The following is a 72,089-nucleotide window of genomic DNA, read 5'->3' on the forward strand; positions in this document are numbered from 1 at the left end:
GACTCCTTTGGGGACACAGGGCAGAGCCAGGTTTGGTCTGGGCACAACTTCTCCCACAGTGGGGCAACTGTCTGAACCAGCAGACAAAAATTATACCCTAGGAATGAGTCTGTGGGGAAGTCTAGCTGAGCAGCTCCAATGTAGGCATCTATTTGGTAGGGAGTAAAAATTAAGTGAGGGAAAATTGCCTACCATTCCATCTTCAGTCTAGTGCATACCTGAAGCCATAACATATGGAAGAAGTTATCAGACAGATCAAAAATGAGTATTTTTATACCTGTTTTTGAACACTGAACATCACCAGACAGATTCCTTCATTCTGCTAATTCCTAATATCAAGGTAGAAGGCTTCCCTTTGTCTCAAGAATTGTCTGTTCTATTGTAGCTTTGGCCATTAACAAATTCCTGATAATTTGTTTCTCTAGGAATAAGTACAGTTCTTTGAAGGCTTTTGCTGTATTTTAGGTACATCATGCTTCACAGACAGTCACAAAACAGAGTCTCTCACTAATGGGTTCATTGGATGGGTCACCAAGCAAAAAAAAACAAGGATTTATTGTGTTCTCTGAGTGAAGAGTAAAGAAAATTGCTCCCTGTTTCTTGTCTGGGCAAAACTATCCTCATTTAAGACAGGTAAAAAGAACTAGATGAGTTTGACCATTGAATTTGAAGTACTGGCCTTATGTATTTTATGCTATGGAGAACCAATTTTATCTCCAGGATTATTTCTAGAAGCACAATATAAAAATAATGAAAAAACTACAAGTATATGTTTAAAGTTATGGTATGATCCCTGGAAAGATTGAGGAAAGATAAGCCTAACTTCACATAAAGGTTTCAGCACAATAAGCTATATTTATTTAAATATTTATTCACTTTTCATTTCTTGTCGGAATTAAAGTGAACTATTATCTTATAACTTATTATAAGTGAACAAGTTAGATAAAATATTATATAGATCATTATCACATGGCAAATTTAGTGTTATTTTAATGACTTTGCTGCTAGACTGTAGGTTACTAAGATTCACAGAGAGATTTGAAAGCTGAAGTTGATTTTCCACCATAAAAGACCCTTATTCCATCCTCCTCTTAAGCCATTGCTTAGATACCTCCTATTTTGTCTTTTTACATAGCCTCAGCAACCCCAGCCAAAGAAAACTAATTGCTTTGCTGTTTTTGAAATTGCTGTGAGCATTGCACTGTAGAGAAGCTGCTTTTCTAAAGCAAACATATATGAGTTTCTGAGATAGAAAGGCTTCAATTGACATCAGAGGGCTTTAGAATTGCTTCTTACTGTTCACATACTTTTTAACAAGGCTGAACTCCCTTTGTAGAAATCATTAGTGCAAAATTCTTTAGCAGACTCCATTCTGTTCAGTCATTTCAGTTGCTGTTTATTCTGAAATGATTTAACCTGCTAAGCAAATGAAGGCCTGCTGCAGTAAAAATACAACTTCTTTCTGTGCCTCTCTGTGCCCCTGCATGCAATAAATCCAGAGACAGAACAGAATCAGAGCAAGAGTGATTCAAACCACAGCCACTTTTCTGGTATGTTCATCACTGACCACCACTGCTTGTTATGCTGATTTAACTGACAGAGTTGAGGTATTTTGCATCTCCCACTTGCAATCTGTTTCTGTAGAAATCTGACCAATTTATCTGACCTTAATCTCATAGCTCAATGAAAGGCCAAAATCCTAAGCTAAGGAAGTAAATACATTCTCCAATTAAGAACTATTCTTTTCCAAGAGTCTGTCTCCAGTGAGAATCCTTTCCTTATGATTTTCAACTCCTTAAGGCAGGTTTGGGACAGGATTCTGTCAGACCTTCTCCAGCTCCCACAGTCTGTTGAGCCAGCCTGACTGATATGGTCCTGACAGCTGCTATAAATTGAGGAACAACTAAATCCTTCCCCAAATCTCTTAACAGAGATCCTTTCTGCCCATGGCAGGGCCAGCCAGCCACCCCTGAAAAGCCCAATGATGCTACCACTCTGAATTTCACAAACTCAAGGCACAGCAATGGAGGGGGTCAATCTCACATCTTTTACTTTTTTACAAGCATATTTTTTGGCAGCCATCAGCTACTGAATTAAGTACAGACCTGAAGAAAGCTTTCATTTCAGGATAAACTCATATGTGAAAATCTAGAAAGAAAAAGAAACAAAACCATGTAAAAGTTCTCTTATACTAGCTTTATTGGATTCCTACCTGAAAAATTCTCAGAGACAAGCAGGAGCCCACAGAGCAGTGCATTTAATGTTTTCAGTATTTGATAGCCTTCTAAAATTATGAGCCAGACTTGTGGAATAAACCAGAGAAGTTTGTCATGCAAAGCAAAGAGGGAGCTGAGCACATCCACTTCCATCAGCATTCCTGCAGCACAAGCTTTGGTTACCTGGAAACAACTCCTGTGCACAGCCCATTGTGGTGCTTACTGCAGCTATGGAAAACATCAGTGCTGTCCTTTCCAGCTGGAAAAAAGGGAGTTGCTTGCAGGGCAGGACAATATCAAATAGAAAACTAAGAGACCCTCAAACAACTTGGGATGGAGGGAAAAAATTCTTCTCTATCTTCAGTTTCTTTAAACAAAAACAGAGGAACTGAAAAGAGGAAATCTGACTCTGCCTGGAAATTTTCAATCTTCAGTAAAGGTGTGTGAGAGACAGAAGAAAATTCCTCTGAACTATGTGTTCAACACTTTGAAATGCAACAGTTCCTGTTATTTCTCTGCTCTTTAAACTGCTTTGTCACAAGAGGCTGTCCTACACTTGCTAAATTCCACTTTAATCAGCAGGTGCCTTAATTTATGACTCAGAAGAATAAAAAACATTGGTTAATCAGTCAAAAACGTATATAATCAAATAAAGACAAACTCATAGAACCTCTGGGGCACAGTGTCTGGAGGTGATTAATAATTAAAGTTCCCGTTTTCAAAGGGAAGTTTTATTCTTAGAAGTGACTAATTTTCCAATCCAATATTCCATTTTCCTTATTGCTTTAATATATTTTTGGAGTAAGGAGAAATGTTATTCACAAAAAATCATAACTCTCAAATAAAATGAAAATGGAAATGCCTTTTAGTACCAACACTTGTTTCCTGAGGTTAATGTGGAAATTGTTTGTCATTTCCCTCTCTTTATGTATTTCAAAGGAGAGGAGGCTGATACTGTACAGGACGAATATATTCAGAAATTAATGAAATTAACTAATGATAAACACTGTAAAAAATATATTCTTACTTGTCAAAATGGCCTCCATCTTAAAACAATTCCTATAGCATAATATTTGCCACAATGCCATTCACAGCTTTCTCTGTTCTCTCACACTCCATACAGAGACGTTTGAGAACTGAGGTGGGTGATTAAAGACTGTGCTCCCATTGTAATATAAAATAAAATTAAAAAAAAAATAGGTGAGGTAGAATATATTTGATATGCAGTAAAGAAATCAAGATGCTGCAACAATTTCTCCTGTCTGCAGAACAGATCAGCAGAACTGTGATATACTACCCCTACCTAAAAAGAATCCAGTTAACAGTTCTAGTGGTCCATGGTCAATAGAAATTACTTGTGGTTTTACTATCCAGAACTCTAATACTTAAAACTCTGTGACTCAATGAAAAGCACAGCATAACCTTCAGCAGTAAACCTTTTTCAGAAAGAACTCGTGTGCTTAGACTGCCAAGTGAATTTAAATGCCTTCCTAACAGAGAAACAGAACTTCCCTGTGTGGAGTGAGCAGGCACCAGCTCCTCCAGCCCAGCTCTCAGACCCTGCACACAAGCACCAGCTCTGCCAGGCTCTCAGGGCTCTACCAGCCTTCTTTGGAACCCCACCACCAAGCCCAAGGCAGGATTGATTTCCTGTCCCCAACACAGCACATCCCTTACTGGATACTGCTTCATCATCCCTGCTAGAAATTACTTTTCCCTGGAGCTTAGGGAGAGGCTTCTGCAGAGGAAAATCTCTCTTTTGCAGCATATCAGGCTGCCCTAAATGGCAGGTATTTTCAGAGGACTTGTTCCTGAAGGAGGATAACCTCCCTACAAGGTCTTTACTCCTTTGCTTTACCCATCTCCCCCAGCTGAGCTCTGCACCAGCATATTAGCATGCACAGCATCCCCTTCTGAAAAGCAGAAACATTTCCAGCAAGGGCACTCTCTGAGAGTTGGTCTGCTAAGTGGCTTTGCCTTCTCCTTAAAATATGCTTAAAATAAAGCGGATCTCAGCAAAAGAGTTTCCTTGTTATTCCTCCCCCTGTTCAATGTATTCAGAGTCAGGACATTTTTAGACCCTCTCCTTTAACTGCTGTGAGTTTGCACCCAGCTCCTCTGCCTGTTTATGGAGGAGATGTTGCCCCAGGCTGGGGCTCCTGCCCCGAGCCCTGGCTCTGCTGTGGCACCAGTTCAGAGCAGGCACCCCCTGCACGTGGGCTCTGGGCTCTGCCAGCAGAGCCAGCCTGGGAAGCAGCTTTGTGCCATCACCTCACAGTCAGGACAGAGGAAATTGGGGATCTGATGGCTGCACATGGCATTAGAGCAGGCTTCAGTGGTCCTGCTGGATGTTACTCTCTGCTTGGGAGAAATAGCAAGAGGAAATTTATTGGCTCTGTTTATGTCCTAATTAGCAATCTTCAAGTGCCAAAATCATTTGCCAGATCCTTTCAGATTTCACCATACAAACTATGGTTTCTGGGTGGGTTCTAAACCACTGCTGACTAACATATCAGAGGTTGTTACACTGTTTTCTTACACCACAAAGAGACTTCACAATTAGGTTCTGCAGCCAAGGCTTTCTCGTCAAAGACAAATTCAACTGTGACCTGAAGCTATTACAATTAATTTATAATAATTATTTTTATTTTTAAGTAATCATGGCTACAGATCAGATATTCATATCAGTTTGCTTTCAAGTAATAAAAAATATAAAATGAGGCCAACATTTATGCACCTATATTGCTACATTTACACACATCTCTAGAGATTCAAAACCCACCTGGATGAGTTCCTGTGTCACCTGCTCTGGGTGACCCTCCCTTGCCCTGGACAATCTCCAGAGGTCCCTTCCAAGCCCAAGGATTCTGTGCACATGCATCCTGCAGGTCCACATCTACTTCAAAGGGCAGATACTGAACAAGACTATTCCAAATACAGTTTTTTTTTTATGTACAATAGTACAACAAAATCTCTGATTTCATGTAATGACACAACTGGATTTGAGCTACTAAAATTTCATCCCAGCAGAAATAGCCATTTCTTACTTTGTCATAGAGTATGGATTTATTCTGTTAGATCTTAACTACAATTTGAAATATTTAAAATCCTTTACACAATCCCTATGAATTTTATATTTGCCATTTATCTTTGACACTGCATAAAGGAGTTAAGAAATTAAAAATATCTATTACCTAAACAGAAACAACACAAGACAATCAAAGACAAAAGATCCAGGGGATGCTTCAGTTCAGTAAAATACTCAAGGGTCAGCTCCTCTGAATTAACTGGGACTATTCACATACTTGAAGTTGTCTGCTTTGGGCTGAAGGCCAGAGTGGCTGTGCTGATGATGAGTTTGGAAAGATTTCACTTTCTGCCCCACTCCTGGCCCCAGCTCAGTCTGGAGTGGCTCTCACAAGCCCAGAGGAGGGGCATCTCCAGCCTGACTGCACAGCCCTGAATCCAACCCAGCCACCAAGAAACTCAGGAGCAGAGCCAGGCTTTGCCCCCTCCAGGGGCTGCTTTGCTGTCCCAGCCAGCACAGCTGGAGTTCCAGGAGGAACGGATGGAAACATCCAGGCACTGTTGGTGTTTGCTACTTCACCTTTCACAGGTGCTCAGACTTGATTATGCTGAGCACAGAATAGGAATGAGACTGGCAGAGAACAGAATACAGACTTAATGAAGAATACCTGTTAAAATACTGACTGCTATCTTTTTAAAATTGTTATAAATATAGACAATACAATCTCTGGCAATGCCCTCAGACCTTCAAATCTATACTTAGCTCAGCAAGTGAACAGGAGTAGAAGCTAAAATGGAAGTGATGGTATGTATTTTAAGAGAACTAATAAATCATTCATCAGTCTCTAATTATCCTACTCTATAATCAGAGAATCAAGCAATAAGTATTTTGTACCCAAATTGAACACTTCTACCTGGCCATTGACTAAAATTTGGAAGCACTTAAAGACTTCTGTTTTCGTTTAATTATAGACAGCCCAATTTCAACCTATTTATTATGTCATTTGCATCTCATCCTGAAAAACCCATATGCATTTCAGCATCTTTAATTGTGTGATTAGGCCAATGGCATTAATATCTGCAAGACTTTCTTTTATTTTGAATAACATTACTCTGGTTCAAAAATTAATCTGAAAATACTTAGTCACACTTTACTGTATTTTAATAATATTCTCCAGCACCCAAATGTAAGGGTTCTTCTATTGCTGACCTGCTTAGACATATTCACAGGGAAACTGTGTTTTCTGGGCATATGGTAAAATTTGTTTTTAAAAAAATATCCATCCCCCACAAACAAAGAAAAAGCCCAATGCCTAAAGACAAGGTCCAGATCTCCTAAATGTCCTGGCAGTAGATGCCTCCAGCAATGCTGGAGCTTACCAGCCTCATCTCAGGGATGCTGTTGACAAAACAACTCAAAGTCTTGAAAACTTTCCAACCAATTCGGTCACCAACACAACTGAAACCAAGAGGAAAAATGTTCACTGATACCAAAGGCAGAAAGATTTGGCTGATTTATTTTTAGCCTGCTTAAAATATGACGTCCTCCAAGACTATGTGTGAGGGCACTGTAATGGAATTGAATCCATTTTGAGAATGAGATATTGGTAATGAAGGTGCTGGGAAAAGATTTTCGTATTCACCTTTAAAAAATACTTTCCTTTTTAAGTGTTTCTAGAGCTTCCAGTGAAGAATACTTGTATACACTGGCTAAATATACTGTAGAAATTGTAGCTGATCTGGATGTGATTGTGTAAACTGAATACCAAAAGTAGCCCATGGTCATGCTTTAAACAGACTATCAAGATTGCTACTTTATTTAGGCTCTGTTAGAGCCTTTTATGTCTGTTAGACATAACAACTGAAATAAAATGTGAATGCATAATTTTGACTGAGAAAATCTTTCAATGTCTCAGAGATTCTCTATTATTGTTAAAGTTCCATTAACATAATAAAAAAAAATCTTGCACATATCATTATAGATTATAAGCCCCATTCTGTTTGTAAACTTAAAATTTATTGATGAATTTTTACATAAGCATCTCCTCACAGCACAGAAGCAAAACAATACTAAGTGGAAAGATACCCTTTAAGAGAAACAAACCCACACATTTACTAATATATTCTGTTTGCAGACGTTGTGGTTTGACACTGGCCCAACACCAGGCACCCATCAAAGCTGCTTGCTCACCCTTCCCTGCCACAGCTGGGCAGAGGAGAGAATAAAAAGTTAACAAAGTGTTCATGAGTTGAGATAAGGACTGAGACAAACACTTCAAGGGCAAAAGAGGCCCAGCTTAGAGGTGCAAACTGAATTTCTTACTAAGAATGGTCCTTAAATTTTAGCAAGGGAAGAAAGCTGACATTATTCCCTGCTTATTGAAATTCATCCATATTATCTTCACTGTAAGTTTTCATGGAGAAGATGAAAAATAACACCATGAACTAGCAGCTTGACAATCCATACCAGTTTTATGTCTTGACACACAAATAAGTGGTATTGACAGTCAATACTCTCATCTTGTATGTGAAGAGGCTTTTTGCTTGAACTTGGGAGAAATACTCACACAAAAAAATATGGCAAAAACAAAACAATAAAAGAGGTTTGGCTGGTGTAAAGATGTGATTGGACAAGGGAAAGAAACAGAACCAAAGCTTCACATTTTCTATCAGTTCCTGTGCTCTGTTCTGCTACTGACTTTATTGACTGGACATGAATGTCAGCAGATATCCAGGTACTGATAGGAAACATAAAAAGAAGAGATTCTTTTAATTTTTTTTCTTGTTTTAAAAAGAATGAATATAGGTTACAAAGAATTTGTTTTATAAACTCATGTATTTCCTTTTTGATTTATTTTATTAGGTGTCTGGTCAAAAGCTGTGGTTGTAAAGTGTAGATGCAGAATAACAATTTTGCTGGATAAAGCTCTAGCATTAAGTCAATGCTTAAAGCTAGAGCTTTTCTTGTTTATGAGGTATGACTTGAAATCCTGGAGGCACTGAAAATTAGGATATTTTGAGTGCAAGTGTTTTTATACTTCTCTTAATAGTCTTACCAAAAAATAAAAATCACAAAACTGCAAAGCTGCTCCTAAAAGACACACACCTTTTCCTGGGAAGGTTAGTTATCTGTCTACTCATGCCTGGTGCTCATCTTCTGAAGAGTTTTGAAAGGGGTTTTGAAGTGGCAGCAAGACAAGTGCCAATAGCCCCAGCAAGTCAATATATGAATTCCTCTGAAAACCAACTCAAGGCTTTGGAAATGCACATAAAAGGCCGAGGCAGAAATGACACTTATAGCTGCATTCATTAAGAGCAAGTTCATACCCATTTTCTGCCTAATGAGCATCCAAGATAAATCAAACTTACTGAGCTCCCCAAGCTTTGATTTAGAGAGATCCTTAATAGCCTAGGGCATAAGATATAAGTGTAACTATAGTTACACCATCAAAACCAGGCCAAGAATAAGGTCTTGATCCTTTGTAATGGCTAAACATCAATTACCACATACTGACACTGAATTTTAGAAACCTTGATTTACTTCCTGATTTGTGAGTAGTTTCTATTCTGAGCAAACAACTGCAAATTCTGAGTTGATGAAAAATGTCACAATATAAATAAATGTTTAGAATATTAAATTGCTTCCATAATTCATCCATGGCATATACTCACTACATCTCTAGCCCTGCATAAGAACTTATTTAACTAAATGCATTAATGGCTGAAGAATGGTGCTGGGAGATTAAGACTAGGAATTGAGCATATAATGCACGTATTAAAATTACATAATGTTAATGCTCTTTCAAAGAGCAATTTCTGTAGAGGAATTTAAACATTTTGGCTTAAAAAAATGATGTATGCAAAGTTCAAGACCAGACCCATTAATAGTTCTGCAATATTTTTTCCAACACAAATTGGACAGTGTTTTATAGCTTTGACTTCTCCCAGATTTTGTTACAGCAGGATCTATAAGGTTTTCCTGGTTAGATGTATTCTCAGCTTAATTCAGAAGCACATGTGTTATCCCATATTTTCAAAGGAGCAGTAGCTGCATCAGGATGTGTTTCATATCTTGTTTCTCCTACTGTGGTGCTACACCTCTGGTGATTCTTTTCTGTGCAAGCCTTGTCTTTAATTCTCTTGCTATACTTTTTACTAGCAAATTTCCTTCATTTAGCAAGTTTATGTTTCATGACTGCACACTTGAAACACAGATGTCAATGCATGGACACTCTCAGGTGTCACAGGTTGTTTTTGCACTTGTTGTGACCAGCTCAGGGGTATAAAGTCCTGCTCCCTTGCTGAAACACAAATGCTTCTGCACAAGCCATGCTGGGACCAAGGCTGCCTGGTGGTGAGGCAAGAAAAACTGAAATAAAACTTTCTATCAGTGCTGGTAGGGCATAAACCACTCCTTTTGTGTGGGACTATTCTACACTACAATAGTCTGATAGAATTATCAAGGAGTAGAGAATACATGCAGATATTGTATTTGAAGGTCAGAGAGGAAAAGGATGACAATTTACCCTTCAGGCTCTTTTAAAGATTATAGTTTTCATTGCTTTAATGTTTCTTCCTCCTCAGCAGTAAATCTGTGTTAAGACAAGTTGAAGGGAGCTTGCCTGTTGTGCATTTCTATGAAATGCCTGTCCCCATCATTTCACTGGAAAACTCTCTCATGTGGTTATAATAATGGAAGAATCCAGCATACTTTCCAGCAAATTTAAAGAGCTTCAACATAAATTTTGTTCTGTGGTGGTTTGTTTCCTTTTTTTTAATTTTGCTGAATTTTAATACAAATGGAGTAGAATTACCTGAAATGCCTGCTCAGTTCTGAATCCTTGCTGTTGCTTTATAGTTTCACTCCTACTGTAAAGCACAGCTTCCAAACTACAGCATTTAAAAGTCTTCCAAGTTATTCCTACTGTATGAATGACATAACAGCATCTGGTGTTGATATTTATTTCTTACCATGATGTCATCATGGCCATCAAACAAGAACATCTTATGGTTAAAAAGTATTTGCTTCTTACTCATTATAGGACAGCTCTGTCTGCATCTTTGCATTTTCACATTGAATTCTTTAATAGATCATTTTGTGAGGATTGGACATCTCACAAACTTATTTCACATTTCTCTGCAGTACCTTCAGACACCTCTCACTTGAATTTGAACTGCAGTGGTTGCTGTATAGTAAATGAACAGACACCATCTGATAAGGACTTCCTTGTTACATTGGCTGACTCTTGCCCTCTGAGAGCTTTAGCTTTCCAATTTCTTCCTCCTCTAAAAAACTAATGAGGTCCCTTCTGTGCTGCTCACATTGTCAGTCATTCTTCATTGCAGTGGTCTTTAAAAAGCTTTTCTGTCAAAGAAGTTGCTCTGAAGATATTAACTTGGCAAACTGAAATAAATGCATCCATTCACCTTAATTATAAAAACTGTCTCTCTTTATAACTCAGTAAAAATCTATTTGGGTAAATAATACTTTAAGTTATAATCCAATTTTAGCACACATTTCCCCAAACAGATTTTTTTTTTCCTTTCATTGTTGAGAGCAGTATTGTTCACTATATAGGAGCAATTCTATTTAGTTTGCATACTTTTTCTAATTTTGTATAAAGAGATCCTGTACACCAATATGGTTTGGGGTTTTGTCCTGAAAAAACAGAGGGTATTGTTGTGGCATCACACACTGCTCAGTATAAAAATAGTGTTGTGTTGATTACTTGCCCTCAAACTCTCAATTGATGAGATAGAAATTTAAGAAGTGTGAAAAGTACAACCCACCAAAGCTGCTACAAAAGAGAAGCAATATTTTATAGGTCTGACTTTACAGACTTGTATTGCATTTTTGCAACTAAGTTTTAGCTAAATGTTTATTGGTATTGTGAGGGTACATCTCATTTTTTGTTGATTAGAAATGGTGTCTACATGAGGCTTTTAATCTAATTAGTGACAGCTGAAGATGGGTGAGATGAACCCTGCCTTTAATAACCTGCAAAACAGTTTTACTTTGAAAATGAACTGCTTTAGTTGTTACCTTACCACAAAATGAGAAAGTCATGAAAACTTTTTTGTCAGTCTCTGAAATATTGCTAATAATAACCTTGTGTTGTCCAAAGCCTGTGCAGCCTCATTCTCTTTGCTAAGAGTAGACAGTGGCCATCAAGAGGATGGTTCCATAACCATGCCAGCAAGTTACTCTCAGAAATACAGACCTCTTTTCCCCACAGCAGAACACAAGTGAAAAAGTGGCTTCCCTCCCAGTCAGACCATTAACTGTTAACCCAAATATTCCTCTAATTTCGATTGCTTTGCTCTTGACTGGAAGTAGCAAAAAGAGAAAAGGCTCAATACCCCTTTTTAGGGAACCAATACTGACCTAGGAGGCCCAGTTTCCATGCAGACACATTTGCTAGTTTTCATAAGCAACAGTTTAAGTTCTAAACCAAAACCAAATTAATGGTGAGACATGAAATCTCGAAAGAGGTAAAAATGCACACCAAGATCCCTGCAAAGACTTGGTAAATATTAAGAGTTTTTATGAAAGCAGCAAGTAAAGACTATGGATGCTGAATATGGGTTCATATGAACTTAGCTCATTTCCCCCATTTCCTGAGCAGGCCTCCCTGCTTATATCAGCTCCCAGTTTGTTTGAACAGGGTGGTGGGCAGGGACCAGGCCAAGCTGTAACAACCCAGCTGAACTCAGCTTAGCTGGGCTGGGTACAGGTACTGGGCAGCTAATCCTTACACCTACAACACTGTTGATACTATTCAACAGTAAAAAAAAACAACAACTATTTAGTTACATTAAAAAATATCACTTGGATCATCCTGGATTATCAGAGACCTTCAGGAATTGTATTGGTGGAGCACTCCCTTAAAATAAAGGGCAGAATTAGATTATAAAACAGTTTCAATTCCAACTAATATTTACATTCATTATAATGTCCAAAAATATTGATATTCAATTGTTTGGGGGTTTGAATCTATAGCCCAGTGATTATTTTGTCTGCTTCTGGATGAAAACAATCATTTCCCAGTACAATATAGGCATCCATGCAAACTATTGCAAATGCAGATTTGATGTTGAAAAACCTGCCACATAAATATAACAACTGTGAGGTATTTTTCTATTCATTAAATAGATGGAATAGAAATTGCAGTTGAATCAGTATGGTTCAATGAACAAGAAAAAAAAAAATTAAAAGTTCATCAAGCAGCTCTCTAGCTAACATCAAAATTTAAGTTCTACCTAACACCGGGGGCTCTGCAAGGAAATTCAAAACATATAAATAATGATTTAATCTGTAGCAGCAAAAAACAAGCAACACAAACCAGAAAATAAATCAGGAGAAACCCACCTTAGAAGGAAAATGAGTAGAAGCAAGGATCCCTGGGCAGAAGAAGGACTCCCATCTACCATACTTTGCTCTTCTGTTTCCTTTAAATGCCTGCCACTAACACCTGGAGCTTCAATTTCCCAGCACAGCTGTTCTGGGAAAATTACACAGGTTTTGCCCATGTAATTTCAGTACATATAAAGCTAAACATAAATAATTTTAAAATAGGAGGAAAATGAAGAAGATTTGTCTTTTGGACAAGGACTATAAAAGAGATGAATGCAAAAACTAAGCTGAAAATCATATAATTAAATCCCTTTGTTAATGATTGCCCCAGTGTATTCCTCATCTCCACTTGCTATCCCTCACTACACTTGGATTTTTAGCACTAAGCAGGTCATCCAAAAATGCAGTTTGAAAATGTGAATATCACTGCAATATTCATGTGGCTGTTTCTACAACAGCCTTGGACCTCTGGAGCAGGACAGTGCAGGCAGGGCAGCTCTGACAGTGCACTGCAGGTGTGCAAGCACAGCTCCATGCAGTGGCACCAGCACCCAGGGAGGGCATGGAAGACAAATCCATCTTAGGAATCTCCTGGTCACCATCTCTAGGAAGTGAGGGAGGTGCTGGAGCAGGAGGAGCAGGCGAGGGGAACACTCTGCCCCTTACTGGGGAGGGATCCAGCACCTGGCAAGGCAATGTGTGCCTTCTCTGCTCCACAAACTCCTGTGACTTCATTTCTGCAGGGAAGTTCCAGCTTAGTACTGCTCCCACTGAAATCTACAGGCATTTGGGCTAATTGAACTTCACAAGCTGCACTCTTCTCAGTCCAGATAAAGGCACAGAGACGGGGAGAGAAAGGAAATGTGTCTAAGGTCACCGGAGAAGTCAGCAGGGTATTTGGCTTGCAAAGCAGCAAAGCAGCAAAATTCAGCCTAGAGGGACACATTTAAGTTTAAGAATATTTATGACCCATGGCCTTAAGTGGATTCTGAAATGTTTGGCTGAGAAGGGATGGATTTAAACATGTTTTAAGCATGTATCTGAATATAGATTGAGATATTCTCACTCTACATCTTTTAGTTCAATCAAAGGCAAGAATCTGTAGGACAAGTGAACTGAAGTTTTTCTAAATGATTTTTTGTTAATTTTTAAAAAATATTTTATTGTTTCTTATTTCTGTTAATATTTATTTCAGTTTACTCCCATTCCTTTCATAATCACTAATTTTCCTTATCCTCAAATAATCATATCAAGGCTTCTTAATGCACTAAACATTGCATGGTTTGATAATTTTTTTCAAGAAAAGAAGTATAAGCATTCAAGAATTTTGAGTAATCTAGAACTTCACCTGTCATAGATTTTTGTCTTATTCAACTATAGGAAAAAATCATCAATATTGTTACTTAAGAAACCATGAAGATACAGGTGGATTCCTTGGTCCATTAGGAACATGAACTCTCATTAAGTACATCAAACTGCAAGTCATCATTCTGAGTCCTAAACAAATCTTTTCTTCCATCTGCAGAGCAGGAAGGACAGTAAGCCACAAAATTATTTACTTCTTTTTGAAGTACAACTGCTTGACATACCACAAGGCCAGGAGTCCTCACCTCTCTTTCTGTGGGGAGAGCTGCCTTGCTGTTTAAGGACAGCTGCTCTTGTGCTGAGAACGCTCCAGGGGACTGCACATCTCTATTCTGGACTTCACCTCAGCAGCAGAGTGAGAGTGAGAGTAGGAGATAACCCCAAATGGTGCTTGTATTCCACTGCAGATAGATCCAGCTGCTGGAGGAAAAGCCTCCTGAAAAAGATCTCATCAATGATCACCACTCCTTTACAAGTCTCCTGTAATCCACAAAAGCTCCAAGTTGTGACCTTTGTTCTTTTTGGTGGTTTTTTGTAAATTCCACAATGGGTTTTTTTTAGAAAATAGATTAATTTCTCATTCTTCCTTTCTGACATCAAAGAAGAAATCCTGTTATTATTTAGGGAAGAATTCTCCACGTTTGGCTTTACAGATTAAACTTTGTGGTGATGTTTGGCAACAGCATGGCAAGGCATAATTAATTGTTGCCTCTGTGGATTAGAAAATCAGAAACTTGTCAGTTACTGGGTTTTCTGTTTGAAATACTGTACTCAAAGACTTTAAAACTCAAGAGACAATCATCATCTCTAAGTTTCTGGGCATCAGCTGTTTTTTCTCTTTATTCCATTTTTAATAGATAATGGGTTCAAAGAAGTGCTACTTCCAATTTTCACACAGTTCTAGAAAGAAATGTCTTCAATGGACATTGTAAGTGAGACTGACACTTTGAAAAGACTGTAACTTGTTTTCATGAAGATTCTCAGTTGCATTTCCCTGAAATTTCTACTCTTTTTTCTCTATATACTAATTTTTTTGAAGAGGAAAGAGATGGTGAATAAAACCTTATTTTAATATGAAAGAGGAATAAAAAGAATGAACTTTTTTATATATCATCACTTGCCTTTTACAAAACCAAAACAAAACAAAAATCCACCACTAAGTGACAAGTACATGTCCCATTTTCTTCACTGTGGCTACAAATTGCAGAGGGAAAAAAATCAAGGCACTGAATTTTTTTATGTCTACTAAAATGTTAACAACTGTGCTTTTGATATATTACTGAAACACATTAAAATAGAAATCAAATTGGAGTCATATATTTTACAAAATATTTCCATTTAATCACACGAGCAGGACTTGTAAATAACAGAGCTCAAAGCTTTGGAGCAGATGGTCTTTCTGTTTTAATTCTTCATCTGATCTGCTGTATGCCAGTAAATCTCTGAGTTTCATTTGCTTTATTCAAATCCCTTGGCTATCCAGGACACACTGTGTCAAAGCATTCTGCTATGGAATTTTAGTTGTTTTATATATCCCTAAACTAAAATAAAACATGTATACTTTGCCTACACAAAGAAAATATGATAAAAACCATAAGACTGAAAAAATATATTCTTTCCAGGTGACCTATTTAAATACTATATATATGTACATGAATGTATAAGAAAGGAACAGGCCAGACTTCAAAAAGTGCTTACTAGAAATTTAAAAGAAAAAATAGTTGTAACTATGCTGAAAATCTTTCTCTATGTCAATTTTAATCCATTATTAACTAAATATATTTTACCAAGTTAGGATTCAATTGGTTTAACTTCACTGCTACTAATCACTTCCACTAACATCATCAAAGCCTTGCACAGAGCTGTGCCAGGCTGGCTTTGGCTGACTGTTTATATTTAATAATATTGTTTAGAAAGGATATACCTCTACATTCCCGTGTAACATGAAAGACATAAACTCTTTTTGAAAACTATATGGAGTCATAAAGCTGGCTTGAAAAAAACACATCTGCCTGACATCTTCCTTTTCCAAATGTTCCTGTAAAAGTGCAGAGATGCACATCACCTCATACTGAGTTACCTGGAGATGTGTGCTCAAAGGCATCTTTCCTCTCTCATTTGAACAATTTGTTCAGGAATGAAATCATATGACCCTAAGACTCACTGGTACTCTGCACATTCCTATATATAGCTTGAGATTTTGAAAGATATTCTCTTAAGTTAGGTGCCTGAAATCCACAGTTGGACTTGTTTGATAAATGCATTACCCCTAGTTGTGTTTGGATTAGGTCAGTGGAATTCAGGTGGAAAAGGAAAAAAGTAAGAATTGTAAGACACTTAGCTTTTTTCCTTCAAAAGAGCACTTCTGCTGGTAAAACAATTTGTATTTTCTTTTATTTTTTTAAGCAGTTGTTTTGATAACACAACCCATAAACCAGCCTATTTGTTTGATTACATCCCAATATTTTTAGCATTTACTATGTAATGACATGATAACTGCGATAACAGCTTTTGAAAGGAAAAGATAAAATCTGGGTTACATGTGAGCACTGATGGACAGGAATCTCAGCCATGGACGAAAAATAGTTTTGTCCTACTTTCTGAACAGATGTGAATTAGAGAGAGAATGAGCAACTTCCAATTTTAGGTCAATATTTTCACCCAGTGAGAACTCAGGAAAACATAAAATCCTTTGGCACACAGCAATTGTGTCCATGGAGGCAAAAAGGCAAAGGACATTATGTGTAACCACTGACACCTAAGTAAACTAAAACCAGTTGCCATTGCTTATATATTAATGAAAATAAATCAGGAAAATGATAGGATGAAAGGCTATGTCTCATGGGCTCTGAAACTGCTTCAGCTTTCCAGTTGCTCAGATTTCAGTGCACAGAGGTACATGAATCTCTGTCCATTCCATCACCCACCTTTCAGCCCATCTTTCTGTCCAGCTGCCTATGACAAACACAGAGCCAATATACTTACAACTTCTTTGTCCATGAGTAATGAAGGACAAAACTAAATAACAAAGCTACACTGAATATTTAATTATTTTTGTAAATATATATTATGAATCTAGAAAAAATAGTTTAAAGTCAAGTTAAGAATGCAATTAATGCCTTACTGACAGGGAAAGGGATCTCAGTGGTTTTACAGCCACAAAATGTCCAAGTACTTCAATAAAAATCTGTTCTGTTGTTTTTGTAAACTCAGCTGAGTTTACCTCAGTTTACCTGTTGCTTAAGCAAAGCTTTCTTGTGCTTCAGTGGAAGAACAAAACCAGTAAATTGTGTTAGCCAAGAGCAAATGAAGGTGAAAACATCACATATCTGAAAAAAATCCCCCTAGCCACTAAGACTTTGTCTATGCAATAGTGATTTGAAAAGTTGCTACTTATCATTTCCTTGGAAGTGGGTAGGTTTTTCTGTTCCCTACTTTTCTGTGCACTGCTAACAGCTTTGAATCAAAATGAGATGAACCACATTGGAAATGCCAAGAAACTAAGCACAAAGTCCATTGCAAGCTTTTAAAATAACCTGTGGCTATTCAGTGCTGATCATAATGACTGGGTAACTTGGTGCACCAAGGGACTTTGATGAAGAAAATTTCAGTTTTCCTTGTGCTTAGGGAAATCATTGCAGTGTTTGGACTGTTATATCAGGCACTTATCCAAAATGACTGCCACCTTGGAAGTTATTGCCAGCCTTAGCTATGAATGTCATTGGTTTCTTGGGTCAAATCAAAACCTTCTTGTGCTGTTACAAATAGATCATGCCTTTCATGAGGATGGACAGAATGTGCAATATTTCATTTAAAAATCTGGAAAAAGCTTGCAACAGATAGCTTAACTGTAATATAAGATATCAGTTCAGGTTATCTCTGACAAGATTTATGGATTTTGATCTTCCTTGAAGCAGCATCATAGGAAGGAAGAGAAACTGAATCAGTGATGGCGTTGAAAGGAGAAGAGGGAAAGCAGATGGTATTTCAAATCCAGTAGGTGCATATGATATAAGGAAATTTTTTTTCACCCCACAGATGCTGGTAGTGCTTTATAAGGAAGAGCTAGTGTTGACGAAGGACTTCATTTTATCTTTACATTAACCAGAGCAGGGACTGCTGACCACGCTGTGCTCGTGGCAGCAGAGTCTGATACCTCTGCAGAAGGCTTGGAGCTGGTGAAAGGCGCCCCGAGCTAAAGGCACGATAGCCTGTGCTGGGCAGGTGAGCGCTGCCTGCGTTCCCCTGCACACCGACACCTCCCCGGACCTGATGCATCCAACTTTCTCCTTGCTTCTCCGCACAAGTGCCGGCACCCGCCGGGCTCGCCCAGCTCGTTCCCATCGGAGGGGAGGAGGTGTGGATGGGGTTAAAGTGACGTTGGTGTGGGGCAGGACTGTGCCCCTCGGTCCCGCGGCTGGGGCAGGGCAGGGCAGGGCAGGGCACCGCGCTGGCCGCGGGGCGGCCGCAGCTCCCCCGCCGCGGGACCGAGCCGGGCGCTCCGCGGGCTCTGCCGGGGCCGGGATGTCCCGAGGGACAGCGGGACAGTGGGCAGGGGCTGGCAGCCCCCGAGCACAGCCCTCGGCCGAGCTCCGAGACCGCGCCGGGCAGACGCGGTACCTGCCGGCTAAAGGCGTGTGGAAGTGGGGGAGAGGCGCCTGCTCCTGCAGCCGATCTCCTGCGGGGCTCGCCCAAAATGCGTGTTACCTGCGTTTCATTAGTATTGCACGGCATCTCTGTCCCCGTCTGCCTACAGCCGTGGTCTGCCGCCTGGTCCCTATAGGTACATACAGTCTATAGGCACACGCGCGTAGTGCTGCATCCTCTACACCCCTGGCCAGCCTTCATTCATATTTATGCCGCGACTAAATAGTCGATCAAAGGTTGCACGCTAACGCAGATCGGTTATATTTTTAATGTACAACCCTTAAAATAGACTGTTTTGTAAACTGCGAGTGTCTAAAGATGCTCAGCGCAGCCTCCCCCGGCCGCGCAGCCTCCCCCCCAGTAATAATAATGCTGCAGATTGTAGAAGGATTTGAGTCTGCAGCCAGAGAGAAAGGGATTAGGGCGAGAGCACTGGAAGTAAAATTGAGCTGCATATAAAAAATGGGCGGATTGGTCTCTAGATGAGAGCTTGGTACCACCTTCCTTTCTAAAATAAAATCTCTCTGGCATGAAGTCACAGCCTATTTCACATCCGGTTTACCCTGGGACGTATTACTACTGTCTTGGTAAAGAGAAAGCTTTTGTTGTATAGCGGCGGTCGGAATACTGGGAAGAGAAATTTGGGTGCTGAGCCCGGAGGAGCGGAGCAGCGGCGGCGATGGCCGAGGCGGAGTGAACGGCGGAGCCGGAGCCGCGCAGCCTCCGCGCCGGCGGGCGGGCACCCGGCAGGGCAGCGCCGGGCAGTGGCGCCGCGGACCCGCGCCCGAGGGCTCCGGTAAGGGCGGCTGCTGGCTCGCACCCCCGGGCACACGCGGGAACAGGCGGGCACACGCGGACACACGGACACACACGGACACACGCCCGCACCGCTCCGGGCGCTCCCGGCTGCGGGCACCGCGTCCAGGCGCGCGGGCGGCTCCTCTCCTCTCTGTCCGCAGGTACCGCCGGATCGGGGTGATTTTTTCCTCTATCCCTCCAGCTTGAAAATCCGCAGCGATCGATGGGCATTGTCAATTATCTTATTTATTTATTTTTTAGCGCGGACTGATTTCCGCCGGTCCCTCGCAGAAGGGGTTTGGGTTTGGGTTTTTCCCTCCCGCGGGCGCGGTGGGAGGGGTGGATGCTCCGGGCCGGGGGATGCAAAGTTGAAATGCCGGGAGGAAAACAAGTCTCGATTTAAGCCTCCGAGAGGAGCAAATCTCTCGCAGTGAGTCAAAATGCATCGAAATGCCCCCCTTTTACCCCCGATTTTGTTTCTAGTCGTCCCCCCCCCCCCTTTTTTTTTTTTTTTTTCCAGTGGGCGCTGCTGAAACGCTCCCAGAAGCGTGGCTCTTGCTCCCATTTTGAATGGGAGAACCGGCGCTGGTTTCCCAGGCGGTGCGGGCAGGGGAGGCCGGGGGCTGCTGGGCTTTAACGTTCATTCAGAGCCTTAATCAACATTTGCTTTTTCCAGCTGCAAGAAACTTTCCTTCTTCGGGATTTATTGTGCCTGGATGGGTTTATCGAAGCAGGGGGTGGTGTTGGGAGAAGGGGAGCGAGCGTGAAGCTCAACAGATCAAAATAGTTCAGAATAATTCACTTTTTGTTCTTCATCTCGAGGAGCTTTTTGCGAAGGCAGAAGTTGGTAGGACCGGGGGAAGGTGATTTTTGAAGCCACAGATGTTGTCTTTCCCTTTGTAAAGGGGCTGATTACAGGGCAAGTTAGGATGCAGTGTCGTCCCTGAAGATCTTTAGCCACACTTTCCTGCCACGGCCAGCTCGTTCCTATCCAGTTAGATTAGCTCAGTCCCATTCAATGCATATCTGCCGATCACTTGGCTATAAACGCATTAATTATATCTCATTGCTCACATTCCACTTTGTAACGGTATTTTATTGATTTAAATAGTCCCTGAGAGTGTGCAGTGAATTGGGGGAGCTTTATTTAAAGCTACAACAACATGTCTATGTACAGTGTTTCATTTTCTCAGGCACGTAAAAACCCCTCCAGTTCACTGCTGGGGGAAAACACAGGCTTCATATTTGTTAACCTTATTTATGTAATGAATCCTAAATTCAACTGTATTCCAGCACACTTTGAATTGATATGTAAAGGGACCTGCAGCATCTCTTGGGCAGTTAGTTGAATCTGCAGCACTGATGCCACAAATATCAGCTAACTTTTTTATTTTATAGTTTATTAGAAAGCAGCAGAAACTTTCTGAGTTGTGTTACTTTTTACTCAAAGGTAAACTGAGAGTAACTCAGTGAAGTCTGGAGAGAGTACAGGAGATGTTTAGAGAGGAGGAGAAGGCTGCTAATGCAAAAACATTTCCTATCAGCATTCAGAGACTGGTAGAGATTTAGGGAGATAGTGTGTAGGTTGGCAGCACATGGTTTCATTATGAATTTTGCCCTTTAGCCCTAAAGTGTGCCTGTGTAGCAGCAGATCATAGAGTTAGAATCTGCTCATTTTAATCCTTTTCTGATGCTGTATCTCAGGAAAGAGGAGGATTGTTTTATCTCTAGAAGAAAGTTGCTTCCATCACATCAAAGCAGAGGAAAGCACCACTCTCCTCAATCACACTATCACACACTGACATCTTCCCAGAGGTTTGGAAGGGCTCAGGCTGGTTCAAGTCAAACAAAAAAGGCAATTACACTTGGTTATCTAGAAATGCAATGGAGGTGCCTTGACACATTTTCAACCCAGGGGGAAACTGAGTAAGAATTGCCACAGAGTCTGGGGACAGCAGCTTTTGCTTGTAATAGTTTTTGCTAAAGTTCAAGAGTAATGCATAAAGAATAGACCCTTACCACAAAATAAACCCCATCCTCGGTCTGTGGGTCTGTGGGTAAAAGGTAACCAGGAGAACAGCCAAGGCCATGCACCATTATTCAGAAAGGCATCAGCTCTCCTGTTGTGAGGTCATTGCCTGACATCAAATTATTGTACAGAAGTTTCCAATGTCAGATTTTTTTACCTAATACCTGTTTTAATGTGAAGGATGTTAATGGTTATTTTCCTTCTAGTTCCAGAGTCCACCATGAAGAGATTCCTGGTCCTTTGTGACTGCCTCTGGGCCTGGAGCCTCCTCCTGAATGCACTGACTGAAAGAAGGTGGGGAGGAATTTTTTATGTGCACCAACATATTTTAGGAGCCTTTAATTTAGAGTAGCAGCGTAAGACAAATACTGCACGGGCTGTACTACCACGGAGTGTATTGGGGGAAGGTAATCCCTGTTCAAGTCCCACATAAGTGGGACTAATCTAAATGAAGTTTAAAGAAAACTACAATTTGTTTGCATGAAACTTTTTTCTTCAATATGGTGAAGAGAATAAGCAAGAGCTTTCTGAAAACAAATTGAAACTCATCTACCCTTTAAACACCTGTGCAGTTTTCTTTCTGTTCTTATATAATGATTACTTAGAAATACAAGTTTTTTCAGAGGAGGGAAAAAAGTATAATAGAGGGTTATTTTTAATCTCATTTAAGTGCTTTCAGTAACTTTATTGTGCCTGCAAGCAGAGGCATAATTTAACTTTGTCAGTCAGGACTGTGTGCTCACTTAGCAGTTGTATGGAAAATCTGAAGTAGACCTTCCTGCTGAGGGGAGACTGCTTGCATGAAGAAGAATTTGTAAGCTCAAAGCCCATGACAATTATGTTTGAAAGACCATTCTGCACTGAGTATTTGTGGAATATTTGGTACAATCATAATCTAAAAATAATGTTAGTATTAAGAAAAATCTGTAACCATACAACACCTCATCAAACTATTAGCAGAGACTATAAAGCAGTTTGGAATATGCTTGAAGTGCTACCTGCAATTCAAAATTCAGTGAAGACATTTAAGAAGACTCTCAGATGTATTTTTGTATTATAAAAAACATTAGTGTGCTTGTCAATGATGTTACCTAATGACCAGAAAGCAGTAGAATATTTCTATTGTCAATAGTGATCTCTAAAAGATCTATTTGTGCCTTGATCTCCACAGTGTCTTCTTATGCATTCACAGTTCTAGAGGAACTTTTTTTCTAACTGCCTTGAAGATTTTAAATTTTTGTGGAGTGGTAATGGACAAAGGTTCATCTGCACAAGCATTTCCTTAAAAAAAAATAGAGAGTGGATGTTTATATAACAGCTGCTGTGTCAAATAATCTTTTAGAAAAAAACCTTTTATTTTTATAATATACTAAGATTTGAAGTATTCCTGAAGTGCTTCATCTGACCTAGCTAGAGAATTTTGTGAAAACACATTTATTCTGCAGATATTTCCAAATATATCTGTGAACATATATTTGTTGTAGCTGTAATGGGTGCATGTGCATTGTTAATGTGAGAATTAAAACACATTGGACCAGAGTTTAAGAATCCAATGGTGTGTCAGGAATATAATGACCTGTAGATGGAGTCCGTGCACAGGTTTTTATGAGACTGGGCTTTAATGTGAAAACACAATTGCATGCAGTAATTTTTCCTTCAAAATGTACACACCTTACACCAAGTAGATCTGGGTTTAAAGCCATTTTGTCATTGTCAGTTGCCTTGCTTTCCCTCTGGAGTGCTGTTAGTGCTTTATGATAAAAAACAAGTGATAAATTAGATAAGGTGTCCTTTTTACAGAAAGACAGTCTTCCCATGTCCCTCTTGTTATCATATAAAAGCCCAGCAATAAGACTATTTTAATGTGTGTGTTTTGAATGAAAAACCACAATTCCTCTGGAGTTACAGCCTACTCCATCCATGCACAAATGCTCAGAATCTTCCTGTTGTGCCCCTGTCAGTTAAACCTCATGGTGCTTTTTACCTGGGCTAAGATGGTGGGAAGAACAGGTGAGGGCACTGAGAAATGGGACTTCCACGTGGGAGTGGGGCACACCTGCACTGCCTGCAGCCCATCTTCCTGCTGCCTCCACACAAACATCCTCATTTATTTACCATTAACATTTCTGAAGTGGTTTTGTATCCTTTTTCCACCTTAATACTGATGACCTTCTCCTATCCTTGAGATGTGTATGAAGAGCAGCTTTTTTCCTTACAATGAGTGTTAATATAAAATTTCAGTCAATAAAGGTCGTGTGTTGAAATTCTGGGGAAGGTGTGTGAGGAAAGATCCTTTAAAAGATAAAATGCTTGCTAGAGACAGCAGGAGAACTTGCTATTTGGTAACATAGAGGAAGCATAAAAGATACCGTCTATGACTTAAAATTCAATTGTAGGCATGATCAATAAATATAAATCAACCCATTTTTTTAATAAATGAAGTTGTATGATATGATTAGAAGAAATTAATACTTGTTTTAAAGAACAATTAGGTATTTTGCCTTTTCATTAGAAATAATGATTTATATGCATTAAAACATCCCACCCTATGAAAATAAACCAAAAATTATTAAGACTTCTGTGGATGTCAGTCCTGAAACTGATCTAAATTTGTAGTATTGAATACTCAAACCTGTTCTGCAAAACAAACTTGGAATCATTTCCAGGGTACCTATGTACAGGGTATCCTTCCTCCTTCCCTCTGTATTTGATCCAAGTGGAACCCAAGTGTGGGATACCCAAAGGATGTCTGACTGATGCAGCTTCCAGAAAAAACATCTCATAGGTATTTTAAAAGAACCTGATCCTTTTGTGTATCATATTCCTCCTGAGAGGTCTTTAGTGGTTGGAGCAGGAAGGGCTGGCAGGGCACCAAGAATCACATGCCCCAAACAGAAAACAGACTGGCCAGTGGAAGAGTCACTTCTGTCACTGGACCTGATCCTAAGGAAAGGGTTTGGTGCTGCACTGTTTCTCCAGTTCAGCAGTAATGTGTGCAATAAAATGATGTTTTGAAATGTAGCACTTCTGCTTTTATCCCTGATGACTCTACGTGGTTGTAATGGAAGTGTTCCCAGCAGTGAATGAAAAACCTGCTGGGTTAGGATTTAAGACAAGTGTAATCTATGATTAAGGGAATCATCTGTGACAGGGTATTAGGTAAAGGTCTCAGATTTAAGAAAAAGGTTGATTCTGGTGTCATTTACAGCAGACAGAAACCATTAAGCCTAAGGATTTCATTCTGATTTCTATTGATGGAAGTAAGATTTTGGTAGCTGAGTTCAAAGAGCTTTAATTTTATCCTCCTTCAAGTAAAATTTCAGGACCTTTGACTGAGTTAGAGATATGCATAGGGATCTATAAGGGAAGCTTTATGGACACAAGAGATTTTCATATCAACAGATGGTTTTGTTACGTATTTGAAAGGCAAAGATGGAGATATTCCTCCAAATCTAACTGCTACAGGAAAAAGAGAAATAAAAGCAAAATTACATCTCGATCTATGAAAACGTACACTCACTCAATCTACTTCTGTATTTAAAAAGAAGATATCTCTATTTTTGTCAGTGCTTGTCAGTGTTCTAAATTACTGTATCTTTCTTTGTATGCAAACCATTTAGAGCTATTATGAATTAAACACATTACTCTTTGCTGACAAATGAGCGTTTTCCTGAGGAAAACACATATTAGCACATTATAAACATTAAAGAGTAATGAGAGAAACATTAAGGAACTGGCAATCTGTTTGTTCACCATTTATGGAAGGGCACTGATTTTTTATGATTTTAAAATCTTACAATTGAGGAAGAAAATATAACCATGCAAGAACTCTACAAAGCACTGCAATCTCGTTATACGAAGGAGGTTATGGGACCATAAGCCTGTATGAGTGAGATTAAATGGATTTTGGAATTACTCTTTTCTAAGGTTATTGGTGGATTACTATTTTTCAGTGTTAACTGTTGTGCATTTCAGCTATGGACAAACCTCATCCCAAGATGAGCTTAAAGACAACACCACAGTGTTCACCAGAATATTGGATCGACTTCTGGATGGCTACGACAACCGCTTGAGACCAGGACTGGGAGGTGTGTTGTATTATGATTTTTAACGTTACATGCTAGAGGAAAAGTCAGTTAGAGCATTATCATTTTTTTCCACAATATACTTGTTTTAATTCTGTATATATATGCACATAAAGTTATGCTGATATATAGCTTTTTTCCCCAAAAGCCATGCCTTCCTTGTCTTTTGCATACTTGGTTTTCTCAGACACATACCCCAAAGAAGAAAGTGGTTCACAATTCAAGATGACCTCTGAATGGGTAATAAAACTTTGAATGTGTAAAGAATAGAAGATAAAAATACAACCTGTGACCTGACAAATGACAAGTTGATGAATGAGGCCTAAATAGGCCTCATGTATCTATCACTATTTTCATGAGGATTTGTTTTTTTAAAAATGAAAGTATCAATCTATCCTAGTAGACTATCTCAGAGAAATTTTTTAAATTGTTTTTGCTACTTAGATATGTAAGGATTTGTTTCTGTAACATTTTTTCTTCACAGTTTGATAAAAATGTCTTTCTTCTCTTGGTGCTGAATCCAGAGAAAGGCATAAAACCACACAGCAATTATGTCTTTATAAAAGCATTGTTACAGAACCTGGTCTTCATCAACATCTCTGTGTTCATTCTTTGATTTGTTCTACTGTGACATGGTCCCAAAATTGGGTCTTAAAAGCTTACTGTTCACAAACATGGAAATTCTAAATGGACAAGCACAAATCTATTTTTTCCAGTGCATGGAAAGGTTGGCTTTACTTCTTTCAGATATCCTTTTTTTGTTTTCCTTTTGGACTCTTCAGATAAAATAAATCAGAGCAACCCACCCTACAAAATCCAGTTCAGAGTGTTTTCCTCACTCCCAGAGGAGCTGCAATATAAGGGGGTATTACATTATGAATTCTTCTATCATCTCCTGTGGATGAAATGGAAAGTAATTAGGAGTAAGGTTATTCTGTGGTTGGAGGCTACCACCCTGCAACTGTTCTTGAATTGTGGGTCAGGCTCTTCAATAAATTGACTTCACTGATTTTGAGAAATGGCTAAAGATAAAATTCTGATTAAAAAGTATTAATTGTCACATTTAAAAATGTACTGGTGTATAAATCTTTGTGTGCAATTTCAGGTAACAGACAACAAAATAAGAGTCATTTTTTACTTTTATCTACCGGTATTATTGCCTGCTTTCTTGTGAACCCTTGACCTAGGGTAGATAAATGTTCCTTTATTCTTTGGTTAATGGAACTGTGGAGTTCAGTCAGCTACTCTGTCACAGTAAATAAAGTACAGAAGGCAATAAATAAATGAGACTGTAAACTTAGTGTGGTACATGTCTACAAGAAAAATCTGAGCATATGATGATTTCTTATATGAGTTTTGTAGCTATTATGATGTTTTTAACATATACTAGAAGGGAAAACAAAGGGAGGTGCAGGAAAAGGATTTTCTCTCACTCTCTGGATTGCAGTTTAGAGAACTAAGCATATCAGGATCAGCTCCTATGTCTGTTTCATGTATATGTTTCTGAATGCAGACTTCAAAGGTGTACTCAAGAAAGAATCATCTGGTCCAGTTAAAACTTACTCCTAACAGGAAGGAAATTGTGTATGGCTTTTGAAAGCAACAATGAATGACAGGAAATATGGGATGGAGGCAAGGAAGGATTGGAGCAGGTTATCTAACTCAGGGTTAGAGAAATTTAAATATTCTGTGCATCCTTCCTTTTTTTTGAATTGTGTTGCCTGTTCCTACCTGTAACCAAGAACCTTAAATTAACATTTCTCCTTCTGCACAGTGTACTCTATTTTCATTGTGTCAGTTCGGTAAATTTCTCTCTTATGTTTGTCAGCTTTGAACACTAGAAATAAGAGTACCATGGCTTTAAAAAAAAAATCCCACATCTGATTAAATTGTGAGCAGTAAATTAATGTTTGAAATCAAGTACAGTAAGAAGCAGATAAACTTTTGAGTATTGAATAAGGCATTATTGAAAAGATAAAAATTATAGATTTTAAAAACTAGGGACAAATACCTAGGCTGATGTTTTCAATCCTGGTAGCAACTTATAATAAAGGGTGTGCATAGGAATGTGGAAATTCACATCTTCAAATCTTCTTTCTAAGGTATCTAAATCTGAGTGAAGAACCTCAGGATGACTCAATTTTGACAGCTAAGTTGGATTCTCGGTATAATGGGGAAATGTATTCTGATATGTTCCATGCATAAAAATATTCAGTGACAAATCTAAATCAATATATAAAATACAGCATGGGTTTTGGAGTTGGAAGTTCAGTAGCCTTCCATCATAGCATGACTTGATACTGGAAGTTTTAAAATGCATGGAAAAGCAGTGGTTTCATTTTTCTTCCCACCATCAGTGATGGCTCCTTGTTAAATATTTTGATCAGAACACAATTTTTATCCACTCTGAGGCAAAAGTTAAACAATCTACCAATGTAACAATATTTTTAGATATATAGAATTAGCTACAAAACTCATTCCTTCCATTTCAGCTGTGATGTAGCCATCAGAAAATTTATTAAGAGGCCAGAGACCCTCCCTATATGTTCTGCTGATAAATTTCATGCTGTTAGGCACAGTGTACACCTCTGTATCACTGAGTGCACTATAGCACTCTTCCCATCATCCAAAACTTTCTATTCTATTCCTTCTATGCCTTCTGAGAAGCAGCAGCTGAGGTAAAACAATGCCTGGTGCAGTTACTCTGTCTTACAGGAAAGGGCACATTGCAGAAAATTCTGGTTATCCCAGTATGACCTCTCCTCCTGTAGTGCAGGTTTTCAAATCTGTACACCCACAGAAACAGAAAATAAACCCATTTCTCTCTTTCTCACCTATAGAATAAAAGGTAGATGATAGTTCCTTCAGTAAGGTTATTTGTTTTTCCTTCCTTGCCATTATGTGTATGAATGAAGAATTCAGAGATGAAAAGCTACTTTTAGTTACTAAAAAATTGTAATGAATTGTGAAAGGGATTTGATCTTGATCTTGGTTCTACTTATTCAGAGGAGTAAATTAATCCTTTTTGAAACAAACACAATGATATTTCTCAATCCCAGGTTTGCAAACATCCTGTTAGTGTGGTGAGCAGTTTTACTGTTTGGTAGAAGTGCTCTGGTGCAGCCGATGAGACACCATGAAGCCAAGAACAACCTTCTGGAAAAATCTAATTGCAAAGATTCATTGTAGCAGCTATTCCATGTGTTCATGGGAAAGCCAGGGTAAAAGGTGGAGCATTAAGATTATGAAAGATTTAGAGGTGTTGAATTTTGAATCACTCTTTGAGCATGCACAGAATTAAGTACTAGATTACAATTAACTCTGCCCTTGCCTTTTTTTGCATCTTCTCTTGAGGTATTACTTCAAAAGGGAACCTTAAAATCATATATGCTTCAACAAGAGTATGGGAATGGAAATTATCATCAGACAACCCAAGAAGGCCATATCTGAAGTTAAATGAGAACCTCTGAGCAGTTTGCCATTAAACAAGGGGGAAAGAGAGAAAGAAAGAATTATTATTCATTAACCAGAATATTATACAGTGCAGCTGGTGACCCACAGGGAAAAATTTATAGTGATTGAATATGTCTGTTTTTCAAAAAATGGCATCATTGATAAAATTAATCTGATTCTTTTTTAAAAGAGCATGCAACACCATGTTATGCATTAGCACATTTGCACTTCTTATCAATAATTATCGATATAAATTATGTTATTTACTTATTTTGCCTCTATCATATGGAGGCTTAGTCACTTAGGCAGACTCTGCTAGGAAATAGCATCTGTTATACCCATCCATAAACATGAACAAATAGTTACATTTAGTTATTTATGCATGGAAAACAGAACTTCCAAAATGGATGTAAAAATGTTGTGAATGATACTAGAGGACACCTATTGACTCTATGAGAGGATAATCATTTGCAAAAAGCAAGGAGGAGGATTTGCAGAGAGTAACACATTGAAGCTGGAAAGAGGAACTCGTGTCAGAGATTCAGGAGAAAAACCCGAGGGAAGCACTGAGGTAATGGCACAATTTTCTGTGGAAACTGCCTGGACTGTAGAACTAGAAGTGATCAAAAATGGCCTAAATAATAAAGATGTTGATTTCTATTCGGATACACAGTCCTGAAAAAACCAAAAGATCAAACAGAAATAAGAAGCAAAATTCACTTCAGCGTGTAGTGATCTCTCCTAGTAGTGCATTGTGTCGAGAGTGGGAGTTAAAATATTGAAGAACAATGAAAAAGGGTGGGAAAATAAGTTCCTCAGGTACCTGGAGAAATGAAATGCCATTCCCTTTTGTTCAGGGCTGTCTTCATGTGGGGCATAGACATGATCCCACAGCAGGTTTGAAGTGCCACAGTGGAGACAGGGAAGACTTGCTTAGAGCAGATTGTATTTGGTGACGAGATTCATTAACATGAAATCAGGGGCAGCCACAGATTTTCTAAGACTTTCACCATTTTCATTTCATCTCCCTAAAACTAAAGGACACCACACACTCTAGGACCTTTTACATCAGAATAAAGGTAAATGTGGCTTATCCCTTTGAAAGGGATTTTGTAGTAGAAAGGTTAATACAGAACAAACAACAGTGACTTTGATTTGACAGACCAGAATCTTCCTGAATTAAATTTGGTTTTACTATTGGGTTGAATGCCCAGTAGCTCACCCCAAGTAGATTATCAACTTGAGTATTGAACAGAATTATACTTATTTTATGCTGTCAGTAAAAGATATTTGTTGATGTCTGCTGTGTGATGTTTATCAAGATTGAGTGGGGCTGTCCTTAAGTGGAATGTCAGTCAATCTCAGGCAATTCATTACTTCCACAGAGTGGGAGGGTTAGGGAAATGAACCTCACAATATTATGGGAATTATATTTTAAGTTTCAGTTGTATGAGAACATTAAACATATAAATTTCCTCTTGGTTATTGAGGTCCCAGTGGAAATGTTTGGATTTTAACATATCTGAGCTAATGTACAGTTTAGGGAAAATAAGGGGTTTGTTTCTATGCATAATCAAAAGTTAAAATTAAATGATTCTACTCTAAATGAAAACACCTCACCCCTACACATTATTCTGTAAGTAAAGAAGGACCAGATGCTACAGTTAAAATTGAAGAGGCTGATTTTGGTCTTTTTTTCCACTCGACCAGATTAAAGTAAGGCCAATTGTAAAAAACCTTAGAAAATCCTAGGAAAATAGATTTTAATACACGAGTGGGGAGGTAGGTAGGATGTGAACAGCTTTGAGCTGTTAATTGGCATGTGCAGGTCCCAGTAACCTCAGCAGAGACTGCAGTGCTGATCACAGGACAGCTCACTCTTCTCCCTTTTGGTCTCTGCTCTTACTAACGTAGCAGCACAAAATTCCCTTGGGTGCATTTGTTGGGGTTCTTCGACCAAAATACCTCACAGGACACAGCTGGGCTGATTAATCTAAGTGTACATTGTACAGGTGTCACAATTTCTTTCACTCAAAGCCAGAGGAAATGTCTCCTCCATATAAATAATTATAGCACAAACAGACACGAGACATACAGGAACAAGTGCATTACCAAAAAATAGAATTAACTTAAACCACCAAAATGTGCAATTCAAATAAACCTTGTGCTCAAATACTGGCAGATCATAAAGAGAAATATTTCATGTATGGTCTCTCCTGATAAATAGGCTTATTTCCTGCTGTTAAAATAAATCTGTATTTCTTATTTTGTTCTCAATTTATAATCCAGTCGCAATTCTAGCAATAATGAGATCCCTGGGAGTTTAAATCAAAATATTTATTGTTACTAATTTTGAGTTTACACTAGTCTAGCATCATTAGCAACACACGTTGTTTGTAAACAGAAAAATTACAGCAGTTGAGGTTGACTGGTGCTTTCCTAGCTGTACCTGGGTCAGTTGCCCAAAGCTGTGTTCCCCAGTGGTGGGGTGTGCTGCTCAGCTGCTTTTTTGCTGCTCAGTAGCTACTTCGACCCTGTGGTTGCCTTATAGTCAAACCAGTAAGCCATTATTAATTTCCCTAGGGCTTTTTACTGAAATTGTTACCTGTTCCACAGATATCCCTACATTAGTTACTCCTGTTCATGAGACAGATGTCATAGTCAGCAGGCACAGTTATGCATCTTGAGAGCTGCTGGATTTCTCTTCAGCAATCCAATCAGCTCCTGACCTGAGCCTGGTTTGGTCAATGACAGACTTTTCTCCACTTCTCAGGGATACTGTGAAGGTTTTGAATACAGCTCAGGATTTGTGGTTCCTGAAAAATGCATTCTGAGCATTTGAAGCACAATTTGAGCCTTCCCATGGTAATCAAGATGCAAATTGAACATGGGTAACCTTGATTCTAAATATACATAGCTCGACTGTATCAGTAAACACATGTCCTGTGCAGGAGTGACTCAGAACTTCTGAAGCCCTTAACTAAGCACAGCTGAATCATCTAATTAGTGAAACAGTAAACAAAAATTTCCAAACTTCCATATGGCTTTGGAGTGAGTGATCTGTTTCTGTGCTTTGATACACCCTTTTTCATTGGTCTTGAAAGTGAGGCACACACCAAAGGAGAAATAATTGGTGGTCTGTACATTGGTTTATCTGCATGTGAGGGGATGAGGTGCACTGCAAAAGGTAACATAATCTCTTCTGAGTTCACAATCTGAATTTTCTAATTTTCATGTGATTTATATGCCACTTAAATTATTTTCAACATTATACAGAAATAAAAAGCATCACTTATTTTTTCACTCCCTTGGAAATCTTCCTTCTTAGTGCAAAAGACTTAAGATTCCATTTTGTGTCCTCAAGTGGTTTCCTTAAGCCTCAGCCTCTCTTCCATGACTACATGTCTCCCAAAGCCAGAATTGAGGATAGCACACATGACATGCTGCTGATTCAAAGAGCATATTCTGTGTTTGTGCAGGCAAACCAGCTGAATTATATTAAATAGAACCTTGCTCAGAGCTGGGACCCTTAAGGGACTCACCATCCTTTTGTGTTTGAAGAGCTTCTAGAATCTTCTCTCTCCCAAAGTGCCTCAGAGGAAAGAGGACAAGAGGAGTGAGGAACAAGGATGAAAGATCTTTAAAAGCTATTTGAGATTCACTTTTCAGTAAGTGAAAGGCTGATAGATTTCAGGATGGTAGCAGTTTCTCAGTCCTAAGGAAAGGTGACTGGGTAGCTGGAGTCCCTTCAGCAGTGTTTTACTGGACCCTGTGGAACCTCCCTGTCCTTTTTCTGCCCTCTGTTTCCCACATGACCAGAGTCTCCTGACCTTGGTGACAGTGATGGGCTGAAGGACAGAATCCTTTCCTCCCAAGCCAAGTAAGATCTGAACAACCATATGGCTCTTTCAGCTCCAGAAAGTCAAATTCTCACCATGAGCTTCTCTAAGTCCAGAGACAATTAGATGTCAAGAAAATACTGAAATTTATTTTAAGTCAATTGAAGTTTGTAAATAACTATGAGGTCACATATTAATTCAACTGGACACCTAAAAAGGAAATGTCACCCTATCCAGTGCTTTTCTCAGTAGTCACTGTATTTTGTACACCTCTCAGTGACAGATATATAGAATAAAAATAATATAAAGCAGTTCAGCCACATGACAGTATTTTACTTTCCTTGATTTTGAATAATACATTGGAAATATCATCATTTTAAAGAGTCCTGAAGATTACTTTTGATACCACCTAATTTTTGCATTAATTTATTAACAGAAAATGGTTCATCAACTGCATTCCTAGACCAACAGTAGAATCAAATCTAATATTACTTTTTGATTTTTGCTGTCTCACAAAAGGACATATTTTATTGTATCTATACTAAATATTTATAGGATACTGTTTCCATTTTTATATCTTTAGAAGTTGCACAGTTTTTTGAATGAAAGTGAAAGATCTGAAAGAGCAGTTGTGGAACACGGATTCTCATTAGACCTTTTGCACAGATACAGAAACGTTTATTCTAACTGGGTGCTTAATCCTGAGGTTTTTTTTTCTTCCCTTCAGTCTGAATTTTCTTGTCAGATGGAACAAATTGTATATAAACAATCCAAAGTCTTCTGAAATCAGATGGTTCTGTTAAATTTTTCATTAAATCCATTATTATTTTGCAACAATTTCATTATTATTTTGCACTATTTAAATAAAATTGTACAAATAGCTATACATATATATGTCTTAGTCTAAGGAAAAATTTTGTCTGCTGCATGTCTGCCTACTATACATTTACTATAGTGCTTTCTTTAGGATCACTTTAATATTCCAGATTGCTCAATTTACTTATTTTTGAAAGTTATTCCAGAAATGTTATCACTTGTTCCATGTTTGAAAATTCTACCAAAACCCCTTTTGCTGGCTTGTGGAGCACAATAGTAAAAGTATTCAGACTTAAATCACCATAATTTTGGGAAGCTGATGGGGTTAGCTGCACTCAACACTGCCTGGATTCCTGCCTCCAGGTGGTGTTACTCCTGCAGCTATATTTAATTCAACAGGGTTATTGTGATATTTGCATTCTGGGAATATTTGCTTTGTGTGCCCTAGAAAACACCAGCACGCTCAGAAGTGACTGATCCTGTGTGTGTGTGTGTGGAGGGAGAGGGGAGGAAGGGGGAAAGTTAAGCCTGGGTGTTTCTCACAAGGTCTTTTGCCAGTCCATCTGGAGAAGCCAGATGTTTGACCTCTTTCTTGAGATCACCACCAGTTAAGGCATCTCAGCACTTGTGACCACTAAAATCACTGGTTTCTTCTGAAATATCCAATGTCACTGTGCCATGGGGAGAATGGATATCCTGGAAACCATGCAGGGGTCCAGCTTCATGATGCAGCATATGCATATGATCTGTGTTATGTGCATGCTACAGATTTCTGAAGTATTATTTGTATTAACCTATAATTTAGGCCTATAGGACTGAAGAGCTCTCTTTCTGAAAACACTTACACGGACGATTCCAGAAGGGAAGCTTAGCTAATGTTTATTTGGAAAAGTTTAACTCCTTTTTGTTTGTTGAAGTGAGGGGTAGTACAGCCATTTCTAACTCATAGCAATCAAGTATATTCATGTTTGTGCACACCATAATGTATTCTCTCTCTTTCTTCTGTGCTCTTGGTCTCCATACAAAATACATAACTCACAAACCCAGGGTTAATTATTACAGACCTTATTTTAGCTTGCCCAGAAACCCAATGAGATAGTAGAGTACTGTGTACAATATTCAGCACGGGTTACAGTGTCAGACAAGAAGGTTTATCAGTCAAAGAATGAAAAGATTTCCACAACAGTGGAATTGTTTCCACTGCAGCTGCTGCACCTCAAAAGTTCTGTGGAAAAACTGTAAAAAAAAAAAACCATTGCTGACAATATTGACTGTGAAATTACTTCTACAGTAAATTCTCAGGATTGTATTGCAGACCAATTTCAGAATGGCTAATCAAAGCCGATAATTTCTGTATTTATTGTGAAAATTGGTAGTGGTTAGATCTAATGAAGGCTGTTTATAGACACTCACTGTCCTAATTTCCTGCTTCATCAGAGCGTGTAACTGAAGTGAAGACTGACATCTTCGTCACCAGTTTTGGGCCTGTTTCAGACCATGATATGGTAAGTGATGGCCTGCATTTCCACAGCACTCATTTGCTCCTCTCTTTTTAATTTGGAGAATAAAAGATCTATGCAATAACTTACTTATCCCTTTTAAGGCTGGGCTTTCTTTAAGCCCTTGATTGGAAGATGCCATCAGGTTTTATGTGCTGCCATTCCTGCTGCTGTGACTGCATTTAAGTGCCCTGAAATTAGAAGCCTCAGTGACTTTAATAACGTGTTTTAACAGACTTTATATTTGCTACATAATATATTATGAAATGCATTAGGGTTTGGATCTGTATTCTTCTGAGAGTGATTGCTTAGGTCCTTGCTGGCACATCACTGATCCAATTTGCCAAGAAAGATCATCATCTTAAAATGCAATTAACACTTATGCCTATGGTGTGACATCTGTACAGTCTAACCTGTATTTTTATATTAAAAGCTACTGATCAATTGAAAGTGACTTTCCTAGATCTTGGCTGCTAAAAAGAGAAGATTAATGAGAGAATTAGTGTCACTGCTTTATGGAATGAATATTAAAATCAAATTGCCAGATAACTGCAGGGAGTGGAGATGTTCAGAAAACTGAATGAAGATGTTGTGAGCCCTGGTCTTAAGAGATACCAAGAGTTGTGTAGAAATATGGATAAGGTACTTAAAATTTTCCATATAAATGAGGTTTGCACAAGTAGGTGGCTGTTGAGAGGGGTAAAGCCTGGTCTGCAGCCACCAGTATCTGCTGGATGCTGTATTAGGATGAGTGCTAGGAACATCCTTGTTGATCTAAATGAAGAAATGAAAGCAGTTCAAACTTGTAGCTGGATACATTTAGCTAAATACACTTAGCAAAAGAAAGATTCAAGAAAAAAAGAAAAAAATTCAGTAGAGGAAAGGGAACAAGTTCCATTTCTGACTACAGAATTGTCAGCTGCTTAATTTGAACTAAAAATGTAGCTAAGCCTTAAACACCAGGTTATTACAAGTTTCTGACTACTCAAAACATTGTTAAGGAATAGAAAACCAGAAAAAGTAACTTTTACAAGACAGTTATTTTTCTAAGTGAACTTTATGAAAAGACACCATTTTTTGAATGTTTGGAAGGCAGTACTTATAAAAGTACAGTTAAATTTATAAATGCCAAGATAGCCATACCACGTTGACTCCTGTTTGTCAGTAAGTTAAACAGGAGAAAGAATTCATCATCCGCTTAATAAAATGTGTGACCAAGAAAGACAGAGGCAGGTGTTCACATATTTTGAAAACTAAAGAATTCACAGAAAAGTATTTAGAGTAAAACTCCTACTCACCTCCCATAAAAAGTAATGTGTGTGCAGCCCACTCATGTTAAACCTTTGCTTGAGGAACTAGGTGTGAAACCAGAGACAGAAAGATAAATTGCAGAGTTGGCCAGAACCCAGAGCTGATATGAATTTCAGTGCACGCTCTGTGCAGTGTGCTCTGAGCACAGACAGGTTGGTAGCAGACACCTCAGCTGGGCTCCCCTGGTCCCCACGTGCAGCCTGGGCTGGGAGTGTGGGAGGCTTTAGGCAGGCAAGGGGAGGATGAACTGTGCCTGAGCCTGGGCTGGGGCTGGCCAGGGGCACCTCCAGCTCACCCTGAGTGTTAGGAAAGCACCCTGAGCTGCCAGCACACCTCAGCCAGCTTGCAGGATCCAGGGAGGCACTTCCATGGAGAAGTCAGGGCGCTCCTATCCACTCTCAAGACTCTTCTAAAAGCAGCATGGACATAACCTGCTATTCTAGAAAGAGCTTGTCTTGGCTCGTTCTTATACCTTTAAATGAAGTTATATGGGAGAAAAGCTTTTTTTATTCCCAATAAAATCATTGGTTTTGGAAGAGCTTTGCAGGTTTTCAGGCATGGGAAAGGTAAAAGACATGCCCAGAAGGTGACATCATTTCAGCATGCTTACATGGTGGATTGAACTGAACAACAGATACCTGGCTATTCTCATACAAACTGTCATTTTGGTGAAATTTTTGATGTATATTATTTGGAATAAGAAGTGTTTCAAAACTAACTTTTTCAGAAACACTAGACTTTTTTTTCTGGTAAATCTTCATTCCCAGTTTTATTGTACAGTAAGCTTTTTGGGAATGATTATCTGCCTTGCTATCTTCCTGTACAGAACCTCATGTAGACCACAGAGTTGCCTACTATTGTCTTAGGTAGCACAAGTTCTAACATCATTATAGTGCAAGGATTTAATATTGCCAGAGCTTCATAACTCCTGGATGTTTCCTTACAGGCAGCTCCTCTGAGCACTGACTGTTCCTGGTCCTTGCAGCAGCCATCTGACTCCAGGGCCCACCAATCCACTCTTTTATGCCACTTGTTCTTATTGCCTACAGGTGTGGCCTGTTAAGATCAGGCCTGCTTCTAATCTGTAGTAATTGGCCCAGCTGCAACTCACTGGGGGATAAGATTACCTTCTATACCACCTTCATTTACCCATCCTGTATCCCCCTACAGTCTACCCTGTGAATAAACAATCTTCAGGGAGAAGTATTAGAAGAGTAAGCTAGAGAACATATAAGTCAAAGTGCTGTAAATATTAAATACCATAAAATTTATTCAAAGTGCAGATAGGAATCTTGTTTTTTAACCTGCATACTGTGGAATGAAGAGTCTCGGCTGTGGAGAATTTATTCCAAATTTCATCTCACTCAGATGTCTGCACATGGGCCACTTCTATTGTACACAGTCTAGAGAAAATCCTGTGCTCCCCTGTTCTGTATGCCCCTCTGCTGTAGCAAAAAGCCCTAATCAGAGTATCTGATGGCTCAGCCCTAAAGATCAGCTGTCTGTCAGGATTCATTTGAGGAGAATTAATGTACATGCTTAAGTGGGTAGTGAAAGCTGAGGAGCTGAGATATCTCAGCCAAAATTAATTCACTCTGTATGGTGTGATGACCTGGGATAGGGAAAGATCCAGCCTGTGCCAGGCATGACCTGGCAGCTACTTTTTAATTGAATTTTATCTTATGCTGTCAGAACCCTTATCAAATTTTTCTGACTCCTTGTCCTTTTCCAACAAATGAACCTTGTGTTTGTATGAAGTGGAAAACCAGACTCTCTTTTCTCAACCTGTACCACCTCCCACTCACCCTCTTTGCAGCTGAAAGAGAAAAAGGGAATGGCTTACATGCTGAAGTGATGTCACCTTCTGGGCATGTCTTTTACCTTCCCCATGTGTGTAGGAGGAGATTTTCTTTGGTGCTAGTAAAACACGGAGGAAATCCAAAATTTTAATGATGGATACTGTCTCCTACACCCCCTTCTCTCCTACTCTGCTGCACGGCTGGGACAGGATTTGGTCACAATTCAACCTAAGGCCATGACCCAGCAAAATTCTGAAGCAAATAATTGGTTATAAGTACAATCTGCTTTCACTGAAGCTGAATAAACTCAGGCTTCAGCAGTTCACTGAGAAAGTGATTAAAAAAATGGAAATGCAACTAAGTATGCACACAAATGATTCACAGGTCTGGGATATAAATAAAATTAAATTTAAAAATCCACCAAAAGAACCCAAAATTAGAATAACCCCTGTAACTACATTTCCACGTAAAAAACCCCAAAAAAATTATTCAGGCATTTCATACCCTAAAAGCAGGAAAAACACACATCAGTAAGAATCACCATTCTTCCTTGCTAATAGTTGCACAAGGAATAAACAGCTCAAAAGTGCTTATGTTGTATGGAGTGCTGGTGGTTGTTAAAATGAAAAAAACACAAATCTAGAGGAATTTGCTGTGGAGACATTTTGCATGCTCTTCCAGAATGTTTCTCTTTACTGTCATGTTTGTCAGGACAGCTCTATTCCTTATAGCTCTGTGTGCCTTCACACACAGGAGCTCTCTCTGTTCCAGGATTTGGCATCTCCATTTGCAGGAGATGTGTGCAAAGGTTCCATTTCTCAGCCAAAGGAGTCTCATTCAGAGTTACTCAGAACCATTTTGGGATAACTGCTTTTGATGTTTATCCCAATATCCAAGATGGAAGGGGCAGGATGATCCCATACTGAACCTCCATGTGACGATGGAATTTTCCCCTGGGAGATGCTGTACTAAGCTGCATTCACAGTTTTTCACATTTTCACCCCATCTATATTTTATGTATAATATTCCAACATATCTTTCTTACTTTCACCCTGCCCCTTTAACTTGGTTCCTGTTGCTTTGTCACAAATATTTCTTTCATTTCATAGTGAGTGTTGGTTATTTTGGTTGTCCCCATGCCCACTGAGTCAGCCACTGCTTCTCTTCCCCACATCCCCATCCCTGTGCAATCAGACTGTCACTCCTGGCCCAAAGGTGCCCTCAGCTCATGCTCTTTCACCCAATGAACCATTCCACATCTCACCAATCAGACCATAGAATTTCAGTGAACTGTGAACTTTCTGCAGCTTGATTACAAGTTTATGTTAATGAGACATGTAGAACAGAAGGCTGTAGTTAGACCCTGCCTCACAAGGCTTATTTTACTCTGACACATATTTCCTGTGCCACACATACTGACCACCTATCTGCAGCTATCTACAGTTCAAGTGGGAAATGGGTGAATTATTTTGTTTCCATTTTATTACACCTAACTCATGGGCAACATTTGAAATACTTCCTGATGTTTATTGTGTTGAACACAGTAATGATATTGTAACTGTTTAATAACCAGCTTCAGGTACATTGTGAGTAATATAGAAAATAACCTGTCTGATAATGACTAATTTCATTAATAGTCATCTTGCTTCTAGGGAATGGTAAGAATATACTTTTCAAGTTCTCATATTGCAACATACGGCATCATAAGTGTTTCCCTTTTTTTCTGAATTGATGTAGGAATACACTATAGATGTATTTTTCCGCCAAAGCTGGAAAGATGAGAGATTAAAATTCAAAGGACCTATGACTGTTCTCCGGTTAAATAATTTAATGGCCAGCAAAATTTGGACGCCTGATACCTTTTTCCACAATGGAAAGAAGTCAGTGGCTCATAACATGACAATGCCAAATAAACTCTTACGAATCACAGAGGATGGGACGTTGCTATACACCATGAGGTGAGCCCTAAAATATTACATCCTTCATTTAGTTTTACAGTTTAACTTGTGAAAGCATATTTTCCAGATAGGACACTGGTTCTTTTTTGGAGTATAATTTGATTCCTGCTTAATAATTATTTTCACAATAGGCCTTAGGATGATGGGCAAATGGAGCTGTTTGCAGAGTTTATTTCTCCTCTCCTGCTGTGCTACCTCTACAGTCCCTGTATGTCTCTTAATGTTTGATTTTTAAAAGGTTCTTAAAGTATTAGGAATCCATCAGTTTGCAGAGAATCTTGATTTGGCATTGCTTGCAAGGATTCCATCAGCAAGTATAATAAAGCCTGAAAGTTTAGTATAATCTGTACTCCTAAATTGTGTGTGAGGGTCTTTAATCTTTAGATCATATAGAAAGCAGATTCTAGGAACTAACAGATGCACACAGAATTCATTGACCTTCCTTAATATTTCTTGTGCTTGGGATTATAAGGCATGACAGCATAAAAATAGACATTTCTTTTTCCATTGATTAAAGCGTTCAGAAAGTTAGGAGAAAAAATTATTTTTGTGCTGACAGAATTCATTGGAAATATATTATTCTCTTCATGGATAACTGAACTTTTGCTGTCCAGTTGTTCGAGGAGTTAAATAAATCCTTTTGAAATAATGATGATACACAGTCATGCAAACATTCTGGATTAAAAACCTACAAATTAAAAAATGAAAAAAAAGGTATGTTGTCTCTGTAGAGCTGCACATCCCCCCTTTATGTCTCCCATGGAATCAAAAAAAGGTATAAAGGGACTCTGTTGACTTCAGCAGGGTAACTTAGTACTTAGGTGAACACTGAGTTTTCCTTAAAAAATTTAAGGATGTTTTTTAAAAGCAGTACAAGTGTTTGGAGAAAACAAATTCTCCAGGCATTGGGATGTTCAATTTATTGTGTAACATCTTTCAAGGCTGGCTAGACTAAAGTAGAGTCATCTTGGCTGGTAGCTGCACAAGTCCGGGTCGATTTTTCTTGTCTTTCTAAATGCTCAGCTGTTAGGGATTTAATCCTCAGGAACACTATCTTGGCAGCACATTGTTCACGTGTCTCTTCTTTTGATCATAACCATTGCTATTTCCTCACCTTTGCAAGTGCCCTAATGCAATCTTCAGCCTACTCTTCAAGTATTACTGTTCATTCTCTGCTGATGTGGGGTATGTGACTGTTTCTAGCTCATTTAACCTCTTTTATGGAGAAACATGTTTGCACTCAAGCTGATAGCAATGAAATGATTTCAGCAAATGTCTGAGCATCTAGAGTGGGCCCATTTAATGATGGCAGCAAGGAAGCAATTGCAGTTACTAATAGATTTTAATCCTCACACCAGATGAGAAGCCTGAGTATGCCTCTGATGGACCATGAGGAAGGGCAGAGGGGCAGAGCAGTTGCACCCTCAGCCAAACAATTCAGGTCTGGTTGTAACCACTGGTTAATCACATAACAGATACTGTGCTGTACTTATGCTATGTGTCTTAATAGAAATCTATTTGCTATTTCTATGAAACTAGAATAAATGTGTCCTTTTGCTCATTAATCCATTATAGATTGACTGTGAGAGCAGAATGTCCAATGCACTTAGAAGACTTTCCTATGGATGCACATGCTTGCCCCTTGAAATTTGGAAGCTGTAAGTTTATTTTAAATGGAGGTTTCTCCCATTTTTAAGCCACTTTAAAAGAGTATTTTGCAACTGAGAAAACCTCAAGGTTTTAATCTTGTGTATTTTTCACGTTTTTGTCAGGGTTGTATCTTTATTCTTTTATATATACATATATATATATATATAAAAAAATGTGTATATATATATATACACTTATATATATTTTTATATATATACATAAAATATTATAAAATAGACCTTTTTATGTGTCTTAAATATCCTACAATGTGATGCCTGAACATTCACCAAAGATGAAAATGACAGTGCTCTAAATATCTAGAAAAGCATTTTGTCACATAGAAAATGTTGTTAATCTTGTTGCTTTGTTTTGTTAAACCCCAATATTGGTCCTGAAGAAAAGGATTACATGCTATGGATAACTGAATTGGTTTAGGTTAAAACAGTTTTGCTACTGTAGTCTTGGTGTGTTTAGATCAGCATTTTTCCTAGCATTAGAAGATACTCTTCTACACTCATGGAATATCTTTGGAAGTGAAAAATCTCAGAAATCTCCAAATAGAGTCCTACCCTTGCAGCATACCTAGCCCTAGATGACAGAACATACTGAACAAAGTAATTGAAATATAATTGAAATCACTATAATTGAAATCAGTGCAATCACTGACAAAGCTTTGGAAAGTTGAGAATTTTCTCCAAAACTTCAATGTGAATAGCAACCAGCCTGACACTTAACTAAATGAAGTATTTTTAGAAATAAAACATAGAGGAAAAAAAAGTGACGATCTAATTTACTCTAGTTTGTTTAACACAAACAAGGGAGGTAAAATATATGGAAGATGTAATAGTGTACAAATTGTTTCCTCAATGCTACTTTTTTTCTTACAGAAATGGGTCATTTCACTGATAATGGTTACTTAGTGGCTTGATCAATTTTAGAAGTCAACAAACAGAAAACCCAATTCATTCTTCACATGGTACCTGACAGGGAGATAATTTACTTTGGGCTGAATAGCTCTGCCTTTGCCATGAGACAGCACTGATGTTTTGTCTTTAGAGAGCTGCTTATCTCCTAGATAAGGCTTAGAGAACAAAAAGCTCATACAACCTTGGAGCATAACTGACAAGAATAGTTTGCTCCTTGAATGATAAGTTTTCTTAAAGAGCACTTTAAAAAATCTTTCCAAATATTTTGTGAAAGAGAGCGGAGTGGGGGGAAGCTTGAGTCCAGTTTATTCTAACAGGACAGATACTGCTCTGGGTTCTCGATTAGTAAGAGATCTGTGCACCCAAGATCCCCTGAGATCAGGAGTGGCTGCAGGATCGCATTTCTTCTGATGTGCTTGCTAAAGTGTCCCTGCAGGCATCCTGCTGGAACTGGAGGCAGGGAGATGGCTGATCCTGCACCAAACCTGCTAATGACAATTTAAACCAGGAACAAATTTGATTTACTAGACTGAATTTTATAGACACGACAAGACACCTATCAGAACATCTCTGCATCACTGAACCTTAGCCCAAACACCAGACCTTCCCTAGCATGAGCAGCATTTCCCATTCTTTTCCTGCACTGAGTTCTTTCTGGCTCACTGTGTCCCAGATTAATGTACTCTTTGTTCACACAGTGCACAGCTATCCAGATTACTGAGGACTTTGCCTCAGTTAAATAACCAAGATTTGCAGAAATTATTAAATAAAAGGGATAGATAATGTGGATTTGCATAAAAGTCCAGAACTACACCAGAAGGCAATAACAAGACAGCAGAAAAACATGCAAGTGTATCTGCATCTTTTGTATCTAAATTGATCTTTTTATCCTTAAAAAATATTTTCATAATATACTTAATTTTCTTAACTAAACAAAAACATCATTGATCTTTCTGACAGAAAGACCATCTCTTACACCACTCAAAGGCAATAACTGACATTCTATACTCAGAGTACAGCTGTGGACTGTCATGTTTTACAGGATTTTTTTGATGTTGTTTTTTGTTTGTTTGTTTGAACACTAATGTTCTATAGCAGCTGTCCTAAAAAAACAAGTACCTACAAATGCTTGGAAAGATCATTAGACAAAATCAAGGAGTTTTCAAGGAAATTTTTCATTCACCCACTAAATCCAGGCAAGCTCCTAATTTGGGATCCTCATGGGGAGGAGTTCCTTCTGTAACATGGTTTTACTGCAGACACTGCATGAAGAATTCACTGTTGAAAACAGTCCTTAAAGCTGGATCTCCCTCTTCCTTTTCATCAGATCATATGCCATAATTATCAAGTTTTTCTCTCAATATTTCATTCTTGATAAAAATAGAAATCTCTCCAACAGGAGAAATGGCTGGATCCAAGCAATTTATGAAAGTGAGACTCCCTGTTACACATAAAAAAAGAACAGATCTTATAATTAATTTCCACTTTTTAAGTGAGAATCATATTTAAATACATTTGGGACATTTTTGTCAAACTAAAGCAATTAATTATAATCATCTTAATGGACTGGAAAATTTACTGGGAATGAATTTAATTGTCACAAAATCCATGCTTAAAGTGCAGACTACAATCCAACACTTAGCTCCCCAAGGTAGTGTTTGCCTAGCTCCATTTGTTTTAGATTAAATTGGATAAGAGGTTTTCTATGTCCTCCACTGTTACTCATCCCTTCATGGAGCTGGATTCCCAAAAGCCTCACAATGAAGGAGTTGCCCATCTCCTGTAGACTCTGCCCATACTGTAGGGACCAATAAATGTTTGACCCAGCTCCAAGGCTAAAGTGATTTGCCAAAGAGCAGCTTAAGCTAGAGGTTATTCCAGCCTAAATTCAATGTGACAAATGCTAAAGAAATTCTGGAACAACAAAATGCCATATGTTGGCAAAACAAAATCAGAAAGGCAGATGCTCTCCTCAACTCTTAGCACAAACATCTGATTGTCAGTTTAAAACTGAGGCCACTCTCGAAACCAGCAGTGACAGGAGCAGATGGCTGCACTGCTGCTTATGCAACAAGAATTGGAAGCTGAGGGGGGCAGCAGAATTGAGCACCAAATCTGGCAGCTCAGTTCTAGCACTGCCCAGTGCAGCCCCTTCCCTCTAAACCAATCCAGTCATTCTCAGCAGCTCAGAAAAGCACTCCTCTCTCTTCCAAGCTATTCTCATATTCCAGAACAAATGTTTGAAAATTAATTGTGTTACTGTCTTTATGTGACTAGATTAAGAAATAAACACAATTTCTGTGTTTACTCTCGCCATTATTTTTAAAGTCAGAATTATTAAGATGTAGATTTGCGTTTGTCATTGACTCCAAAAACATATTCCAAGATATGTTACAGTGCTTAGGGAATATGAAGCCTAAAGATAAAAGCACCCTTCAGCTTCAATAATGCAGAATCAAATGCCATGCAATTAATGTGCCAGCCCATTCTACTCAAGCAACTCTTCAATTACTAGCTGCTATCTCTTACACTGATAAGGTAAAATTGCTAACTCACAAATGAGGTCAAGTGAATCAGATTCTTTCCTTTCCCTTCCTGCTTGTCAGTGTGAAAAAAAGGAAATTCTCATCTTGTAGGTAAAATCCTTCCGTTATTTTGGATGCCCTAAGATGTCCCATCCTGCTCCAGCTGCCTTTGGTGGGTGCAAGCTTGATGCAGATTCTGGCCACACATTCATTCCCATTCATGTCTTTGGGTACTTTTTAGGTGTAAAGAATTACACGAGCAGCCTCTGTGTAGTCAATTAACTCCCACCCAACTGCTCCAAGTGAGAGCTGCCAGATTCCAGACCCCACAAAATGACAGCAGAATTTTACTACGGAATTAGGATTAAAAATATTTGTGTATAGCTCGATTCTGGAAAGAACATAAATAACAGCACACAGCCCCTCAATGGCAGGTGTAGATGCTGCTGAATGATTTGTATAACACACCACACTGCTTGGGCTTGGAGAGCCTACAGTACTTTCCTTTTGCCTTGCTCCAAACTCAGCTCTTGAGTGTGAGGACTATACAGAAATAACCAAAGCCAAAACCAAAAAATAAATTAATTGTGATTTAAAGTTGCTTTCTCCTAGGCAGCCTCAGAAGTGTCTGCTAGGCCCATTTTACAGCAAGGACAGTGTGATTGGGCATGACCAGAATGGAGCTGTAGCCAGGCTGAGGATGAGAGGATCACTGAAGCCACTCTGAGAAGGATTTACAGAGGCCCGGACAACATCACACTATGAAAAATTGAAAAGTTAGGGGCTCATCTTTCTTTACAGTAGCTAGAAGGTAGAAAAAGCATTGGGTTTTTTGCATGCTCATGAAATTCTACTCTCTCTCACTTCTTTACATAAGCAGGAAATATATGAGAGAAATATTTTCATGCCATGGAGGACCAACCTTAATCCAGCCCTGCAGCACATACTTAGTTATTTTGTAAAGATCAGTTGTACTTCCTATAGAAAAATTCCAGTAAGATAGTTGTGGGTTTCTACAGATAATTAAAGAGAATGAAATAGTCAAACTACTGCTCAAAACATTGTTCTGACAAAGCCATCAGGCAAGAGAAAGTGCAAAGCTTACATGCAATGTATTTCTTTGAAATCAGATGCTTATACCAGAGCAGAGGTTGTGTATGAGTGGACACGGGAACCAGCAAGGTCAGTGGTTGTGGCTGAAGATGGCTCTCGACTGAACCAGTATGATCTGCTTGGACAAACTGTGGACTCTGGGATTGTGCAGTCCAGTACAGGTCTGTGATTGATGTTTTGGAAGGGTGATATTTACCTGTCAAAATGTAATTCAGAGCAGAATTAAAAAATGCAAAGACCTAAGAGTGAGGGGTAAATGATAATATATGTATTTCAGATTAGGAAAGCATGACTCTGAAAAGATAATACATCCTGCGATTTTTTTCCTACTTCAACTGGTGGCAAAAATATTTGAACAATTAAAAAGCTTCCTACAGTGTCAGATCTAGTCAGAAAAACCAATAATTTATGTAATAAAAAAGCACTCATGTTCTTCGCATATTATTTGCTTACTATATAGGCTGATAAAAATAGCATAACAGTATGAATCCTCAGAGATTCATATTTCTGGGGACAGTGAAGTTGCTAAAAGCAAGTACATAGTTTCTCAAGGAAGTATTTAGAGAATGAAAAAAAAACTGTCATCAAACTCAAAACCATCTGAAACATGATTTCCACAAAAAAAACACAATGTTTTTTTCAAAAACATCCAAACACAATTTTCTTTAATCTTGGCACCAGCTTTAACTCTAAAGATGTAACGAGATACAAAAATACAGCTGATGTTTATAGTATGACATACCTGAAACCTTGAAGCTGGCCACAGCCCCTTGTTTTTTTTAACTTTGCAGTGCTTGTTTCAAGATGTAAATTTTTCAAAGTTTATTTTCTAATAATTTGGACGATCTAAATGCAGTAAGGATCTGAGCACTGGGCATGAACAAGAGCTCTGTTGACCAGATGGACTGGTCAGTAGGTATTGCTTAGATAAAAGCAATTTATCTAAGAAGAAATACCTTTCTTTCTAACTTCCTTGGGTAAGAAAAGATAAGAGATAAGAAAATATAAGATGTATAAGCTACAACTTGTGAAAGCCTAGCAATCAGACGCTGTGAATATAGGCGATATTTTGCTCAAGAGCTGTTTGAAGTATTAGATTGTAGGGAATTTTATGACTGTATTGCAATGATTTCAAAATAGAATCTCAGAGCAGTTGGAAAGTTCTGAGAGTGATCAGCAGCTGTCACAAATGTGGAGATGCTGTTCAATTAAAGAAAGCCAGAAAATATGGAAAGCCAAAGCTGCAGGGAATAACTGGAGTGATTTCATGTCCTGCAGTCAGTTCAATCAATCTTATCAAACACCTACTATCTTTTAATGAGTGACTGCCCAATGAGTGCAGTCCATGGGTACTGTGGAAACTTCAGAGCATGGCTGTGCCTTGTAACTCAAGTGCAGAGCATTACTGCAGGCTCTGCTTTGCCCAATTCTCTCCTCCCAGCATTAGCTTTATCTGCCTCCCAGCTCAGACCTGCTGCAGCGCTTAACAGACAAGAGTAATCCCTGTCTTTTTAATTGCCTTTATGCTTTGGATCTCGTTCTCATTTTCCAGAGGTTAAAAATACTTTGATAATTTAGGCAGCTAAATAAAGCATCAGAGTACAGTGGTGTGCTCACTCTGTATTCTTAGCTTGCCATCTACAATCAGTGAATTAATTCTGACACACCGTTGTGTGCATTCTATATCTGATTGCATTAAAATAGTTCCCCACGTCATATTTTAAGTGGATAAAATTAAATTGTTGGCTCTTCTAGCCAAGACTGGCACCTTTGTAAGATCATAATCTCTGGTACAGAGGAGAAGGAGTTTGTTTCAGGGAAAGTTAAAAAAAGGTGAGCAAAATTTAAGTAATAATTTCCATTATACTACAGCCGTTCCTAATTTTGAAATAAAAAGAAATTCCATGTAAATCCTTTGCCTTACTGTTCAATTTAAAATTTATTTTCTTTTCTCCCTTTGCTGCTGTCTTTTATATTGAAAGAATACTGTCATATCTTATAAATAAGCTTTCCTTGGGGTTAGAAATCGAGCAAGATTGCTCAAATGCATGTTCTTCTGAACTCTGCGTTACAGAAACGGGCATTTGACATGCTCTGTGCATAAGCAGTCGATGTCTAGACATAGTTTTTCAATCAAGTTTAAGTTTTTCCTGTACAAGAGCAGTTTTCTCCTTCCATCTGCCTACATTTTAAAATAGAGCTACAGCAATTTCACATGTCATCTCTAATCTAGACAGAAGTTTAGACACTCAGCTACATATCTACTTGTTTCATTCCTAAGATGTTCATTGCATTATAAGAAGAATCTGTCTACTAAAAAAAAAAAATTAATAAATAAAAACAAGAGGTTTTTCAGACTTTGGAGAATATACTGTTTGCCAGAATCCATTTTAAATTATGAAAATAATCATCTGAAAATGAGCAATATTTGCTCTGCTGGCAAGAAAGGTTTATGGAATGACGTAAGTATATTAGAATATTAGATATATTTGTTATTAAAACTATAAATAATTTTTTTTTGTATATAAAAAACCAATTAATTTTCATTGCATTTGGAGTACCCAGCTCATACAACTTTGTAGCTCCAAAAGCATTAGGGCTAATGAAAATATTGTGTGCTATTCTTGTAGTAATCATTTATTTCAGGAGAGAATAATCATTTACTAAAGTCCTAAATTAGCAGAACAGAGACACTTCAGAGTACATAAGGCACCAACAGTGGTAATGCAGACAGCATCACATCAGCAATTACATCTTAAGCTTGGCTCAACAGAAACATTTTTCACAGGCTGTCTTGATTTAGTCTTTAGATTATGGTGCTGCTGTGGTGGCTTACATGGTGCTGCTGTGGTGGCTTTTCCATCTTCTAATGGAATAAGACTTTGTACAAGAGCTTTAAACAGCCACCAGTTAATGCAGACTTTCATTCACTACTCAGCAGAGGAAATACGCAAATTTAATTAGCATTTCCCAAAAATGTCTAATTTTGTATTATTAAAGAAAAATCTAAAAACCCACCAGGTTTATTAAGTGTTTTCTTCAGAGCTGACCCATTTTGATTTGAAGACTTTATTTTATAACAAGGGTGAATGCAATGAAAAATACTCCCTACAAAGACCTCTGATGTGTGTATTTATAGGGGCTTTAATGTTCTTTTTTCTTGGTTTTAGGGGAATATGTTGTTATGACTACACATTTTCATTTGAAGAGGAAGATTGGTTACTTTGTCATCCAGACTTATCTGCCATGCATCATGACAGTGATACTGTCACAGGTGTCCTTCTGGCTTAACAGAGAATCTGTTCCTGCAAGGACTGTATTTGGTAAGCAAGACCTACAAACCTCCTGGCAATCATGAGGCAATTGGGTTTTGGAAATGTTATTGTAAATGTAGTTATTGTAACGTGGTATTGGAGAACAGTGTGAGCCTGGACATGCTGCAGCACACAAGAGCTAACAAATTTCATCGGGAAGATATAGGTCCAAAGCTTTTAAACTGATTTGGAACTGACTGTAAAAAGAGACCTGAAAATACCTCAAGCCATCCATTACCATTTGAATATTCCAAAACAATCACATTATGAATAAAACATCTCTGACAATGGCAATAACTTTAATCATGGGATTATCAAAAAAGCTTTAATTAATGGGTATCTGTCATTTGACATCTTTAGGCCCTTGGAAAATTCTTATTTTAATTTTTTTTTCCTTAATCCCTTCTACAGTCTACTGTTAGATCAGCAACAATTTATTGTGCTTACAGCACTGAATACATGCACTCAAGGAATGCAATGAGCAGGCAACTAAAATATTCTCAAGGTTATACAGCTGGTCCCTAGAGTTTAACCACTGCTTGGAAATACTAAACTTAAAACTCTTATATCCTTTCATATTCTTTGGAGGTATTAACCCAAGTCAAGTACATATTAAAAAAAAAAAAAAAAAAAAGCAATGAATTTTCATTTAGGAAAACTAGAACCTGAGATTTCTGCCATGTGACCTAGACCTTGGTGATATCCAGATGGGACTGCTGAACACCTTTGGCAGGAGGTGGAAGCATCCCCAGCCAAGCTGGCTTTGACACTCCTTTTGCTGCCTCAGGGCACTGCAAGGACAAGATGCTTTGGGCCCTCTGGCTTTGCCAAAGAGAATTAACCCTTTTATTCTGAACATGGCAAAGCCAGAGAGTCACTGTTGAGAAATACAGGCTCTGAAGCTCTTGTTGAACAGGAGCTATTTTTATGGATCTCCTCTTGCACCATTCACAGCTGTGCTTAAATTTCTCAGTTTCTCTGGAAATCAATCACAACTTGAATAGCCTTAGATCTCATGAACCAAGCAGTGACTCTGTTGATAGACAGATGTGCATTTACAGAACAGTGGTTTAGACTACAGTATAATTAAAGTTGATTTACATAATATTGTTTAGATTAGCAACTAAAATTAATTCTGAATTTTTAGCATCAGTTTTGCTGAGAACTACCCTGCTATGGAGTTTTATAGTCAAATCCATTGAAACTGTAACTATTTTACCGCTTACTTCACAGTCATTAGATGGAGAACAGAATTTCCTAATCTCAATGGATAATATATAATACTGTACAGTTTTCAAACTGCTATCCTTCACAGGCTCTAGAACCCAAAAATTCCTCAGTTTTCATTTTAGAAGGCAGTTATTTAGTAAATACTCTTGGGTTTGCTCCATCATTATGTATCAGATAGCTTTTTCATTGCAAAACGACAGTGAAACAAAGTTCCAGAACATCTTGCATGAATGCATATACACACAGAAGCACAACATTGATCTTTTAGCCCACTCAGTCCCACAGATAATAAAAGTTATAAGTCTTTCTTCTGCTACAATGTAAGAGAAACATAAGGTCACTAGCAATAAATCAAAGAACACATTTGTTTGCATCTCAGGAAGAGAAATTGCTTCCTCATTAGGCGCTAAAAATTCAAGCTCTTCACACTACCACGTAAATATGTTGTTCATTAATTGACCTGTTTTAGAGCACTGCTCATTTCCACCAACACTCAGTGCAGCAAAGATGAACTTGCCAGACACATTGGAGACATGACAGTGCAGTTGTCAAGGTAACTTGTGGACATGTGATTTGATGTAAATGCCTTGCGTGTGCTCGGAGATTCATTTTTCCAAGCAGCTGCAAGCAGAGTGAATTCAGTACAGTCCTTCTTGCTCTCTGGGGCCAGGTGAGAGGAAAGGTTCAGCAGTGAGAGGCTCTGATATCAGAAATGCAAATTACATTGTCACTCTTATATAAAATCTTTGCTATGAATAAAAGGACAGAAATCTGTAAAACCGTCAATTCAAAAAAAATGAAATAACACATAAATCTTCGTGCCTTTGAATATATCCGAAGTATAGTATTCCAAATAAGTTGAAACAAGTTTTTTTTTTTAGTTTTATAAGCATCCCAGTACTGCTGCAAGAAAGAACTAAAGATGTTAACCTGTTACATCTGTAGTATAATTTGCAGCACATGAATAAAGAACTGCAACGAAATCCCTCAAATGCCAGGAAGAGTAAAGTAGCTCACAAATTACCTTTCCATTCCACCTTTAAAAATAGTATTCTGTTATAACAACATCAAATAATAAAAGCATGAAAAATGTTTTGAAAATCCTGCAACTTCCACAGAACTCAAAACCTGATATCCTCATTTAGAAAACTGAGCTCAGGTAGGGAAGTTCGTAAGAGCCAGGGGTGTAGAAAAGGCTTTACCACCTACAGCAGCTGGGAAATGAAGCACAAATATAACCTGAAGACACAAACTCTGCTTTGCAGGAGTAACAACTGTGCTGACCATGACTACCCTGAGCATCAGTGCCAGGAACTCCCTGCCCAAGGTGGCCTATGCCACGGCCATGGACTGGTTCATCGCCGTCTGCTACGCCTTCGTCTTCTCGGCGCTCATCGAGTTCGCCACCGTCAACTACTTCACCAAGAGGGGCTACGCCTGGGACGGCAAGAGCGTCGTGCCAGAAAAGGTAACCCCCGCCCACAGCCACCCCAAAAGGTCACACTCCCTCTGCCACACCTGGTCACTCTATGGGAGGGGGTTCAGCACATTAAAAATTCCTATTATGTACAACAGTTATTGCTCCAAAAGAGTTTACTGCTGTGTCCACACACAGCATTTCTGTGCCATGATTACTTAGGCATTTAATACCTAAATACTACTTCTGACATACTGAGTGATACTTAATGCTGTTAATAATGAAATGTTCTACTGAGATATTGACTTTGGGAATTGAGCAGAAAAAAAGATCAGCATTTATTATTTTAAGGGAAGGCAATTTTTTTTTTCCTGTTTGAACAAGAAAAAGTGTGGATGCCTCAGTGTAAATGTAAGAAAAAAATTTTGTGGTTGCAGTTTTTGACAGTTCCCAAGGTATAATGCTCCCCAGCACAAAGTTCAGAAGGGCTGCTCTATCATCATGACCAAATAAATCATCACAGGACTTCTTTTTTCCTTTCTTAACTATAAGAAAAAAAAAGTCTTTATTTAGATGGAGGAATCAAGAGCTGTGCTGGGAGTGTGCAATCCTGGTCTATATCTCCATAAATGCACCAGAGAAAACTCCCACTGATTCCTTTCAGTCTGGGATCAGACCTGGTCCGTAAACCACAGGTGCATCAAGAAATTGTTGAGGGCATTTAGGGGATGAAAGAGAAGTTTGCTGTTTCCTATGAATTACCATATCAGCTGCTTCTGTGAGCAAGCTCATTCAGTTGGGTTAACTTCCCCAGCTGGTAATCATGAACACTCACAGACTAGAGATCCAACAGAACAGGTATTTGGAGGAGCAGCTGTAACTCACTGGTATGCAAAGATAGGTTTTTAATTCAGGAGTATGTGCATATATAATAGTTATGTATATTGATTGTGTAAGTGTGAAAAAAACCTCCAAATTAAATTAGGGCATTTATATAACAGCAACTACTACGAAAGTATTGTAGAACAAATGAGTGAAGTCTCAAAACAAACTTACAGTAATGAGCTGCACAACTGCTGCTGAATGTTGAGTTTTCAATTATTGATGATATTCACTGAAAATATTTTTTATTATTTTTGTGTTTTCATGACACTTGTTATAAAAATGAACTGCACTGATATAACTGTATCCTTAAATATTAAATATTGCCTTGCTAATTTATCCCCCCTTGTAATGTAGTTACCACAATGAGCTGTTTCATTTGTTACCAAGAAAATTACATTCTAAAAAAAAAAAAGAAGCCCTACACAATACCCACCACAACAAACATAGTTTAAAACACTGGAAGATTTATGGTTTTGGGCTTGTTAGCAGGCAAGGGGCTTTGTGTGTCATTTGCTGGTACCTGTGAGTTTTCTGCAGTGAGGAAAAGCGAGCAAGGCAAGCTCACAATGATCAGAGCATCACAGCTTAATCAAATTTAGAGCTCTAATTAGCTGTCATATTGCTTGTTCATGAAGTTGAATTGGACATGAAATATTAAGACCCAGGCTGGTGTCAGGGTTTTCTGTGGATCAGATTTCTAGTGACATTTAAATCTATTGAAAGGGTTTCCTCTGAGACTTCAGTGCAGCTGCTCTTTGTCTGCTGGATTTATTGCTGCTCACCACAATATCTGAATGAGCAGCAAACTGGACTGCTTTTACACTCAGCAACCATGTCAGCAGCCTCCCTTCCTCGGAGGGGAAAAAATGGACAGCCACAAACAAACAACACAACAAACCCCAAAACAAACAAAAATGCCAAGCCAAAAACAAAACAACAAAAAAACCCAAAATAAACAACAAAACCAAACAAAATAAAACCTGACATGCCTTTTTTTTGTTGGAATATTTTTTTAACCTGCTTGTTCTGAAGATTTGAAGCTTTTACTTGGCCTGAAGCTAAGAACTTGATTGCCATGAATTAAAGAACATCTACATCAGTCATTAGGTGAATCCCTTTCCTTACCAAGTGGCATAATTGTAACATTTGAGCCTACATTTCCTTCCAGCATGGGGCTCCAAAGCTGTTCCTCCACAAGCCTTGCCCCACTTGCCCTCAGGCTTCTGCAGCTTCATTTCCTGTTCCCATGTGTGCAGCAGGAGTCTCTCCACTCCCTGAAACGTTCACCTCTTGAACAAGAATTTTTTATCAAAACTCCATTATTAGGGGGTCAAAGTAGCCATTAACCTGTCTGATCTGTCATTAAAGGTACTGTGTCCACACGAAATCCCTGGGACAGCTACTTCTTGAAAACAGAGAATTGTGTTTGCTGTCTTGTGAAATGACATAACAGATCAAATTCCACTGATATTTTCTCTTCAGCCTTATCTTCCTCCCATCCCAAGAGGATAAAATGGATAACATTTGCCTTTTCTTTTTGTGGCAAATACTGCCTGAAGATTTTGCTAAGCTGTTGGAATTGGTTTTTGCTATATGTTTTGTTGTTGAGTTTTTTTCCTCATAATTGGGGGAATCCTTACACCTTCTTAATGACCCACTACATTTCCCTTCTGTAATTATCCTTGGGCAGTGGCTGAAGAATGGGTTTGCCCTGCCAGAAAGTGGACAGTTGAATTCTAACTGGTATACCCAAACATCAAATTTTAATTTTGTTCTTACAACTAGATCCCAAAAATAGAATACTAGAAAATATAAGGACCTAGGAATAAAATAAGTTCAAATAAGCTCAATAAGTCTTCCTCCCCTAAAAGATATTCAATATATTCTTGCTTTAGCATTATAAGTAGGTGGATGAAAAAGTCATACAGGCATTAAAGTTTTTGCATATGGAATGCCACTTCAGCCATTATGATCCAATTTTAAGATTTGAAGAGGAACATTAAGTTCCTAATCCATAATTCATGAGTCTCCGGTGTAAACCATTAGTGAGCAGAATACTGACAGCTTTGAATCTTATTGAGTAAACCACTCCTTTAGTGCATGGTTACATGATAATTTAGTATGTATTTTTGTGTATAAATTATGTTAAAACTCTTCATATCACAATATTTGCCTTAATGTTGGAAGGCTACATTAAGAATTTGGCATCTTGTAAGTTTCTATCCTGAACAAGGGAAACAGTTTGTGAGAATATTGAACTGTGAGTGCTTTGTCACTGCTATTTTCATTAAAGGTGATTTTGCCAGGGAGCCTAGTATCAGATCTCAATTTTTTATCCATCACCTAATTTGGTTTACCTAATTCAAGTAATACAAATGGACAATTTTGTATTTATGGTCACCTAAATATTTTGCATGAGTTATACACCCAGAACTAACTTCTCACTTACAGCTTATTACACTTTGTGGTATGACTTGGATTAATTGCAAAATGTTACCGTGCTTTTTCATAATTTTATCTGTTGAGAAGGTATTGAGAATGAAATATTTTCTTCTTTCTTCAGCCAAAGAAGGTGAAGGATCCTCTCATCAAGAAAAACAACACATACACAGCTGCAGCTACGAGCTACACCCCTAATATTGCAAGGGACCCTGGGCTGGCAACCATTGCTAAAAGTGCAACAATTGAGCCCAAAGAAGTGAAGCCAGAAACAAAACCTGCAGAGCCCAAGAAAACTTTTAACAGTGTCAGTAAAATTGATCGGCTATCGAGAATAGCCTTCCCTCTGCTTTTTGGGATCTTTAATTTAGTCTACTGGGCCACCTATTTAAACAGGGAGCCCCAGCTAAAGGTTCAAACTCCACATCAATAACCTCATTTCTTGGTATAGTTCTGTTTTGTCTTTGGCTCTGGGAATTGCTTCCCCTTTTCACATACAGTAATTCCCATTTGCTTCATTGCCTCTGTCTTAAAGAAAATAAAGGTTTCTTTAGTTAGCAAAAGGTAAAATATAACTGTATATTTAAAAAAAAAACCTGTGTGTGAGGGGGAGAATGTTATAAACTATATACTTTGGAAAAATGATTTTTGGAAATGGAAAAGAGTTGTAGAGTAACGGGAGGGTGGAAAAAAAAAGAAACCATTTGTAGCAAGCTTAGTACTGAATATCCCCAAAAGATAGTGTATATGTACATGAAAAAGCTATTTTTATTCAGAAGATTGTAGGGATGGGGGAAATATTCTTTATGACATTCCTGATGCGTATCTTAGCCTGTGTCATTTATTCAGCCACTGTTTATAATCTTTTCAAGGATGTAAAGCTTTCCATTTGCTGAATCCCATAAGATATTTTATTTTCCTAATCCCTTTTCTCTATTTCCAAACTACCTGACTTACAATATTAAATAGTCTTTAATGAGAAAGGAAATCTATTCACTCTAGGTACAGTTTGTCACTGTATAGCACATAAGATCTAATGGTAACAAATGCTTTAATCTGCTCTCTTACTGCAAGCTTGTTCCAAGCACTAAGTTGTCACTAGACTAGATTTAAAACCAGTTGCACAACCAAGTGCAGATCCCAAATTTCTACTATCACCTGTGTAATCCAAACAATTCCTGGATGCTTTAAAGATAGCTTTTACTCATCACTATGTTTTAGAGAGTTAAAACAAAAAAAAAAAACAAACCACAAAATTTTTGCAAGCTCTAGATATGTTGAATGTATTCTTTTATAAAATGATACATTAAAAGAAGCTTTAGACTGAGATTTATGAATAGCAGAAAGAAAATATAGTATTTAAATAATATCTGTAAATATGCAGCATGAGATTGTACATTTTTTTACTTTTTTAAAGTTGTGTTCTTAAAACATTGTGTAGGATTCACCTCTTAGCTCTTAATATGTTGTTAAATGCTCAATAAAACATATTTAGAGCCTGAATTAAAGGAAAAAAACAAATCAGTGGTACTGGAAAGCTTACAACAATAAGCAGAAAGTGCTTGGAATTTATTCCATTTGTAAAGTGGTGAAGTGTACAGCAGCTTGCAATTTGACAATGTCATCCAACGTATACTATTAGATTAATGACTGGTCTGCTCAGGTCATGCATAAACACTAAAGTATGGGATTATATTTGGTAGATAAAATGGTGAAATATTTGTTAAGACAGAAGTTCATCTGTATATTACTGCTATATTTGCTGAAACATAACTGTTACAATAAGCGATGTAATATATGTAGCATTAAATACAAAGAAGTCATACATAAAAGAATGTACAGGAAAATAGATTTTATTGAGTAAACTTACTACATTTCATTTTTACTGTAGCAATATATTTGTAGGAACAATATGTAAGGGCTTTAAATACAAGATGTCCATTTTGCAGGTATTGTGCTCCCTTTAAAAAAAATTCTAGTCAGTATCATTACTGCTAACTCTTAGAAATAAACTTTATCTGAAAGTTTTTTCAAAGAGACTGGAAGAATGGTGGATATTTGCAAGAATCAATTAAAAATATAATTTATGCTGTTGAATGGATTTTGAAACAGTGCTACATGAGCCTCTAGAGAAACAGCTACTGAGAGTCAAGTTTAATAGGCAGTGATTTCTAAACTCTTAATAAATCAAGAAGTTGACATTCTCTATCTACAAAAGGAAATATTTAATGTTTTATTTAGAGATTTATTTTTTTTTAATAATTCTTCATTGTCTAACATTTAGTCCTGTCTGAACTTGATAAGTTACCTGATTGGATCTTATTTAAAAGGGGATGTTTCATCTCTGGTATCATGTGTAGATATATGTATAGAAAAAAATAAACTATGGCTCTTTAACTTCTGTGTACTTGTTTATCTTGTTATTTTTGGCGTTAAACTAGTGTGTTCATTTAGGGCATTTTATCTTTCTAGCAATTCATAGCTACCTTTTGGTCTGCATTTTGCACATTAGATGTGAATATTACTTACCTAGTCTGCTTTTTGCTATGCAATGATTGCATTATATCACCTCTTAGTTAGTCTATGCCAATAGTATTATACTGTATAAACTTGACTGCACAGTTTATCAAAGACAAGGTATTCTCTATGTAGCTTTTTTACAATGCTTTGCTAAACCATGTAATAATAGTAAGTCTTCCTTGAAAATAATGATACACTCTTATAGAGGACAGTTTCTGTTTACTCCTGAGATAATTTAAAAAAGATGACATTGAATGTTTATTGCACCTCAGTGCAGTGATGTGGCAATAAAACCTAAATCTAATAGAGGTTGTTTATGGCAGAAGCATGTATTGCTTTACAGAGTTTAGCAAAAGCTCTTTATTTTATGTCAGACTGTAATTCTATTATAATAATAAAGCTAAAAATGTTCAATAATGCAAGTGAATGTTTTACTTTGGTTTTCTTTAGTTACTGCCTTTTATGACACATTGCCTGATTAGCTGCTATTCATTCAAAGCCTTCGTTTCCTTGGATTTGGTAATGAATGCAGTTTTAATAGATGTGATTTTCTGTCCAGTGTTTTCCAGGGACAAATATAACAGGAATGTTTCCCAAATCTGATTTGACATTCAGAAAAGATAGCTCACTCTGTACCATGTATATCCAGTAAGGCAATTAATTGCATCAGATGAACAATTGCTAAGGTTTTGTACCACAACGTTGACTCATACAAGGTAGGAACAAAATAAAATGCATTTTCTCCCAGATCAAATGGCAGATAAACCAGAGATTGAGAGTAAAAGTATGACTATTTAGGCTAGATATTTAACTGGTTAAATAAAAACACAGATCTAAGGAAGACTGTTAGAAAAGAACCTCAGGCTGTATAAAACAATATTTCATTAATTTTAATAGTTGTAGGAATAGTTTTCAAACAAGCATATGTATACCTTGGAAGTTTTAGTTTTCAACTCCTCTTTCTTTCCCAAACAGAAGAAAGGAGAGAGGAAAAGTCATTCCAGTGCATTCAGCCCCCAAACTCTCTTGGAAATGATCCTGGCAAGCAAGGCTCGTGGTCTTCATGTACAGACACACAGCTTTAGAGGATCCCAAAGGCTGATATAAGTGTATATTTCACATAACAATATTCATAGTGTTCTCAAGCATGAGTCTTAGAGAAGGCTTCTTCAAAATGGAAGGAAAGACTGGAAGGATTCAGGTTCTATTAATTTATTATGCTTTCCTCTCTTTTGAATGAGGATAATGCAGCCTGAATCCCTGCTCCTTGCCTCCTACAACTGACTCCACGGAGATGAATCCCTATGAAAACCCACACGGGCTTTTCTGGAAGAGGATGGTAAAGAAAGTGTTTGAACACCCACCTCCTATGTTCACATGCCAGATGCAGAGCATACATGGGGATTCTCACATCTTGGTCACTGCTCAGACATTTTTAGGCAGAATTTTACTCAAGTAAAAATGAGTCAAAATGTCTAGAGGCAACAAGATTTGACTCAAAGGAAAAAAAAAAAAAACAAACCACTATTCAGTTTCACAGTGTGGAAGAACAGCCTCATCAGGTGACAGATTCACAGCCACCAGTCAGTCCAGCGTGGCACCCTGACTTGGGAGTTCTGTGATGGTTCTGATGTTACATCAACAGAGGCTCCTTCATTTTTCCTTGAACCATCCCTAGAAGCTACTGCAGGACTTTTCTAGTGATTTTTACACTACCGATGGCTTTTCTAATTAAATTCTTTTTCTTGGACTCTAAGACCTGAAAAACCTGATTTTCTTTCTATCTCCTTCAATTTTTCATCAATATGATAAATAATAACAGCTTATGAAACACTCTAATGTCTGGAAAATGGGGCACACATGCTTCAAGGAGCAAGTAATAAGATAACTTCTTTCAGCCTGTGCTTTGTATCTGAATGACTGTCCAAATAAATGAGTGTGACTGGGCAAAGTCAAACTTTTTCTTATGGGCTGTAAAATTATCAGTCATACTTTAAAATATAAAAATGCTAGATCTCTGACTTTCTATGGCAGATCCATGGAAGAAAAATTCCTTGTGCTATGCATAAACATGACATAGCTTAAATAAAAATGTGTTTACAGTCCTAGCACATGAATTTTGCAAGTGAAGTGTATTATCAGCTTGTCAAGCCGTTGCTGTCATGTTCCATCTGATTACAAACTATGTCAAATACAACAAGAGAGGTAAAAGTCTTGAAAGGACAAGTTTCTGCAGGCTCATTCTCTCTGGCCATAGCCCCATCCAAACTGGCAGGATGACTTCACAGATGCTGATAAATTTATTTGATTAAACTGCTTTAAGGCATTGAAGATGCTCTGAGTGGGTTTTGCACTTGCAGCACAGCTGTTATGGGCATCTCACCCAAAGACTAGAGATACTTCCCCTCAAAAACCTGCAGACCAGCCAGCACAGGGCACAGCTTTTCTTAATGTGCTGTCAAGGGAGCAAAGATGTGTTTGCTGAGCTCCTTCTTCAGCCAGGGACATTTGAATGCAAACAGATACAATGAATTTCTGAGTGTCCTTATAATGCAGTATTTGATCAGCCTGAAGTGGTACAAGCCTAAGGATCTAAACCAGCCCCAAGATGTTCCATTGGTGCAGCACTGATTTGCTGCTGGCTCCCCAGCACACCACCTTTGCTACACTCTTGATTTTACATGTATCATCTGATTAGCACCAGATCCCTGCAATGCCTCATAGGAAAAAATAATTCAGCTGCCATGGAATTAATGAAAGTTACTTAAAGATCTCTCATACTTGGAGATGCTGTTCCATTACTGCCCATAGCAGCAGAATCACACTTCAAGGAGGGGGTTGGTGAGCTTCTAGGATGGCTCTCCAATGTAGTGATATTTATTAATGTAGCAAACTTACTGCAAGGATATGAAAACTTGCAGAACAAAAAATTAAAGGGAAGAAAATCTTTTATGGTTATCTAAAACCAAATATTAAACATCGTGAAAATACAATAGAAAGATCTCTCTCTTTAATTATCTTTTTATGAAATACTTTATAGAAACAGTAAAATGGACTTCAGCCAAGAATCTTTCAAATGAATACACCTTTTGTATCAGAGAAAAAGACAATGGAGGTCACAGCAAAAACTACTACTAATTATTAGGACCAGGTGTAGGAACATAAATTTAAGAAAGGAAACTACTATTTATCAATTAAATATAATCAAATGAGAGTTAAATCTCTTTTTCTTGATGAAATTGTTAATTTTAATAATTCAGGAGGCATTTCAGACAGGGTTTTGCTTTGATTTTTTTTTTTTTTTTTTGTACAAAACCCCACAAACCTCATCTTCTGCTTTAATCTTTCTCCTGCCTGAGGAGCTGGAGCAGGCATGAAAAGGTGAGGGACACCATTCCTCAAGGTAGTGATGTATTTCACAGGAAACAGAAATCTTACAGCAAACATTACCTTTAACATGATCATGTAAAGTATTTTTGTAGCTACACATAATGCTCAGCTACACCTCCTGGACAAGAGAAAATAATACACAGATTAATGTAAAAACGTGGGCTTGGGAGGGTTTGGTTTCCATTGATGGAAATCCATCCCTACCTTGCCTCACCAGCCCTGATTTGTAGGAACTCTGCTAATTTAGACCAAGTAAAATCTGACTTTGGTCTATTTGGCCTTCACCAGCTTGTTCCTGACCAACCTCTCATCTTCTCTGAGGAAGGCAAAGAAAACTTGAATCAAGTAACTGGAGCCAGGTTTCATTTCCACAGTTAATGGACAGTGTGAGTAATGAATGTACTGATGCAATGGTTGGTGGCTGCAAATTCAGTGTTCACACCTGCAAGAATGTCTTTTACATCCACATCCTCTATCCCTCAACAGACAGCCAGATTTGCAGAAAAGGTAAGTATTTTCCAGTTCAGAGGATGCCAGCCATGACTTCACTAGCAGCTTTCTCAAAATTGGAGCTGTGTTCTGATCACTGAATATCAATGCTTATGTTAATCTCTGATTCTAAGAGGATTTCTTTTCCAACAAAGTTTGCAGGGCCAAAATATCTGCATCCATTTAACAGTTTTTGAACAGACATTTTTGGCTTGCAACTCCCAAGCAGTATAGAGAAGAATAATTTTAAGACTACTGAGACAGAAGAGAAAGGTCATTATGGACAATACAAAGAACTGGTAAAGCAGAAAGTCCTTATCATAGCTTTAGTTGATAACTAACCATCCATCATTCAGTCCCCTGGTCTGCTTCTAGCAAATGAGTTATTAAAACAGCAAAAATGCTTTCAAGTGGATATGAGCAGAATTAAACAGGTGCCTGATACTTTTGAAAACCTCATTATTTCTATCCATGTACAGAATGACTTTTAAAAGCATACTGGTGAGGCTAAGAAGCAATTATAACACAAAGAACATCATCAGATCGTGCAGCAAGTTCTGCTAACAAAATTTTCTGAGCCTGAATTCTACCAGAGCATGCAGCTAGAAATCTTCCTCTTGCAGCTACATGGACAATGCCATAAATACTTAGGTGGCAAGCCTTGGAAACATGGGTTTCATGACTTTGAAAGAAAAAAAGAATTCTACATTATATTCACATTGCGGCAAAATATTTTCTTAATTATATAACAGAGCTTGAAATTTATGTTGAGGGTTTTCATAGATCTGCATGGAACCATTGATCAGACACATCTAAGACACAAGTTATTGTTATGTTCCTATATCAGGCCTTAGCAGTGGCAGTAGGAATAACAATTACACAGCCAAGTCAATTCTGTAAGGTATTTTTACCAGATTATTCTAAACTGTCATAATTTAGCTTCCAATACAACTTTTATTTTTCCTGAATACCATCCTTGGTTGACTGAAAAGTAAAAGATAGAAAAAGCAAGAATATTAATTTTGTTACAGCCTTAGGTTCCAAAGGGATAAGTAAACTTCAAGAAAAACAACATAGAGAAAAGCACTTTTATCTGGCTACTGCAAGAAATAAATGGAAAGAAGTTTATAAATAAACATGATTCATTTATTTATAAATGTCTAGAGATAAGAAATAATAATTCTCTGATGCAACAAAAGCTGACGTATTTATTACTAAACATAATGTACTTAACAAGAGCTGTAAGACAACAGGCTGTTTTACTACTGCCTCTTAATGGGAATTACATGAATAATGAGTCTCAGGAGGCACTTACCAGTGATAAAGGTAAATATTGGCTCTAAAAAATGTCAGACAAGCTATTATATCTCTGTATTGCAAGCAAGCTACACAGATTATTAGCTATTATTTTTGTTTTATTAGATCTAGCATTTAATAGCTGGGAATGTATATTTAAAAGATAAAACAGCTGATAATATCTGAAAGAACAGGCAGTGCAAAGCAAATAATAATCGATTTCTTTTCACACCATAACTGTGGCTGGATGGTGTGCAGGAATACAGGAATACATCAAGGTCAGTGCAGTGAAGGACCTTAAAGAGAAACCAGCACAGCACAAACAGAATTGCAACAAATCACATGACAATCTCAGATGGAAAATGGATCTTGTTTCTACTACTATGAGTTTCTGTATAGGAACAGAGAAGAACTTGCCTGAGATCTGAGCTCTGGTACTTGAGCCATTACAGAGTGTACTTTGCACAGCTAGAATGGACACCCTGTTCTCATCAGTGCACACAGGGGGAACAACACACAAACCTGGCCTGTACCACACCAGAGGGAATGACTGAAAGTAAGGAAGGTGTAAAGTCAGACTTGAAGCAGCTCAACATAGGCTGAAGGAGGCTGGCAAGCAGCAAGTCTGCATCTGTGTGAAGGGAGGAGGAGATGATGTCAGAGCTGCTGACCCATGACTCCTGGGTTTCAGCAGGAGCCAGTGCCTGTGTGCCCAAGCCACCTGGACAATGTTCCCTGGCCCCTGCTCTGCCTGGCAGCCCCTGACCCAAAGAGGCTCCCTGCAGGAGTGACCTGGCACAGAGCAGGATTGTGCCTGCCACAGATTTCTGGGGAAAAGCCTCAGCCTTGGTGTGGGGCTGTCTCTGAGGTGCACCACTGAACAATAAGGTTGAAAAGGACACAAAGTTATCCTTAGGCACTCCTTGCTCCAAAAAGAGACAAATGGTTCTCACAGGAAACACCATTCCTTATCTCTGAATAATTCTTATTTAAATGTATTAATTGTATTAATTTGATTATTTCTACAATTAAGCCAAATTGTTTCAGAAAGGCCAGGAAACCACTAACACTGAATGTATGCCAACATTTTTTTGCCCAAGAAACTCAGATTTCTACAGGCAAAAAGCCAGGCAGACCAGACCATGACCTGTTAGCTGCAATAACTGGTAACTCAGGATGTCTGAGATTTAGGAAACTATTCATGTGAACATAACTTTCAGTCCACTTCTGCACAGCCAAGAGAAAAATCTTCACCATGGTCACAATACCATATTTTTGGAGCTATAACCCAAAGGTTTAGCTATGGTTTAACTGTCCAAAGACTCAAATTACCAAGTGTTTTTCAGTAACGTGAAATGGTAATAATAACGCTGAGCTGCTTATAGATGCTCACGTTTCCCTCTTTAAAAAAATGATGTTGAAGAGGGAGAATTGTTTGCAGTCCACCAGATTTGAAAAAATCATGCAAGGATCTACTCACACTGCTCTCCCAAGCTTCTACAATGACCTTTATATTCTGCTGAGAAAAAATGTCAGGTATCAGCTGGTATTACTGCTGTTAGCTCTAACAGCAGTTAGGATCTGTGGTGTGCAACTGGGACTTCTCAGCAGTGAATGCTCTACACAGAGCTAAGAGGCAGGTAATTAGAAAAAGGCAAGGGAAGCTGAAAACCTCACCACAGTAATGGTAATGTTCATGTGCATTACAAGTCTCAGCACTGGAATGTGCTATTAATACCCAAAATTCTAGCCCATACTAGGCAATAGCATACAATGTGGCTAAGTCAGCTTTAAAAGAGAATTCTAAATTAAACAGAAATACATTTTGTGGAGAAGTTTTTCACCCCAACCTGTTTCTAGTGAAAAATCAAAGACAAAGATTTTTGAGATAGATGGTTCTCACACAGTTTATGGAATTTTTAGCAGAAGCCTAGAACGTCTTGACAACACCTTTGGGTTTTGTGGTTGCAGGGTAGACATGTTCCCTTTCTTGCAGTGAATTTCCTCATAAAGAAGAAAGTTTCCTAAATTTGAATGGTCTCTCTCTGGCGAGTGATTCCCAGCTGTAATATATTTCAAAACAACAGTCTTAACTCACTCTACCCATCAGTTCTACTCTACAGTTGTCATATCTGATGTTCCAGAAATCACCAGCCTGACTTACATTTCCTTTGCCACTCGTGTCACTGCTGGCCAGGGCAGAGCAACAGAGGTCAAGGGGCAGGGCTGTAAAAATATGCCAAGATGAGGAAAATCAATTCTGCAGCCCGAAAGGCAAAACTACTGATGCAGAAGATTATTAAATACAACCAGCTGCCTTATGGCTCTTGAATCTTCCAAGGAGGACACTGTGAAGCTGCTGTACAATAAATAGGAAACACAGTCTAGGGCAAGTTAGAAAAACAAAAAAAATCAGATTTTTCTTTTTTCATTGCTCCTAATTACTGTTTGCTTGGGGGGGAGGGAGGGAGGGGAGGATGGCAGAGTGCTTATCTCTATGAAATACTTTAAAAGTATTTCTATGGCTAACATAACAGAAAGAACAGCAAAACCTGCTGACCCTTAGGGAAATTTGCATCAGCTCTGGGACTCTGACAAGGGCACAAAGTCATTGAGGAAAAATAACTCTGTCTTAAATATGTGTATTTAGAGCTTAAATTGTGGTATGATGAGGATGAACTCTCCAACCTAATGAAACAGTTCTAAACCTCTAATGAAATTATTAAAATGCTATTAGGTTTTTTTTAATTTATACACATAAATATGAATTTTCCCCTCAATTTCAAGTGATTCTTCTATCTGTCATAGCTTAAGTGTTAAACTGCACTTCAACTTTGATGTCTAGACACCTGCAACACAAAAAAATTCATGCACAGAAAGCCACACTGCATAATTTCCTGAGGAGGATGAACAAACTACACAACCAAAGTTCCTTCTGAATTTTGTGGAAACCAATGGAAAGTTTGGGGTTTGACACTCCAAGCTTTCTTTTTTACTTAAAACCATATGTACAACATAACAATGACTTTAAATGAGCCAGAGCAAGCTACTCATGAGTGATGTCCATCTCAGTAACCCCCAAAATTTTGATCTGATTTCCCATGGAGATAAATGGTGAGCTACTCCAATGTGTGAATGGCATTGATACACCTAACCTGGAGGTCTGATTCTAAGTGCATGTTTCAGTATGTACAGAGAGGCAGAACTCTTCACTCATTTGCCACCTTTTTCTCCTCCTTTCTCCACAAATTCCCATTGTGTGGGCATAATTTGCTTTGCAGTCTTGAAGTTTTCTACAAAGCTGTTTCTCAAGCTGTGTGTACCTAGACAGAGTTCTCATGACCTAGGAAAGTTAGGGTGATAAGTGAGCACATGATATATCTTAACCACAGCTGACCAGTGAAATGTGGGTGCCTAAACCAGTCTGAAGTCTTGGCCCATGGAGGCTGAACTGTATTGAATTTCACTCTTGAGAGATCTTGGTAAAATAATAAATCATGGAAATTCTCTTCTCAGTGGTATTAAGAGAACATTTGAGCTAGAAGTTCCTTGCAGATTCCCTCAATTTTGCTAAACCTTCAACTGCTTGCTTTTGTTTCACTCTTGCTTTTGCCAAGAGTTGTTAGGGCAAAATATAGGGAAGAGACTCATGAAAAAAGTGAGATGACAGATTGTTTCATGCCACAAGGGACTGTGGGATTAAGAAACACAACAAGCTTGTGGAAAGATTTTGTGGCTGCAGGCAACCTATGTCAGAATTAGAGAGCAACAGTCCTGGGACAGCAGTGCCCCAGAGCTGTGACTTGTAACAACTGTATATGGCCTAAATACCAAAACAAATCCCCATTTAGTCATCTCCAATCTAGTCAAAGGAGACAGCAAGACATAGAAAGGAATAACTAAGTAGTTGCTGCATTCCAGTCCATTCTGAGACTCTTATCCTGAACTAACACAGCCTTTGTATGTGATAAAAAAATTAGCTTCTGGAGCAAAAGTTTATTGCTACTCTCTGTAAGATGCTGAATCACCAAACTGGATCTTTTTCCATAAATACAACACCCCCTTATTTTTATTTTTTGATATAATTTTCCTCCATATGATAAATGTATTGGACTGAAAAAATGGAGAAATGAGTTTGACCCTAGTGAGTATTAAATATTGGAATTTACTTGGATTAGATAATACTTGATGAGCGGGTAAAACATCAACCTTTGTGTAGTCCAATCTTAATGAATCAGGAACAGACTATTTGGGAAACCTGAATTAGGAAGACCAATGTGCACTTGCTGTAGTCTAAACTGTGTTTAGACTACAATCTGTGCAAGACTGAGCTATCAGTACAAAAAATAGCCTGGTAAATACTCAAACATAAAATTTTAGTGCCTGTGCTCCATAAGGTTTTTTTCTTTAAAAGATACATTTATACTTTCTTTTGAGCAATATATTTTTGCTCTAAAAAAGATTTTGATGAAATGATGTTGGCATTTTATTTCTAAGTTAATAGGCAATATAAGATGCTATGAAAAAAAAGTGGGTTTATATATGATCACTAAAATGCAAGGTTGATAATGTAGCAATTCTATTATCGTGTTATCAAATGATTCACATGAAATAGTAGCTGGCAGACCAATAAAATCCTGCTCACCTTTCATGAGTTAATAAAGTATATTATAAATGTTAGGTATACTCTGCTATATAAAACATTCTTGTATCTGCAGTCTGTGTTGTATTTTATACTGAATAGTATAAAAAATGCATTCTGTACTAAAGACAAGAAGAAAGAGGAAGAAAAAAGCAGCACAGGTGATGGATTTCAGAGATTCAGCTGGAAAGCATTAACAAGTTAAAAAGCCCTATGTGCAATCCAAGGAAGATTGAAAGAAGCTAGAGCAGAAAAATATCAGAGGGAATGAGCTTCCATCCACCACCAGAGGTTTGAGAATATTAATGTCCATCCCAGTACGTTAGTTGAATTTGTGTTTCTACATTTTTGATTCATGTTAAGAAAGCAAGACCTAAGTAGTGATTTGACTTAGGACCCTCTCCAGATACATCACAAAATTTTGCTAGTGTAGCAATTGAGCCAATATAAATATAATTAAAATGGAATTGAATTCCTTATTAACTTGGAGAAAATATAACCCCAAAAGAAAAAAGGATAAGAAAAACATTCCTGCACCCTAACCAATATAATTCCCATGATCATTTTCTACCTGACCAAAATACCCAATGAGAAATTTCAGCCCTAATTAGAAGTATCAGTTTGAATCACCCAGCTCTAGACACACAGTCAGAGCTGATAGTTAGGAGGGTTTTATCTGTGAGCTTTTTGCACCTCAACATTAAACAGAGATTTGAGAAATTTGGTACAATTTGCAGGTTGTATGGTGCTGAGTCATGTGTGGAAAAAAGTGAGTGCCAGAATCAGGCTGGGACAGAAGAAAAGGGTTTTTAATGAAGTAACATGGTCAGTTATGTAGAAATAGAGGATTCCAGGGAGATCCAGTGGCCCTGTTGACAGCATGGGTGGCAGTTTTTAAGCAAAACTCCATTATCATAATCTTATGAGGTGATTAAAGACAAAGACTCAATTAATAAGGATTGTTATAATGTGATTTGAAGTGGATTATAGTATCATTTTACATCCTGTGCTTAGAAGATAGAAATGGCAGATGAGTGCAGGATCCTATTAGCTAGCAATAAAATAAAAACCTACAAGCCCAAACTGGGAAAATAAAACAGAAAAACAAATTGTAAGTAAAACACATGCCAGTAAAATCACTGCCATGAGGTCTAGGCTCATGCTGCTGCAAACTAACCAGGGTAGGGATTTGAGAGCTGCTGCTGAAAATTTACAAATTTCAGCCCAATACAGTGCAGTCATGAAGGGAGAAAATGCAAATTGAAATCAGAGCTCCAAAGAGACTGAAGTGGAAAATAAATAAGAAGAATTAATGCTGGTATCTACTTTTTTTTTCATCTACAGTAATAGGAGAAAAAAAAAATACAGAAATCCTGTTTGATTCTGGATGAGAAAAGTGAGATAAAAAATGAGAAGAAGTGTCTGAGCAACACAACTAAGGTAGATCATATGACTTAATATAGATCAGAAAGATTTCTTAAAATATAATAAATTAAAAATTAAAATCTGTCTCTGGTAGAGTAGGAGAGATTAAAATATGTGGTATGAACAAGGAATCTGTGCAGTAGTTTGAACAACTATACATAAAATGACATGCTACCTGTTTCATTAAGAAGCAATAATCAAGCAAGTTGACTAAACCAATTGATATTATGCAGCAAAGTCAAATTAATTGCCCTACTGGGATACCCTCTGTAAAGGTAGGATTATTATTTGTCAGAAAAGCCAAATTTCCAATCTGAAGTGAGGAAATTAATCTGCTTCATCAGCAAATCCTACTGACATGTCAAGTGTAAGCTCTAGGGCTAATTCTCCATCACAGCACCCACTGATGAGGAGCACAGGAGCAGAGCAGGCTGGGAGTCCTCCCTGAGTCATCTTGATTGATGACCCGTCCAAAGAGATATTTGTAAATGCTCATTTGGCCCCCCATGAGTTTCAGTCAGCACAAGAGACTGCTCAGAGTCCCAGACAATGCTGGGGCTTCCTTGAAAAAGGCACTTTTATATAAGTGAGAGCTCTCCAGGAAATGACCATTAGCAAAGAGAAAGAAAGGTTGATAAGGGAGCCAGACACACAGATAAGAGCAGATTAATATCAGAAAGAGAAGCAGTTCTTCCAGGTTTTGCCCAGTGTCACTTCCATACTATGCTCTATCTCCATCAGGATATAAAAATTCTATCCTGGACTCTTCCCCCTCAGCCCCCTGCCTCCTCCATCCCATCCCAATCACAGATTGTTTCCATGTCCTTTCAGACACTGAAAGATGCTGAGACAACAGATTGGAAGCTCACTTTCCAGCTCTGCTGGAACCAAAGATTTGAGAGAGATTGCATATAACCTCTTTATAATATTAATCTCCATCCCCTACAGACCTCACCACTCAAATACAAAATCAGTCTCTTCTGAATCCCCAGGATAATTTAAGTGCTATAGCCCTTGTTATAAATAGATTTAAATGATCTTAGCTCACTTGTTCCATCACTCTGTCAGACAATCTTGCTATCACAAAAGGATTATCATAAATGACCTGGAAAATTCTGTTAACCCACAATGGCTTCAGAACAGTCACAGTGCAGGACACCTAAAGAAGTTATTTCTGCCCTTAGCCATTACTCATAAAAGAAAAATCTGTACTTGGGAGCATTCTTATTCTTTCATCTACTTTTCTTTCTCCAGATCTGACTTACCATACAGAAAAACATTCTGAAAACAACAGACAACCAAAAACTGAAACACATGTTTCCTTGTTTTGGCTCTAAGATAAAAGAAGTCAAGGTTAGTTCTGAGGCATTTTCTTCAACATATAACTGAATTGAAGCTTCTTGCACAGATACACTCCAATTAGCTTGTGACTGACAGCTGTCAGGCTGGTTCATAATCAGGATTCTTTATAGTAGAGATTCAAAGAGACTAAAGAAAAAAGTCATAGAAAATTGAATTTTGTTAATAGTGCTAGCTCATTGAGATTTTGTTGCTGCACATGCTTCTTTATTCATTTCAAAGACAGGCATTTAAAGACATAGTCAGCTTTTCCATAGCAGAGACATCTAGTGAGGTTTAGAGATGAATGCAGTCATCCAGGAATGAAAAATTAAATGAGTTCACCTGCACAGAATAACTCATTTAATGAATATCTGTGCACTAGTTTAAACTAATGAACAAACATATGCAAAGAAAAGAAGTATTTCCAAATATGCAGTAAGCATACATGTAGTATGATTTTACAAACTATAAAAAGGGAACTTACTACTGGATTGAACATTTCTAAAATTAAGAATGTCTTCCTCTACCAGAGTTCTGATAATGTAATATTTTATTTAAACAAAGGGAAGTTAGCAGGAATAGCCACCTGTTCTTCCTGAATGCCTGAGAGTATTAATTCTCCCTGCCTTTATCATGCTTCACATCCCAAGCAGGGGCAATACTATGTTGTTCCAGGTACTATACACACATGGGCTAAAGAAATTAGTGCGGTCTTTCTGACTTGTCAAAGCAACTTGAAAGCTAGTTTTTCTCACCAACTCTTTGACACAAAGAGCATTCTTCTGTCTAAGGATCAGTGTAGCTGGAAATCACCAAATCCATTTTGACACCTTCTCTCACTTCCTGCCTTCAGCAAGGGTCTCACTAGAACAGTAATTGTTTAAATTGATACATTCGAGGAATTTTGTGCATTGAATTTAACCGCCTGTGAACAGTCCAGAGAACCAGCTTGGTACTCACAGGAAACAAAAGCAGCCATGAAATGACAATTACAGATAAGATCACATCATTTTGGACTGAGAACAATGGCCCTAATTAGCACTCTCTTTGCTTAGAAATTACCTCTGTGTTTCCCCTCTCCCATGTATTCTCATGTGGACCAGAAAGAGAAACTATTCTGGAATGTGACAACTCGACAGTCTGGGAATGGCCTTGTCTCACTGTGCTGATTTCATTGTGCTCCTAATTGTAGCATCAGTGGTCATAATTAAAACGTCACCAAGAAATTAAAAATGTTCCTTCTCTGCAACATAAATAAAGCTCTGTTTATTCAGCCAGGAGAAGGATTTGG

General features: G+C 38.1%; 1 protein-coding gene across 1 annotated transcript; it reads left to right on the forward strand.

Moving 5' to 3' along the window:
- The first annotated feature begins 21,642 nt into the window (after window positions 1-21,642).
- GABRA1 (gamma-aminobutyric acid type A receptor subunit alpha1) lies at window positions 21,643-58,092 on the forward strand. Its single transcript, XM_059860256.1, has 9 exons — window positions 21,643-21,730; window positions 25,412-25,524; window positions 35,067-35,134; window positions 39,976-40,196; window positions 41,772-41,854; window positions 46,428-46,571; window positions 49,581-49,733; window positions 52,220-52,422; window positions 55,820-58,092. The coding sequence occupies exons 1-9, from the start codon at window positions 21,657-21,659 to the stop codon at window positions 56,126-56,128; spliced, it is 1,368 nt and encodes a 455-aa protein (XP_059716239.1). The 5' UTR covers window positions 21,643-21,656; the 3' UTR covers window positions 56,129-58,092.
- Window positions 58,093-72,089: the final 13,997 nt, after the last annotated feature.

The sequence above is a fragment of the Haemorhous mexicanus genome, chromosome 15 (assembly GCF_027477595.1).
Source record: "Haemorhous mexicanus isolate bHaeMex1 chromosome 15, bHaeMex1.pri, whole genome shotgun sequence".
Taxonomy (NCBI): domain Eukaryota; kingdom Metazoa; phylum Chordata; class Aves; order Passeriformes; family Fringillidae; genus Haemorhous; species Haemorhous mexicanus.

Excerpts from the sequence above, each read along its gene's own strand:
- GABRA1 (XM_059860256.1), top strand. The coding sequence starts at position 21,657 with ATGAAGAGATTCCTGGTCCTTTGTGACTGCCTCTGGGCCTGGAGCCTC. Across the intron at positions 25,525-35,066 it reads CTTGAGACCAGGACTGGGAG|AGCGTGTAACTGAAGTGAAG; the intron begins GTGTGTTGTATT and ends CTGCTTCATCAG. Across the intron at positions 49,734-52,219 it reads TCCTGCAAGGACTGTATTTG|GAGTAACAACTGTGCTGACC; the intron begins GTAAGCAAGACC and ends TCTGCTTTGCAG.